Consider the following 70,937-nt stretch of genomic DNA (forward strand, 5'->3'; position numbering starts at 1 on the left):
TGTGGCATCCCAATGGATGAGGGTTGCACTCAACCCCTTTCAAGTGATCCAATGATCAACTTGAATACCACGGTGTTCTTCTTTCTTAGACTTTCTCCCGTTTGCGAGGAATCTCCACAACTTGGAGCCTCTCGCCCTTACAATTGATGATCACAAAGAAGCACGGAAGTAAGGGAGGGGAGAGCAACACACACAAGACTCAAAGCGAGAGCACAATCACGCACACAAGTCACAACTCGAGCTCAAAACACAACACAAGGAGTTCTCAACTCAAATGGAGCTCAAGTCACTATCTCAAAGAATCAAATGTGTGAGAATGGAGTCTTGGAGTCTTAGGATCTTTCTTGTAAGCTTGGGTGACTCCTCCATGCGCCTAGGGGTCTCTTTTATAGCCCCAATACAGCTAGGAGCCGTTGGAGGCCAACAAGGAAGGCCAAAGTTTCCTTCTGTTGGGTGGTGCACCGGACAGTCCGGTGCACCACCGGACAGTCACAGTAGCATGTCCGGTGCGGATCTCCTTCCTAATTTGGTGCAGCCGATCGTTGCAACTCCGGGCTGGTTGGCGCACCGGATAGTCCGGTGCCCCCTGCCGACCGTTGATGCGGGCCACGCGTCACCCGCGGATTGTGCGGCCGACCGTTGCGCTGGCGGCCGTTGGCTCACCGGACAGTCCGGTGAATTATAGACGTACGCCGCCAAAAACTCCCGAGAGCGGCCAGTTCGCCGGAAGCCGGCCTGGCGCACCGGACACTGTCCGGTGCACCACCGGACAGTCCGGTGTGCCAGACTGAGCTGAGAGTTGGCTGCTTGAGCCAAGTCCTTTTCTTCTCTTTTCTCTGTTTCTATCACTTAGACAAGTATATTAGTACACAAAAACCAATGTACTAAGTCCAAAAACATACCTTGTCTTTGTTTTGCACTTCTCTCTTCATTTAGCACAAATGAACTTAATTAAATGTGTTGGACACTTAATCACCAAAACATACTAGAAATTGCCCAAGGGCACATTTCCCTTTCAATCTCCCCTTTTTGGTGATTTATGCCAACACATCAAAATGCAATGCAAAACATGCAACATCGATTCAAATTGAAGCCCAAATTGTTTTTAACTTAAATTTGGCATATTTGGATCATTCTTTGCCACCACTTGGTTTGTTTTTGCAAATCAATATCATTTTCCTATCTCCAAGTCAAACACCCATGTTTAGGCACAAAGAGATATATTCTAATTGAAAAATTGATCGAGTGCCAAAACTTCCCCTTTTTCCCATAATCATAAATTCTCCCCATAAGAGACCAAATTTTTGCAATAAGAGAATTTTGGACAAATAAAAAATTCTAACTCTACTATTTTCAAAAATTTCTCAAGTGGTAGTTGATCCATTTGCTTTGGCCTTAATTTCTCCCCCTTTGGCATTAAGCACCAAAACGGGATCATTATTGGCCCTTTAACCCCATTGCCTCACCAAAAATGTCAATTAAGAGCAAAAAGGCAATAGGAGCTTAAGAATGAACTTGGAGGTGAGTACACTAATACCGGAGTACAGTGGAAGTCTTTGCATGGTCCAAGTTCACCTTTCCCTTTCAATCCACCTTTGAGACTATATCAAGTACACTTAAACACAAAGGTTAGTCTTCAAAGGGTCAAGTTGTAGCACTTCTCTCCCTAAATATGTGCATCACTCACACATGGACTTGTGAGGTCCGGGGATCCCTTGCACAACTTGAGCACAATAAATAAACAACAAATCTCATAAATGCATAAAGTAACATGATCAAAGGCATAAAACACATGTATGCTATAGATCAATCCAAGTTACGCGAATCTAAGACATTTAGCTCACTACGCAGCCTGCAAAAGGTTTTCTCATCTAAAGGCTTGGTAAAGATATCAGCTAGCTGGTTCTCGATGCTAATATAGAACACTTCGATATCTCCCTTTTGCTGGTGGTCTCTCAAAAAGTGATGTCGGATGTCTATGTGCTTAGTGCGGCTGTGTTCAACAGGATTATCCGCCATGCAGATTGCACTCTCATTGTCACATAGGAGTGGGACTTTGCTCAGATTGTAGCCAAAGTCCCGAAGGGTTTGCATCATCCAAAGTAGTTGTGCGCAACACTGTCCTGCGGCAACGTACTCGGCCTCAGCGGTGGATAAGGCAAGGGAGGTTTGTTTCTTAGAACTCCAAGACACCAGGGACCTTCCTAGGAATTAGCACGTCCCTGATGTACTCTTCCTATCAACCTTGCATCCAGCATAATCGGAGTCTGAATATCCAATCAAGTCAAAGGTAGACCCCTTTGGATACCAGATCCCGAAGCAAGGCGTAGCAACTAAATATCTAAGAATCCGCTTAACAGCCACAAGGTGACATTCCCTTGGGTCGGATTGAAATCTAGCACACATGCATAAGCTAAGCATAATATCCGGTCTACTAGCACATAAATAAAGCAAGGAACCTATCATAGACCGGTATGCCTTTTGATCAACGGACTTACCTCCTTTGTTGAGGTCGACATGTCCGTCGGTTCCCATCGGTGTCTTCGCAGGCTTGGCGTCCTTCATCGCAAACCGCTTGAGAAGATCTTGAGTGTACTTCATTTGAGAGATGAAGGTGTCGTCCTTGAGTTGCTTCACTTGGAACCCAAGGAACTAGTTCAACTCGCCCATCATCGACATCTCAAATTTTTGTGTCATCACCCTGCTAAACTCCTCACAAGACTATTGATTAGTAGAACCAAATATTATGTCATCGACATAAATTTGGCATACAAAAAGGTCAGCGTCATAAGTCTTAGTGAAGAGAGTGGGATCGGCTTTCCCAACCTTGAAAGCATTAGTAATTAAGAAATCTCTAAGGCATTCATACCATGCTCTTGGGGCTTGCTTAAGTCCAAAGAGCGCCTTAGAGAGCTTAAAAACGTGGTCGGGATACCTGTCATCCTCAAAGCCAGGGGGTTGTTCCACGTACACCTCCTCCTTGATTGGCCCATTGAGGAAAGCGCTCTTCACGTCCATTTGAAACAACCTGAAAGAATGGTGAGCGGCATAGGCTAACAAAATACGAATAGACTCTAGCCTAGCCACAGGAGCAAAAGTCTCCTCAAAATCCAAACCTGCGACTTGGGCATAACCTTTTGCCACAAGTCGAGCCTTGTTTCTTGTCACCACCCCGTGCTCGTCTTGCTTGTTACGGAACACCCACTTGGTTCCCACAACATTTTGCTTTGGACGTGGCACCAGGCTCCAAACTTCATTTCGTTTGAAGTTGTTGAGCTCTTCCTGCATGGCCAACACCCAGTCTGGATCTTGCAAGGCCTCTTCTACCCTGAAAGGCTCAATAGAAGAGACAAATGAGTAATGCTCACAAAAGTTAGCTAATCTTGAGCGAGTAGTTACTCCCTTGCTTATGTCACCCAGAATCTGATCGATGGGGTGATTCCTTTGAATTGTCGCTCGGACTTGAGTTGGAGGGGCCAGTGGTGCTTCTTCCTCCATAACTAGTTCTTCTTGTGCTCCCCCTTGATCACATGCCTCTTCTTGAGGAACCTGTCCATCGTCTTGAGTTGGGGAATGCACCATTGTTGAGGAAGAAGGTTGATCTTGCTCTTGTTGTTCCTGTGGTCGCACATCTCCAATCGCCATGGTTCGTATTGCGGCCGTTGGAATGTCATCTTCATCTATGTCATCAAGATCAACTTGCTCTCTTGGAGAGCCATTAGTCTCATCAAATACAACGTCGCTAGAGACTTCAACCAAACCCGATGATTTGTTGAAGACTCTATACGCCTTTGTATTTGAGTCATAACCTAGTAAAAAACCTTCTACAGCTTTGGGAGCAAATTTGGAATTTCTACCTTTCTTCACCAAAATTTAACATTTGCTCCCAAATACACGAAAGTATGAGAGGTTGGGTTTGTTACCGGTAAGAAGTTCATACGAGGTCTTCTTGAGGAGGCGATGAAGGTAGAGCCGGTTTATGGCGTGGCAAGCTGTGTTCACAGCTTCCGACCAAAACCGCTCAGGCGTCTTGAACTCTCCAAGCATTATCCTCGCCATGTCGATAAGCGTCCTGTTCTTCTTCTCTACCACACCATTTTGCAATGGTGTGTAGGGAGCGGAGAACTCGTGCTTGATGCCTTCCTCCTCAAGGTACTCCTCCACTTGCAGATTCTTGAACTCGGACCCGTTGTCGCTTCTTATCTTTTTCACCTTGAGCTCAAACTCGTTTTGAGCCCTCCTTAGAAAGAGCTTTAGGGTCCCTTGGGCTTCTGATTTATCCTGCAAAAGAATACCCAAGTGAAGCGGGAAAAATCATCAACAATTACTAAACCATACTTACTTCCCCCGATGCTAAGGTAGGCGACGGGTCCGAAGAGGTCCATATGGAGAAGCTCCAGTGGTCTTGATGTAGTCATCACATTCTTGTTGTGATGAGTGCTTCCCACCTGTTTCCCTGCTTGACAAGCTGCACAAGGTCTATCTTTTTCGAAGCAGACATTGGTTAGTCCTAACACATGTTCTCCCTTTAGAAGTTTATGAAGGTTCTTCATCCCAACATGTGCTAGACGGTGATGCCACAGCCAGCCCATGCTAGTCTTAGCTATTAAGCATGCATCTAGATCGGCCTGCTCTTTCGAAAAATTAACTAAGTAGAGTTTGTCGTCTAATACACCCTTAAACGCTAATGAACCATCACTCCTTCTAAAGACAGAAACATCAACATTTATAAATAAGCAATTGTAGCCCATGTGGCACAATTGACTTACAGACAGGAGATTATATCCTAATGACTCTACTAAGAATACATTGGATATGGAATGCTCGCTTGTGATGGCTATCTTGCCCAAGCCTTTGACCTTGCCTTGGTTCCCATCTCCAAAGATAATCCTATCCTAGGAATCCTTGTTCTTGACATATGAGGTGAACATCTTCTTCTCCCCCGTCATGTGGTTTGTGCATCCACTGTCGATAATCCAGCTTGAGCCCCCGGATGCATAAACCTGCAAGACAATTTATGCTTGGGTTTTAGGTACCCAACTCTTGTTGGGTCCTACAAGTTAGTTACAATAGCTTTTGGTACCCAAATGCAAGCCTTGTCTCCTTTGCATTTGGGTCCCAACCTTTTAGCAACCACTTTTTCATTTTTACATGAAAGAACAAACTTAGTGTTGCAAGCATGAAAGACAGTAGTAGGTTTATTACACATTTTCCTAGGAGCATGAGACACAAAATTTCTCCTAGGCCTACCATTAGAACTTGAAGCGAACATAGCATGTGAATCATAAGCATCATAATCATATCTCCTATTATGACTAACAATTTTCCTATTATACATGAAAGCATGATTCTTTTGAGCACTAGTAGCCATAGGGGCCTTCCCTTTCTCCTTGTTGGAAATGGGAGCCCTTTGGCTTGTTAAGTTCTTGGCTTCCTTTCGAAAGCCAAGTCCATCCTTAATTGAGGGGTGTCTACCAATAGTGTAGGCATCCCTAGCAAATTTTAGCTTATCAAAATCAATCTTGCAAGTCTTAAGTTGAGCATTAAGACTTGCCACCTCATCATTTAATTTAGTAATAGAAGCAAGATGTTCATCACAAGCATTGATATCAAAATCCTTGCATCTATTGCAAATTACAACATGTTCTACACATGAACTTGATTTCTTAGCTACCTCTAGCTTAGCACTTAAATCATCATTCAAAGTTTTTAAACTAGAGATAGATTCATTGCAAGTAGATAACTCAGAAGATAGTAATTCATTCATATTAATTTCTAAGGCAAGAGACTTTTGAACACTAATAAATTTGTCATGTTCCTCATACAAAATGTCCTCTTGCCTCTCTAGTAGTCTATCTTTTTCATTTAAAGCATCAATCAATTCATTGATCTTTTCTACTTTAGCTCTATCTAATCCTTTAAACAAGCTAGTATAATCTACTTCATCATCACTAGAATCATCATCACTAGAAGTAGAATACTTAGGGGTTTCTCGAACGCTTACCTTTTTCTCCTTTGCCATGAGGCAAGTGTGGCGTTCATTGGGGAAGAGAGAAGATTTGTTGAAGGCCGAGGCTGCTAGTCCTTCATCATCGGAGTCGGATGACGAGCAGTCCGAGTCCCATTCCTTGCCAAGGTGCACCTCGCCTTTAGCCTTCCTATAGCTTTTTCTTCTTCTCCTTCTTCCCATGTCTTTCTTCCCCCTGGTCATTTTCATTATCGGGACATTGAGCAATAAAATGACCTGTCTTACCACATTTGAAGCAGGAGCGCTTTCCCCTTGCTTTATTCTTGTTGGGGTACTCCTTGCGTCCTTTTAATGCGGTCTTGAAACGCTTGATGATGAGAGCCATCTCATCTTCGTTTAGCCCGGCCGCCTCAACTTGTGCAACCTTGCTTGGTAGAGCCTCCCTGCTGCTTGTTGCTTTGAGAGCAACGGGTTGAGGCTCGTAGCCGGGTAATGGACCATTAAGCGCGTCGTCTACATATCGGGCTTCTTTCACCATCATGCGCCCGCTCACAAACTTTCCGAGTATCTCCTCGGGCGTCATCTTTGTGTACCTGGGATTTTCACGGATGAGGTTCACAAGATGAGGGTCAATAACAGTAAAAGACTTGAGCATAAGTCGGACGACGTCGTGGTCCGTCTATCTCGTGCTCCCATAGCTCCTAATCTTGTTGACCAGGGTCTTGAGCCGGTTGTACGGTTGTGTTGGCTCCTCTCCCCTGATCATGGCAAACCTTCCTAGCTCGCCTTCCACCAACTCCATTTTGGTGATCATGGTGGCGTCGTTTCCCTCATGTGATATTTTGAGGGTGTCCCAAATTTGCTTGGCGTTGTCCAAGCCGCTTACCTTGTTGTACTCATCCCTGCACAAAGATGCTAGCAAAATAGTGGTAGCTTGTGCATTTTTATGAATTTGCTCGTTAATAAACACGGGGTTATCCGTACTATCAAATTGCATTCCATGTTCAACTATCTCCCAAATACTAGGATGGAGAGAGAATAGATGACTACGCATTTTGTGACTCCAAAAAGAGTAGTCCTCTCCATCAAAGTGTGAAGGTTTACCAAGAGGAATAGAAAGTAAATGAGCATTGGAATTAAAAGGAATACGAGAATAATCAAATGAATAATTTGAATTAACCGGTTTCTTTTCTCGCCGTCGTCTCTTGGTGAAGAAAAAGAATTGTCGCTGTCGTAGTAGACGATCTTCTTGATGCACCTTTTCTTCTTCCCGTCCTTCTTCTTGTGACTCGAGCCAGAGTTAGTGGGCTTGTCATCTCTAGGCTCGTTGAGGAAGGACTCCTTCTCCTTGTCGTTGACCACCATCCCCTTTCCCTTAGGATCCATCTCTTCGGGCGATTAGTCCCTTACGTGAAGAGAACGGCTCTGATACCAATTGAGAGCACCTAGAGGGGGGTGAATAGGTGATCCTGTAAATATCAACAACTAATAGCCACGAAACTCGGTTATAGAGATGTTAGTATGGCTAAGTAGCGAGCTCTTGCGAACACACAAGTAATCACAGAAAAGCAATCACAAGAGACAGAGTTATCCAATGGTTCGGCCAAGTAACACATGCCTACTTCCACGTTGTGGCGTCCCAATGGACGAGGGTTGCACTCAACCCCTTTCAAGTGATCCAATGATCAACTTGAATACCACGGTGTTCTTCTTTTAGACTTTCTCCTGTTTGCGAGGAATCTCCGCAACTTGGAGCCTCTCGCCCTTACAATTGATGATCATAAAGAAGCACAGAAGTAAGGGAGGGGAGAGCAACACACACAAGACTCAAAGCGAGAGCACAATCATGCACACAAGTCACAACTTCAGCTCAAAACACAACACAAGGAGTTCTCAACTCAAATGGAGCTCAAGTCACTATCTCAAAGAATCAAATGTGTGAGAATGGAGTCTTGGAGTCTTAGGCTCTTTCTTGTAAGCTTGGGTGACTCCTCCATGAGCCTAGGGGTCCCTTTTATAGCCCCAAGGCAGCTAGGAGCCGTTGGAGGCCAACAAGAAAGGCCAAAGTTTCCTTCTATCGGGTGGTGCACCGGACAGTCCGGTGCACCATCGGACAGTCACTGTAGCATGTCCGGTGCGGATCTCCTTCCTAATTTGACGCAGCCGACCGTTGCAACTCCGGGCTGGTTGGCGCACCGGACACTGTTCGGTGCACACCGGACAGTCCGGTGCCCCTGCCGACCGTTGATGCGGGCCACGCGTCGCCCGCGGATTGTGCGACCGACCGTTGCGCTGGCGGCCGTTGGCTCACCGGACAGTCCGGTGCACCACCGGACAGTCCGGTGAATTATAGTCGTACGCCGCCAAAAACTCCCGAGAGTGGCCAGTTCACCGGAAGCCAGCCTGGCGCACCGGACACTGTCCGGTGCACCACCAGACAGTCCGGTGTGCCAGACTGAGCTGAGAGTTGGCTGCTCGAGCCAAATCCTTTTCTCCTTCTCTTTTCTCTGTTTCTATCACTTAGACAAGTATATTAGTACACAAAAACCAATGTACTAAGTCCAGAAACATACCTTGTCTTTGTTTTGCACTTCTCTCTTCATTTAGCACAAATGAACTTAATTAAATGTGTTGGGCACTTAATCACCAAAACATGCTAGAAATTGCCCAAAGGCACATTTCCCTTTCAAAAACACCTTCCCTTCTTTTCATGCTACGTAAAGAAAAAAGCCCTTCTATAGCAAAGCTGTTGTATGATGTCGACAAAAAGTTTCCTGGTAAGATTGTAATTCCCAAAGGTTTGCTTCGTGCTCCGGCACACTTTCATTCATCATGTAATTGCCGAAGGTTTGCTTCGTGCTCAATCTTGTTGTTGATGCGACATGATGTATGATGTAATGCTATGCGAAATGATGCGATGATATGATGCAGCATGATGTTTATGCCGAAGACACATATCCACACGGAAACACTCTCGGACTTTGCATCCCCTTAGGGACATCTTTTGAGTCTCTTCACCTTATATTTCGGTGGCATTTAAGCTCTGCATCCCCTTAGGAACGACTTTGGAGCTTCTTCACCTTCTATTTCGGTGTCATTTAAGCTCTGCATCCCCTTAGGGACGACTTTGGAGCTTCTTCACCTTCTATTTCGGTGGTATTTTGGCTCTGCATCCCCTTAGGGACGACTTTGGAGCTTCGGAACTTACTCTGTGCTCCCTTAGGAACGACTTTTGTAGCTTTGGAACTTACTCTGCGCTTCCTTAGGAACGACTTTTGTAGCTTCAGAACTTACTCTGTGCTCCCTTAGGAACGACTTTTGTAGCTTCAGAACCTTGTTAAGAGGAAGCATCCCATTCGATGATATGAGTTCAATATTATTACATGAAATTGGAATTCAATCCTTCGTGAATTGTTTTTCATACAAGAAAAATAAAATGGCAGAAAAGATAAAGATGCACAAGAGGTAGGATATTCTTTAGTAGATGTGCTTGGATTCAGGCACAGTACTATTGACTGTGCGAGCTTCGGACTCCTCTCAAAAATCGCGCTATTGTTGAGCGTGTTGGTGCCCTTCTGGCTGCTGGCTTTGGGCCAGATTAGGTGCTAGCGGTGGTGGTGGTGGGAGCTGGGCACAGGAAGCTTGAGAGTGGCTTGCCGAAGCGACAGAGGTCATAGGCTGTTGATTACCTACGTACTCTGGGACATAGGGAGAATAGCATGAAGCAGTATGTAGGACTAGCTTTGGCTGATTCTGCCGTGCTTCAGCTTCGCCAATCTCTTTCTGCTTCTAAATTGTGACTTGGCATGTTCTTGTGGTGTGACCTTTGTCTTCGCCGCAGAACAAACAAAACAATCTTCTGGGCTGATCTTTGTATCTTCCTCCGAAGCTTCTGCCCCCTCTACCTCTTGGAGCTGGTGGCCTGAAGGAACTTTGTTGCAGCCCTGATGATTAGGAGCTGTGTTGTTGCCTTTGAGGTTGGCTTCGCCTATCATCACTTGGGCTGGTGTTATGGATTGATCTGACATGCCTGCGGTGGAATCTTCCTCCGAAGGCCCTGGCCATCTCAGAGTATATGTAAGCTTCTTCCCTTCTTTGCCGGAAATCATTATCAGCTCTGATGTATTCATCCATTTTCTGGAGAAGCTTCTCCAAGGTTTGCGGCGGCTTCCTTGCAAAATATTGTGTCGTTGGTCCTGGTCTGAGCCCCTTGATCATGGCCAAAATGACAATCTCATTGGGCACTATAGGCGCCTGGGCTCACAGTCGCAGGAACCTTTGGACATATGCCTAGAGGTACTCCTCCTGGTCCTGTGTGCACTGGAACAGAGCATGAGCTGTGACTGGCTTCGTTTGAAAGCCCTGGAAGCTAGTGACCATCATGTCCTTTAGCTTCTGCCAAGATGTAATTGTCCCTGGCCGAAGAGAAGAGTACCAAGTTTGCACTACACTTTTGACTGCCATGACGAAGGATTTCGCCATGACTGTAGTATTGCCCCCATATGAAGATATGGTTGCTTCATAGCTCATCAGGAACTGCTTCGGGTCTGAGTGCCCATCATACATAGGAAGTTGAGGTGGCTTGTATGATGAGGGCCATGGGGTAGCCTACAATTCTGCTGCCAAGGGAGAAGCATCGTTAAAAGCAAAATTGCCATGATGAAAGTCACCATACCATTCATCATCATTGTATGAATTTTCTTGACAAAGCTCCCTGTGCTGGGGCCTTCGATCCTGGTCATCTTGGGTGAGGTGACGCATTTCTTCGGCGGCCTCATCAATCTTCCTCTGGAGGTCGGCGAGCCGAAGCATTTTCTCTCTCTTCTTTTGGACCTATTGATGGATAGCTTCCAGATCCCTGATTTCTTGGTCCAGTTCCTCCTCCTGAGGTGTTGGGCTGGTAGCCTTCCTCTTCTGGCTCCTAGCTTCGTGTAGCGTCTCCTGATTAACGTCAAGTGGCTGTAGTGTAGCCCCTGGCGCTGTTGTCTTCTTCGGCGGCATGACAAAGGTCGATGCTTGCCGAAGGTGGTCGAATGAGTTCACCGGAGGTGGGCGCCAATGTTGGTCCTTGTTCTCGGATGTTATACATCAAGAACAAAGCAACACAATTATTAAAGATTAGAGACCTTCGTCCTTCGAAGCATTATCTCCCCTGGGATATAATGATCTTCAGACGAAGGTCATGAAGGGCATACCTTCATCATTTCAGTGGACAAAATGTAAATAGAGACATGAAACACAAAAGAATATAAACAATCATCACAAATCATTAGATTATTTATATCTTTATTTTATAAACATGAATAAACGTCAATGATATTTATATTACATTTATACCTTCGACTTGATAGAAGGTGGAAAAGCAGGAGTGACGCGAGAGTGATTACAATTCAGCGTGAACAGTACGGTGTTACTGTTCATCTATTTATATGCACAGGACACAGCCTGGACAAAATTACATTCATGTCCCTGACATTTACTGTTGACCATAAGGCAAGCTGTCGAGGACTAAGCAGTCTTTTCTCCTTTAGGTCGGTTTCATCTTTCACCATTGTCCTCGTGCTAAGCCGAAGCTTCTTTAGCCATAGCTTCGGAGCTAGTTTATCCTTCCTCCAGACCGCACCTTCATACCATGCACACCTTCATCTCAAAGCAGAATCCTCCTGTGACAGCATGTTATACTGGGAAACATGTTAGTTAAGTTTTTTAGGACCTTCAGAAGAGGAAGGCCCCCAACACCAGGCCACTTACTTTGTTGTATTCATCCCTGCATAGAGATGCTAACAAAACAGTAGTAGCTTGTGCATTTTTGTGTATTTGCTCATTGATAAACACAGGGTTGTCAGAGCTATCAAAATGCATTCCATTTTCAACAATCTCCCAGATACTAAGATGGAGGGAAAATAAATGACTACGTATTTTATGACTCCAAAAAGAATAATCATCTCCATCAAAGTGTGGGGGTTTTCCAAGTGGAATAGAGAGCAAATGGGCATTCTAATTATAGGGGATGCGAGAATAATCAAAGGAATAATTTTGATTAACCGTTTTCTTTTTCGACGAAGAGTCTTCGTCGTCGTCATCCCTTGGTGAAGAGGAGGAGGTGTCGCTGTTGTAGTAGATGATCTTCTTTATGTGCCTCTTCTTCTTCCTGTCCTTCTTCTTGTGACTCGAGCCTGAGTCAGTGGGCTTGTCATCTCTTGGCTCATTGAAGAGGGACTCCTTCTCCTTGTCGTTGATCACCGTCCCCTTACCCTTAGGATCCATCTCTTCGGACGGTTAGTCCCTAAATGAAGAGTACGGCTCCGATATCAATTGAGAGCACCTAGAGGGGGGTGAATAGGTGATCCTATAAAATTCAACACTTAATAGCACAACTTGGTTATGAAATGTTAGTAAGATTAAAGCCAAGTTGCTATAGCGAGAACTCTTGAGAAGAAACCAATCACAAAGTAAAGCGACACAAGAGACACGGTAATTTTATCCCATGGTTCGGCCAAGTAAAACACTTGTCTACTTCCACGTTGTGGCGTCCCAATGGATGAGGGTTGCACTCAACCCCTTTCAAGTGATCCAATGAGCCACTTGAATACCACTGTTTTCTTCCTTATACTTGGTTTCCCGTTTGTGAGGAATCTCCACAAGTTGGAGCCTCTCACCCTTACAAAGTTGATCACAACAAGAGCACAAGAGTAAGGGAGGGAAATAAACACACGTAAGAATCACGACAATCACACGCACACAAGTCAAGATGTGAGCACACAAACACGGCGTAGGGACTTTACAACTCAAGAAGTGCTCAAATCCTAAACACGATGATCCAATTGCGTGGTTGAGGAGTCTAGGCATCTTAGAATGTTTAATGGAGGCTTAGTGTGTTGCTCCATGCACCTAGGGGTCCCTTTTATAGCCCCAAGGCAGTTAGGAGCCGTTGGAATTCCATTTGGAAGGCAATTCTTGCCTTCTGTCGGGTGGCGCACCGGACAGTCCGGTGCACCACCGGACATGAACAGTCCTTGTCTGGTGCCCGATCTCCTTCCTTTTTTGGAGAAGCCGACCGTTGAGCCCTCGGTCCCCTTGGCGCACCGGACACTGTCCGGTGCACACCGGACATTCTGGTGCGACCAAGTTACCATTGGCCTAGGCCACGCGTCGCCCGCTGATTGTGTTGCCGACCATTGGCGCGGGCACCGTTGGCTCACCGGATAGTCCGATGCACACTGGATAGTCCGGTGAATTATAGCCGCAGCGTCCTCGGTGAATTCCCGAGAGCGATGAGTTCGTCGCCGAGCCAGCCTGGGCACTGGACACTGTCCGGTGCACCTCAGGATGGATCTAGTTTGGTTGCACTTACCAAACTTCTTCAATCCAATCTTAGTTGATTAACCAAGGTTCCTAGCACTTAGAGAAATATGTTAGTACCCAAAAACAATTTACTAAGGCCAGATTCATACATTGATTCTTTGATTTGCATCTCTTCCACACTTAGTACATTTGAACCAAAGTAATTTGTGTTGGGAATCTAATCACCAAAACATTTATAGAAATGGCCCAAGGGCACATTTCCTTTCAGTCTCTAAAGCGTTAGAGGATACACCCTAGCTCACTCGCACTATCACCTACATCATAAGGAGTAGCAATACCACCCAATCTAGATCACATATGCCCAACCCATCCAGAACAAGTGGCATGTATGGGTGGTTCCCATGGAATGGATCTCCTGTAACACCCCAGCCACTCCCGGACCAGCGGTACTTATTCCTAGGAGTCGTTATGGGTGGTTCCTATGGAACAGTTCACTTGTAACACCCTAACCACTTCTGGACTGGCCACCTGGCAGGCACTATGAGTGGTTCCTAAGGAACGGTTCTCCTGTAACACCTTGGCCACTCCTAGACCAGCGGTACTTACTTCTTGCAGTCATGTAGGATCATATACCGTCCCTATAGACCAACACAAGTCTTTTTTACTCACTTTGTGCTCACTCATGTGCACCAGAGAAAACTTCTCGATTGGTCACCTATCCTAAAATTGCTCTAAGTCAAGCACGCTTAACCCAGAGGTTCTTTTGAGATAGGCTTCTTCTAAAAAAGATGGTGCACCTTATTAGTGTGAGTATTCTACCAATCCTATTAAGCCTTGGACTAGGATATCACAATCCACCCTAGCAAGAATATCATAATCCACCCCCTAGAAGACCGGCGTACTTGTTGGTCAACCCCAATCTAGAAACCTCCAATCTTGGCCACGTATGCTTCTAGTGTCGTCATATGTCATGCCATATGACCACTTTAGGCCATATGCGTCATGTCTCATATGCCCGAACCCCTAGCCGACACACGCCCATGAAACCATGAGGGTTGGCTCTGATATCATTTGTAACACTCAACCACTCCCGAATCGATGGTACTTACTCCTGATGGTCATCTAGGATCATAGACCATCCCCACAGACCAACATGAGTCTTTTCTACGCACTTTGTTCACTCGTGTGCATCAAAGAAAACTTCTTGGTTGGTCACTCATCCAAAAATTGCTCTGAGCCAAGCATGCTTATCTTAGAGGTTTTTTTGAGATAGGCTTTTGAAAAAGAAGGTGCACCTTGTTTGTATGAGTATTATACCATTCCTATTAAGCCTTGGACAAAGATATCACAATCCACCTAGGCCAAGATATCACATTTCCCAACTTAGTCTATAGAAGGACTAGACAAGACATCTCCTTAGAAGAGAAGCCCTACCTCTTGTGCCCATAACAGGCACCTCCAACTTGAGAACTAATTTCACAAAGAGTCACGCTCTTGGGAACTCCATGTACTCATATGTACACACTACATCTAATGCATAGAAACACCAAGATCACATTGTACTAGCAAAATGTCATAGAAGACTAGTTAAAACCTTGTTTGGTCCGCTCAACCTTAAAAATCACCTAGGAGACATGCTAGAAGTATCTCAACAGAGAATGACACCATATAGTAGTGGCACCAAGTGCCTAATCTGCACACAAAAAATCGTACAATACATGACATCAAGGCTTAATAATAGAGTGTATGTTAAAGCGAGCATGCAACCTATGAGTGGTATGTAGGAGTTAGGTTTAAACAAGGTAATGGCTCAAGCACCACACATCCTACCACAATGTCGTAATAAATATAAAAGCACTAGCAATCTATTTAGCATGCCTAAATGGGATACTATGAGGTTGGGTGGGATGTGGCACCTTTGTATAATGGCCCAGTTCCTTAGTGTAGTCTTGATCCTCCCCGTTAGGTTCAGACTCCTCTAGGGATTTTGTAGGAATCATCAAATTTTCATAAGCAATTTCTTGTGCACAAAGAACCAAATAGATTGAAAAAGTTCCAAATTCACTCAAACACAAAACCATGGCACATAGCTTATGTGACAAAATATTTGGACACTAGTTTCATATTTTTTGAGATCATATAAGTTTATTATCAAACTCCAAGGATTAAATTATTTTTTGAAAAAAAAAGAAAAAGGGAAAACATCATAAGGTGACACATGGCAACCTCTGAATGACTAGACTTTTACCATCTCTCAGGTGGGTCTGGTCAACAATCACTGTTGGTCGGTCCTTACCTTGCCTAGACGGGTCCTTAGTAGGCCTACTGGGTTGAGTTATGGGATAAATTGTGGCCTAGAAACATACCAGTCCACCAACCTTGGGACCACTTAAAAAATTGCATCTTGCACCATTATACTATTTAGATGTTTTTAAAAAACAATAATAACTTTTACATCGAAATCAAAACTAGACAAATTTTATACTTTCACAGAGCAGCAGAAATTTATACAATATGATTGAATACAAGATGTAGGACCCAATGGAGAGAATTTTTTTGTCTCCTATATGCTTGAATACCCAACATAATATCTTCGCAGCATACTATCTATCTAATAGAAAAATTATAATATAGTTAAATACTTAAGTAGTATCTAGTGGATAGAATTCAATATCTCATACATGCATGAGGAGTAATATCTACTAGACATGCAACATATTTTTATCTATCTAATAGAATATATATAATAAAGTTAAATATTATATGCATCACCTACTATATATAATTTGATATCTTTTAGATGTATAAGGGACTAAGAATAATATCTCTAGCACACATGCAATGCATTATCTATCTAAATATATTATATAATAGTTAAATATTAATTATACGTAGTCTAAACCTACATATAAGCCTACCCATCCCCACTTAAAGATCTCAGTGTCACACATAGACCATACATCTCACTTCGCCAAAAAAATTTCGTCAACAGTTGAAGTTATACCCATGGCAAAACTACTCTTGGGTTTGCTCCTTGCCCTTGCTATTCTAGGGACAACATCGGCTGCTGGTTGTGTACAAGACGCGGAAGACATGAAACGAGAGTGCAAGCAGTTTGAGCTATTCCCAGCGAACCCAAAGTTGCCACCGTCGGCAGCATGTTGTGCTGTGTGGAAGAGGGCAGATGTTCCATGCCTATGCAAATATGTTAACAAGGAAGTAGAGAAGGTATGGTGCATGGAGAAGGTTGTGTACGTCGCCAACTATTGTAAGAGGCCGTTTCAACCTGGCTACAAGTGCGGGAGTAAGTGAACACACCACATATATGTATACACACAATTGTGTCCATGTTTTATGCATATTGTTGTATGATGTAGATGACTTCAATCATGATTGATTTTATTTTCATGGTTTTTGCAGGTTATACAGTTCCTCTTAGTATGTAAAAGGAGTGGTTGGGACATGTGGTACTCTCTCCTAGAACTTTAATTTGAGATTTGTAACATGTGAGAGACTATTGAGAATAATATGTATGGAGTAATATGCTTCCTTCTTTTAAACTGATCTAATTACTTCCTTGGTTTTGTGTTTTAAAGGATCAAGATATCTAAGAGAGGATGAATGGGCTAATCTAAAATTTCTCACAACAAACAAATTCTAATGAAACCAACTTCACCCATTGTGCTTAAGGAACTATATATCTACTCTTAGCATAAAGTTTTTGCACACAAAGTTCAAACATTATTATAGTGTTACAATTCTAGTAATGTAAAACAAGAACTTAATTGCTCAAATTAAATGTTCAGAGTAAAGAAGGATTAGGAACATAATGATAATTTCCCGAGGTATCAAATAGTCGGTACTTCCTCACTAGTCCTTGTTAGAGAACCCACACAAGGGTTTTACCGCCCCTTGATTCGTACAAGAATCAAGTGCTCTCTATAGTTTGATTCTCAACACTTTGGCATGGTGAATCACGCGCAATCGTTTACAACATGAGTTGGGCCACCCATAATTCCATTGAGTGATCACTAAACTATCGATTGCCACCAAGGTATCCAGATGATGTCGAGCACAAAGTGTAATAAACACAAACTCTTACTTGACATAAACAAGCCCATTGAGAATGATTGATGCACACTTGTTCTATCCATGCACTAATGAGGTCTCTAATATCTATGATTATAAAATCTAAAACACTTCATTAAGCAAAGCCTCTTCCTTCAACTTCAATGGGTTTCATAAGATGAACAAATGGACAAGAGACCTCAAATATATAAAATGAGACTATAATTAGCATTCAAACATTCAATATGACATGGACTAAAATTTAGTAGCAATATCTAAACACTCTTAGGTCTCATTTGGCATAGCTCCACTCTATGATTCTCTAGCTCGGAGAGCTGATTCTTGAATAGAGTATTTCGAATTACTCTTTAGCAGAATTGAATATATCTACAAAAATTATTTGACAAATAATCCGTGAAGTGGTTCTTGAGAGGTTGAAGAGTGGGGAGCAGGTTGAAAACAACAAATTCTATGTTTTTCTCTTAATATTTTTAAAAGCTCCCGACCACAGTTTCTCCACGATCAGGTCCCAGCTTAAGCCCACCAGAAACCCTTTGGCAGGGTTTCTCGCTAGGGGCTTCTACTGTGGCTTCACATTTTTTATGAGCTGTACCAAACAATATTATAATAGATGACTTTCAGTAAAAACACTTTTTCATTTTAGGTTTAGTTTGAAAACTCTATTTTCTCAAGAGAAATTAGTTCATTTTTCCACGAGAAAATAGAATTCCTCGAAAAAATGGAGCTCTCAAACTAGCTCTTATATTGGACTGGTGAAGCTAAAAAAATTGGCTCACACAGCTTTGTCTTCTCTTTTGCAAATCTGCTCCCATCATACGAATAAAATCATAATCGCATTGTTCTGTTTTCGCCGTAGCCGCTGCCCCAGCCGTCGCCGTACCTGCATTGACGGGACCTCCCCGTCAAGGTGGCCCGGCAATCATGAGTTTTGTATGGATAGTTTACAAATTTTTATATATGTGGACGTTAGTTTATAATATTAAATTTTCAATTTTCAATGAGGTTCAAAATAATTATTGGGAATCACCTTTTTTATACATGCAAAATATATTATATTTAAGATTGAATTAATGATACTGAATATATAAAAATTCAGATAAGATTTATTTTGTAAAATAGCATAGAAGCCATATTGCCAAATGGTTTTTGATATAGCTTTAGCTTCATAGAAAAGCTGCTTACACGGAAAAATCAAAGTCAAAGCTATTTTTAGGAAGCTAAAGCCGTGTTAAATCGAAGCTATTTTTAGGAAGCTAAAGCCGTGTTAAAGGAGCCATAAGCTGTCCTATAACATCGTGTCTAACAGTTAATCTATATAATCTATATAGTCAGCGAAAATAGTGTTTTACATTATAGACTATACTATTTATACAGTCAATTTGGGAGCGAAGCCCATGTAAAGAAATGGGATAACGTAAGGAAAACTAAGCCCGGCCCGGTGGCCGACAAAAAGAAGTAACAAAGGCTACGGTTTGCCACTGGGCCGGACCGTTCCCATCTTGCAGTTGCGTCCCCTCTCGCTCGCGGCCATGGCGAAACCTCGCGGGGCGCCGAAGCTCCTCTACCCCCGCCACCGGCGGCTCCTACGGTCACCGATCTCGCGCTGCGCTTGCCTGTTCCTCGCCTTCGCTGCGCTCCTCCTCGTCTCCTCCCTGCACCAGGTCGTTCGGGTCGACCTACTACGCCCGGACCCGCCCCACCAGGCCCGTTTCGCGATCCTTCCTTCATTTTGGTTACTGGTAGCTTGCTGCTTGTTGAGGTTTCACTGCACGCATTGGTTAGCTAGGCATCGGTTTTTTTGTGTAATGCAGTTGCTGAATGCACGAAATTGCCTTGTTTGTGCTCACGTTGGTACTCAATTTAATCTCATTTTCCTGGTTGTTGATAGAGAAGCAAATAATAATAAGACCGAAACAGATTCTAGGCATTGCGTTCTATCCATATATGCAATGCAACATAGTAACATACCAATTGATCTTCGTTAAACTAGTACCAACTGCAGGCCAGATTGTTGGTGTCCTTTAACAAAAGAATTTAGCTACAGAGAGCAAATTGCTCCTGAAATTACTGCCAGTATAACACTAGTTGTTGGCGACAAGGGTAGACCAATCTTAAACATTCATGCCATCACGTGACTAAGGATAGGCCAACTCCAGATACTGTTGTGAGGGTAAAGTGAAATATTCTATCTAGGGAGAGAGATTAAAACTATTAGCTTGAGAAACTCCAGAAAAAAAACTTGGCCGGGGAGGGAAGGACCGCCCTCCCGGTATTATATTAAAAAGAGACAGAAATATGGCCCCGGACGAGAAAATCTCAAAATCTCTGAACCCTGACCACCATCACTAGCGGGCCATCACCTCTCACTCTACAACGGCCCGGCCGGAGGGTGACACATATGACGTAACCCGGGAGCGGGCGGGGCACAACGAGAGGATTTTTTAAAACAAGTCCGAACTTCGCCCTCGAGGGGGATCGAACTCGGGACCTGGAGGTGCTAATCGGAAGCCTTAACCATTACGCTAGACGCCCTTTCGCGAACCACTGTTTTCAAGTCATCCGACTAATCGCGATTAGTCGGGCAGGTCGCCTGGTAGTGGCCGATCAACCGGACGACTCGACTAGAGTATCAAGTCGTCCAGGTCGTCCGACTAGTCGTCGATTAGGGGTGATTAGTCATCCGACTAGATGGTAAATCGACCAGGATTTGTCCAAGCTGCTAGGGTTTTCTAGTGGGCCACTGGGCTTCTATTTTTAGGCCCATCTACAGTAGTATAAAGGCAATGCGCCACCACCCCTTGTCATCCCTTGAAACTTTTCCTCTCCTCTGCCAAGTCCAGAACACAGGCTGCGGCTCTAGAACACCAGCAGCAGCTCCAGAACACCGGCGGTGTCTCCAAAACACTAGCGACGAGATGAGCTCCTCATCTCAAGGTTCCCCCCCTTCTCCCCCTTTCCTATCTTTCCTATTGTCTGAATTCTGATGAATCTGAATCTGTTGGAGAAGCTGCTGCTGCTTTTTGCTTGGATGATGATATGCTCTAGGTAGTAGGTACTGCATTACTGCTTGTAGCCTTGTATTCAATATTTCAGTTTCAGTTCTGCTATAGTGCTATATGCCTATATTGCCTTTCAGTCTGTTACTCAGTTTCAATTTCATACTTATATAATACCTATTGCAGTATTGCTTATATATACATATATCATATTATATATACATATGCCCAGAAATATATAGGACGATTAGGGGACGACCAGAGGTCGACCAGGACCGATTAAGCGTCCTAATCGTCACCCTAATCGCGATTAGGCGCCTGGTCGGTCCTCTGGAACGACCAGCTGGTCGCCCGACCTGAAAACAATGCGAGAAACTTCAGAAGGGCATGAGAGAAAACTTTAATGCTTACTTTTGAGTTTTGACACCCTTATTTTGGATGATCAAATTCGAAATTGGACTGATGTTTTTTTCTTTAGTAAAGTTTCTTATGGTACTAATGTTTTGTATGCACTAACATGGGCAATAGAAGATTCACAGGTCAGCATAGGCTTATATACTTTTGGATATTTAGCATGTAAAGTCAATTTGCATGCTTTGCATTCTAGTGAAGCAAAACTGATATTAACAGATTTATTTATGAAGGCTAGTTATGCTACCACTCTTAGAAAATCTAATTGTCATTGAATTGAAGCAATACTTTATGTTCAGGTGTCAAATGATCAACTGTGGGCTTCTAATGGTTATGGTTATCATGCTTGTGTTACACCAACCTCTAGATATAAGGGTAAACTTTATTTTCTTTGCACCATTTTTTTTATATAATAAATCAAAGTCATCATGGTTATTTTATTAATATGAAATGCTTGAGGTCTCCATGATATCAAATGTTAGCTCTTGGCCGCAGTTGATTTTAGGGTACAAATTAGTGGATAATCCAGCTCTTGTTGACACCAACTCATGCATATGATTCACGCTCCTGATATCATCTTTACCCATTTTCTGAGACGGGTATAATATATATTTTTGTTATAGTGGTTTTGATTGTACAAGCTAGAAATTTAAACAAGAAGGTTTGATTTTACACTTTTTTAATTTATTAAAAAATAGTATATGTACGTTATCTGATCTAGGAACATAGGAGCAACACAACAATGACCAAATTGGAACTCATTCTTGTAATTATTCTTTGCACAGCCAATTATATGTATCCTTCTCTGTATATACGCAATCTGATAACATCACTCATGCGTAATGATGCATATGTGTATGTGGTATACTGGTATTGTGATAATGTTTCTGTCATTATCATTTCTGTTGATGGCTCTAACAATCGCTTTTGTATTATCAGTTCAAGGCAAGTCAGACAGCTACATGACTGTTAGAAGTAATGGAGGACTCAACCAAATGCGCACTGGAGTAAGTCCATTGCACCAAGACTTAACTCTAAGCTTTATATTTGTCTATCTTATGTGAGCATGCTTTTGCATCTATAGTTATATAGTAATATATTCTTGTTAGAAAGATTTGTTCCTGGTTTTTTTGCTGGTGTCTTCTGATTAATCTATGTTATGTTTGACTCAGTTATTGTTATTAATAGTTTCTGTATGTTTCTCCAGAAAATTCTGGTTTCCTATATTTAGTCTTAGCCTAATCTTCCCTCTGCAGATCTGTGATATGGTTGCAGTTGCCCGTTTGGTGAATGCAACACTTGTTATCCCTCAGTTAGATAAGCGATCCTTCTGGCAAGATACCAGGTTCTGAGTATTAGGTTATAGTTTAGCTATTGCCATATATTCTGTCTGATTGCTCCTTATTTTTTTGTTTAACAACTCCCACCACTATCTACAGTACATTTAAAGACATATTTGATGAGCCTCATTTTATTAAGGCTTTGGAAGGAGATGTCCACATTGTGAGTGACTTGCCTGGAAGTTTGCAATCTGCTCCAAGAGCCCGGAAACATTTCACCTCATGGTCCGGTGCAAGTTATTATGAGGAAGTGAAAGAGCTCTGGAAGAATCAGAAGGTAGTTCAGTTACATTTCAAACACCAAACTAAGGAAGTTCTCCTTTTTGCTGCTTATTATTTAATGTTGAATTGATTTTTATGATATGGTGGTTCCAGTTCGTGCAAAATGAGTTGAGGATGTCACGGTAGTAGTTCTTGTTGCAATGATATAGGGAGAGAAATAACGATTTCTGGATGTTGCTTGTATGTAGTATGGCGCTGTACTTTCTCATGGATGTGTTTATTAGGATTTTCTATGTTTCAGGGGTAATTGCCTGAAGTAGCTTTCCTCAATACATTTCTGTGATAGATTTGAAATAAAATTGTTTTGAGCATTGTTATTAAGCCACAAATGCAAACTGAGTTATGAGGAGTGTTAGAGTATATGGATTAGGCCCATGTGGCTAGGCCCATGAGGCCCGTGTATGAACTCTATATAGCCACCCTCTCTAGGGTTGGCCCATTATTCTAATCTATCCAACATGGTATCCAGCTAGGGTTTCTCTTCCTCCCTCCCCTCCCCAGCCGCCGGGTACTCAGCTAGGGTAGCCAGCCGCCTCCCCTGCTCTCATCCACGCCCGCCGCCAGGACGCCCCGGCCGCCCGGCCGTGCCGCCGTCCCCGCCTCTCCCGGCCGAGCGCCTTCCCAGCCGCCGGGTACGCACGCCGCCAGGCGACGCGCCCCGCCCGGCCGCGCCCAGCCCCGCGCGCCCCCGCGGAGCCGGACCGCCGCCAGGACGCCTCGGCTGCCCGTCCGCGGCCGCGCCGCCGTCCCCGCCCCGCCCGGCCGAGCGCCTCCCCAGCCGTCGGGTACGCACGTCGCCAGGAGCCGCGCCGTGCGCCCGCCGTGCGCCTTTGCGGAGCCGGACCACCGCCAGGACGCCCCGGCCGCCCGTCCGCGGCCGCGCCACCGTCCCCGCCCCGCCCGGCCGAGCGCCCAGGCCGACCGAAGCCCGGCCACACCCGCGAACGCGCCCAGACCCGCGCACGCCACCCCGGAAGCTGCCCCGGAAGTTGACCCTGCTCCTGCGTGCCGCGGCCCAAGGTCCCGCCTCCCCGCGACGCACCCGAGCCGCCCATCCGCGGCCGCGCCACCGTCCCCTTCATGGCCGGCGAGCAGCAGCCTCCTCCCCCCTGTATTCCCACATGTTTCCTCCCCTCTCCTCTTCCTCCTGGGCACGCGCAGCAGCCCCTGGCGCTCGCGCCGCCGCTGCTCTGCCCCGCTCCATCGCGCGCGCTCCCCCGGCCGCCCCGTTCCCTCCCCACCCCCTCCCAGCCGCCGCCGCCTACCCTGCGGGCGCGCAGGCGCTGGTGGCAGGGGCGTGGGGGCCTGCGCTCGCCGCCACCTCCCTCACCGCCGCGAGCGCCGCCTCTGCCCTTGCTGCTGTTGCGGGCGAGGTTCCCGCGGGGGTTGAGGGTCTGGGCGACCTTCCCCTCCAATCCCCCCTCCGCCGGTCGTCGATCCGCCTCCTGTCGTTGATTCGCCGCCTCCTCCACCTCCTACACCGGTCTCCCTGCAGGAGTACACCATCGCCGCCCTCGCCGCTGCCCGCGCGGAGCACGCGGCGCGACAGGCCCGCCTGCGGGAGGCGGCCCTCATGTGGGAGCGCGAGGCCACCGACGCTATCGCTGCTCAGATTGCCGCGGCAGAGCAGCTCCTCGCCTCACCTGCGACCCACGACGGCGGGGCCACCTCCTCTGATACCTCGGGCGTGGTGTACGGCGTCCTGGCCGCGCCGGTCGTCGGAGCCGGGCACCGCACCACCTCCACCACCACGGTGCCCTGGCACGACCCGGCCGACCCACTCGTGGCTCAGCTCCACCTTCAGGCTGGGAGTGTCCAGAACATTCGCCTGATGGTTCCCGTCGTTCTGGAGCCCGAGTCGCCGTCCTACGCTCGCTGGTGGGACCTGCTCCTTCTCACCCTTCGCCGCTACGCCCTGGACGACCACGTACTCTGCGACCCCACCGGCGTGGGTGCGCCTCGACAGCATCGTGCTCGCCTGGATCGTGGGGACGATCTCCGTCGACCTCCACAGCCTCCTCCGGAACCTTCCTCACAATCGGGCTGCCTGGCTGGCCATCGAGGGCCAGTTCCTCGGCAATGCCGAGGCCCGGGCTCTCCGCCTCGACGCGACCTTCCGCATCTTCGTCCAGGGGGACCTCAGCGTCAGTGAGTACTGCCGCAAGATGAAGACCATGGCAGACTCACTTGGCGATCTGGGCTGTCCCGTGGAGGACCGCGCCCTTGTCCTCAACGTCCTCCGCGGCCTCAGCGATCGCTACACCCACCTCCGATCGTTGATCATGCGCCAGCGCCCCTTCCCCACCTTCCTCCAGGTCCGCGACGACCTTGCCCTGGAGGAGATCACTCTGGGTGCTCAGGCTGCATCGATCTCCGGCCCGGGGTCCTCGTCTTCCTTGACTGCGCTGGCGGCTACCACCCCGACCCGTCCACCCGGGCCAAGCGGGGGCCGAGGTGGTAGAGGCGGGGGCGGTGGGGGCCGTCGCCGCCGTGGTGGACGCGGTGGTGGCGGATCCGGCGGGGGTGGTGCTGGCGGTGGTGCCCGTGGCTACGCACCGACGTCGGGACCCAGCAGGGTGCGCCTTGGCCCACTTTCCACCACCCGTGGTCAGGGCGCATCTCCATGTGGCCGTTCCAAGGGCCAGGTTATGAGGCTCGTCCCCCGGCGGCCATGTTCGCCGGTGCGCAGCCGGGGTTCATCTCGCCGCCGGGGTTCGCCTTCGCCTCTCCGTCGCCCTGGACCTCGATGCCTGCCGCTTCGTCGTGGCCCATGCCGCCGACTGCTCCACCGTCCGGGCTGGTTGGTTGGGACGCGGCCGCCCTGGCTGCCTTCCAGACTCCCACTCTGACTCCGTTGATGTGTCCCGAGTGGATCGCGGACACCGGTGCTACCTACCACATCACTCCTGACCCTGGTATACTCACCTCTATTCGTCCCCCTTCTTCCTCTCTTCCTTCGTCCATCATGGTGGCGAATGGCTCGTGTCTTCTTGTCACATCTGTGGGTGCCGCCGGCACTCCCGGCTCTTTTCGTATTCCCGATGTTCTTGTCGCTCCTTCTTTGGTCCACAATCTTCTTTCTATTCGCCGTTTTACCGCTGATAATTCTTGTTCTGTTGAGTTTAACTCTTCTGGTCTTACTGTGAAGGACTCGGCAACTCGGCGCCCCTCCTCCGATGTGACAGCACCGCCCCCCTCTACACCCTTCGACTTCCGCACGCCACCTCTTCTTCGTCTTCGTCGCCTAACACAGATGCTGTTTTTGCTGCCACCACGTCTTCTACTACCTAGCATCGTCGCCTTGGTCACCCCGGACGCGATGCCCTGATGCAGCTTACTCGTAGTGCCACTATCCCATGTACTAGATCACATGATGATCATCTTTGTCATGCGTGCCAGTTAGGCCGCCATGTTCGTCTTCCTTTTTCTTCTTCTTCCTCGCATGCTACTCATGCATTTGATCTTGTACACTGCGATTTGTGGACTTCACCTATTACCAGTATGTCAGGCTACAAATACTATCTTGTGGTGTTTGATGATTTTTCTCATTATGTGTGGACTTTTCCTTTGCGTGCCAAGTCTGAGGCTTTCCCCGCCCTCCGCCACTTCGCGTGGGTGTCCACTCAGTTCGGCCTCACCATTAAGGCCGTTCAGTGTGACAATGGTCGGGAGTTCGATAACTCCACCTCCCGCGACTTCTTTCTCTCCCACGGGATGCAGTTGCGGATGTCTTGCCCGTATACCTCCTCCTAGAACGGCAAGGCTGAGCGCATGATCCGCACGACCAACGACACCATCCGCACTCTTCTTCTCCAGGCGCACCTACCGGCACGCTTCTGGGCCGAGGGCCTCCACACCTCTACCTACCTCCTCAACCGTCTCCCCTCCACTGCGTGCCCGGCCCCCATTCCTCACCAGGCACTCTTCGGTACTCCTCCGCGCTATGACCACCTCCGTGTCTTCGGGTGTGCTTGCTACCCGAACACCGCTGCCACTGCTCCTCACAAGCTAGCACCCCGTTCCACCCTCTGTGTGTTTCTCGGGTACTTCCCAGACCACAAGGGCTACCGCTGCTTTGACCTCTCCTCTCGTCGGGTCCTCATCTCTCACCATGTTGTGTTTGATGAGTCCGTGTTTCCCTACTCCACCACCACCCTCCTCCGACCCTGACCTTGACCTCTTCACTCTCTTTTCGACTGACGCGGTGGTCGAGCCACCTATCCTTCCTCTCTCTGCAGGTACTCGCTCGCCGCCTGTCGGTCCTACTCTCGGCCCGGTGCCTTGCCCGGGTCCGGTGGTGTCGCCTCTCCGCGGGCCCAGTCTCCGACCGCCCCTGGGCCGAGCGGGGGCGGTGGGACTGCACCGCCTGCGAGGCCGTCGTTACCGACCCCTCCGTCCCGCTTCGCACAGCCGGTACGGGTCTACCAGCGCCAGCCCCCGGTGCCCACGTCGCCGGTTGCGGGACCGCCGCCGCCGGTCCCTCCGGCACGCTTCGCCCAGCCGGTGCGCGTCTACCAGCGCCGGCTGCCGCCACCGGGGTTCGCACCATCACCCCCGCCGTCGCCACCACCGGTGACCTCTCCTCCGGCGACACCGTCGGTGGCCCAGTCCCTGCCAGGGACACCTACACCTCCGCCGCGGCCACCCGCGGCACGTGTCGAGACGTCGGTGTACCACCCACCGCTCCTTCACCGTGACTCGCGGCACGTCCACTCGATGGTGACGCGGCACGCGGCTGGTACCCTACCACCCCGGGTCCTGGCGGCCACGCCCGGGGACTCGCAGGTTTCTCCGGTACCCTCCTCTGTTCGCACCGCCCTGCTGGACCCCCACTGGCGTCGGGCGATGGAGGAGGAGTACGCGGCGCTCGTCGCTAACCAGACGTGGGATCTGGTGCCCCGTCCACCCGGCGCCAACGTCGTCACCGACAAGTGGATCTGGACGCACAAGCGGCGGGCCGATGGTACCCTAGAGCGGTACAAGGCTCGTTGGGTTCTTCGGGGCTTCACTCAGCGCCCCGGAGTCGACTACGATGAGACCTTCAGCCCGGTTGTGAAGCCGGCCACCGTCCGCACGGTGCTCTCACTGGCCCTTGCTCGTTCCTGGCCAGTTCACCAGCTCGACGTCAAGAACGCCTTCCTGCACGGCGCCCTCACCGAGACCTACTGCTGTCAGCCGGTGGGGTTCGTGGACTCCTCTCGCCCTGACATGGTCTGCCGGCTCAACAGGTCCCTCTACAGCCTCAAGCAGCCCCCCCGGGCGTGGCACTCTAGACTGGCTACGTTCCTGGTGACACTGGGCTTCGTGGAGGCCAAGTCAGGCACGTCTCTGTTCGTCCACCATCATGGCACAGAGACTGCCTACTTGCTTCTCTACGTGGATGACATTGTCCTCACCGCTTCCAGTCAGTCACTTCTTCGCCGCCTCATCGACGCGCTTCAGCGCCGACATCTTCACCAAGGGTCTTCCATCCTCGACCTTCGTCGAGTTTTGCTCCAGCCTCAACATCGGTATTGGCTAGTTGAGTCTGTGGGGGGATCCTATGGTGTGATGTACTTCTTTTCGAGTCCAGTCTGTGAACTCCGCTGCGACGGAAGTTCAGACTGCGGGGGGTGTTAGAGTATATGGATTAGGCCCATGTGGCTAGGCCCATGAGGCCCGTGTATGAACTCTATATAGCCACCCTCTCTAGGATTGGCCCATTATTCTAATCTATCCAACAAGGAGATGACCTAGGCACATCAATAATGTAACACGATGAGGCAGACACGATGTGGTGCCAGGGGTAAGGGTTTGTGCTCTGTAGTATTTAGATACTCTGCTGTGTTTCTTCCCTCCAAGAAAACCATCGACTGAGTTGGTTCAAGAAGCAAGTTTGTTCTGTAGCCTCTGCTACTGCCTTGCCTGCCTTGCGTTGTTTCACTAACCTCCCGCCTTCCCTCATGTATTCATCTCTCATTCGCTCCCACAGTGCTGCCTTCTCTTCTATGTCCTATGGTCTTCCTTGCAACAAGTTGGTTACCAGCCATTCCTATGAATAGTTACGGTTGAAAGATGATTAGTTACTCCCTCTAGAAACAAATAAGTTTTGTTCTGATGTTGTCTGAAGTCTACTTCTTGAAGTATATAAGTGGATTGCCTACCTTCTCCTAATAGCTTCAACTTTTGGGTTGAAGTGGTTAGTGCGTTCACTCTAACACGGTATCAAAGGCAGAGAGGTCTTGAGTTCGAATCGAGGCTTTATTTGTTTCTCCACCCCTCTATTTCCACGTGTGTGCCTTTTCTCTGGCTACACGTGAGTGGGGGTATTGAAGTGTATAAGTGGATTGCCTATCTTCTAATAAGTTAAGCTTTTGGGTTGAACTGGTTAGTGCGTTCACTCTAACACTACTGATCTAGCCTTTGACTACTTTTATGAAACTCTTTCAAGAGTCATAGACAAATATACTTGTCTCACTTCCGAAAAGTGGAACTCAATATGCAAAAGGTATTATGTAGTCAAAAGCTTAAAGCAAGTGACTTAATAGAACCTCAAAACCATGGTTTTAAAGGCGGCTAGGCGGAACTAGGCGCCCAGCCACCGCTTGAACACCTAGGCGACTTAGGCGGGTGCCTAGGCGACGCCTTACTAGCCAAATACCAAGCAACCAAACAGCTGTTACAGCTCATAAACTACAAATCATCACAAATTCACAATAGCACAATAGTGGATCTGAAATAGACACAAAGTAGTCTCTAAAGGAACAATAGCAAGTCACAAAATTTAAAACAGCACAATACCAAATCTGAAATAGCCACATAGATAGTTTCTAATGGCATAATTAATAGTAACTAGCTGCAGCTACTAATGCAGCAAATATGCTAATGCAATCTAGCAATAGCTACTCTCCCATCTCTCAAAAATTATCATCAAACTCTCCTGGGATATTGGGTCATGCCTCCCCTTCTCCACCATCATTGCCACCATTAGGTTCATCTTCACAATCTGTGATTTCTGCATCATGTGGAACATTTTCTTCATCTTCATCTTCCTCTTCAGCCTTTGACACATTTTGTGCAGCAATAGAATTTCTCCTTGAATACACATTATGGGCTCTTCTTGGTAAGTTTCGGCCTCAAAGTGCTTCTGATGCTCCAATGGCATTATCCACAAGGTCCCATGTAAGGTCACACTCACACCCACGCCCACGTTCAGGGACTACATGCAAAGAATCAGCCCACTCATTGTCCCAGTTGAAGTCCTCATGAACCAATGGGTCAAAGTTTTTTCCCTTCTTCTGGCGTAGTTTTTGGAACCTAGCTTTTATCTTTCGGTTGTAGGAAATGAAGACAATAGAATTTAACCTCTTATGCAACAACCGGTTTCTTTTCTTTGTATGGATCTACAAAATAAGAAAACACCTAGTCATTTAATCCTGAAATATTGGTTACAAAAGTAGCCAAGTAGGTGGATGAGGACTTGAGGAGGCACACATAATAACTTACAAATTCAAAGGTACTCCAATTACGTTCACAACCTGATGAAGACGCACAAAGACTCACCAAACGTCTAGCAAATCTCTGTAACTCAATAGCACGACCACCATACGAACGCCACCACTCAACTGCAATAACAACACAACAATTTAGCAAGCTACTAGCAACAACTAGTAAGTAGTAAACTAGTAACATCCACAAACACTTACGTGGGCTCATAGTTTGTAGGTTATCTTTGGCCATCTTATTTGAAAAAGCTGCTCCTCTAAGAAACTCGTAATCCATTGCTTGAGAATTGATCTTGTCTCTAGTTTTCTCATCATCTACCATTCTTGCAAGCACATCAAGAAAGCAACCTATTAGCTGCCCAACAGTAGCATCATCATCATTTCTTATGAGAGGATGCAACTTTCCTGGGTTCATTTGTAGTTGGTAAGGTGTTGGAGGCTTATACCCTGAACCAACTGTGTTGTGGCCTCAATTGCAATCTGAAACTGCCTAGCTGCTGCAGCATTGAAAGGTACACCACACTCATAGAAGAACAAAGCCCACTACATGTCCACATAGTGTTTGTCCTCCTTACTTTTTGCACTAGCCAAGATTGTGGGCTGATAAGAACCTGAAAGTCTCTCATCCACCACCTCCTCTGGTGTTCTCCGCAACATCTCAACTACGGACTTGGCTGTCTTTGGCTGTGCTTTACTACTTGCCTTAAATTGCAAGGTTGATTGTCTTTTTTTGGCTGTTGTGTTAGACTGTGTGTGTGTGAGTGTGTGTGGGCCGGCACCACTGTTGGGCTGCCGGCCCATTAGGGTTAGGGTTGAGTCTCTATATATATTGTATCCCATCTATTATCAATATACTACTTCATCCTTCAACATGGTATCAGAGGACTAGGTTAGGGTTTCATCCCAGCCGCCACCTCCCTCCTCCAATCGCCTGCCCCACATCCAGCCGCCGCCTCGGGAGGCTCATCCCTCCCTCCCAGGGCGGCTCCCTTGCAGCCGCTGCCTCCTCCACCAGATCCGGCCCTGGCGTGGCCATGGCGGCCTCGAGCTTCTCTCCTCGCCAGCCCTGGCGGCCCTCAGCCTCGCTCCCCTCCCCAACGGCGACGCCGACGCGACCGTGGGTGTCTCCCTGCGCTCCCTCACCGGCCAAGGGCGGACCCGCCGCCGCCGCGAGCAGCCGCTACGTCGACCTGCACGCTGCCGCCGCCAAGGGAGCGCGCGAGCGTGCAGACGACGGCGCCGCCTCGCAGCCCAGGGCGTGGGCGCCGCCGCCACCGGCGCAGGCGCGGGATCCGCCCGCCGCCGTGCCGGGTCTCCGCCGCCACGTCGGGCCTCTGCCCCTCCGGCCGCCAGGTACGCGCCCCGGCTGCCGTCGCCAGGGGAGCACTCGCCCCAGCCGCCGGGGCCGAGTGCCGGTCAAGCACGGTGGTGGCCGACCGCGGCCGCGCCATGACCGCCGCCTCTGCGCGCCGGCCGTGCTTGCGCGCTGCCAGGGCCTCCAGGACGCCCAGCTCCCTTGGTCGCCGAGCTTCTCCCTCTCAACCATGGCGTCTACCCCTGCTCCTCCATCGACGAGCTGGTCGAAGCCATGGCGGGCTCGCCGCTCCCCTCCACCTCCGGCCAGTCTGGCCCTTCTCCCCTGAGCGCCCGTCGCCTCCCTTTCCCCTTCCCTCCCTCCCTCTCCCCGCGGGTCGCGATAGGCAATTTCGCCCTCGATTCGACCCCGATTCGTCCGCCCGCGACCAGGATTCCCTCCGCCAAGCGCGGATCTGAACGCTGCGCACCGTGTCGCCGCGTCTGTGCTCCCGCTCAAGACGCTCCGGCCACCCCCACGCGCAGCGCCCCGCGGCCTTCCTGCGCACCCTGCGCGGTCCGCTCCCATGCGCAGCGCCCCCGGCCTTCCTGCGCGCGCCACTGTCCTCACCAGTGCCGACCACCTCTTCCCCGGCATGGATACCCTGCGATCCTCTCGCCTGTGTCGGCATCTTCGCTCGTGCAGCCCCTTGTCATCACGCTAGCCACCTCCTAATCGCGTTGACGCCCCAGCAGCGCCTCCCACTTCGAGCTTCTCCCGTCACTGGTGCCGTCAACACCCCTGCCAGGTCCGGCGTAGGCCCCTGCCCGGCTGGACCCGCCCCGCCGCCCACCCCCTTCTTCGCCTTCGCTGGATCCGTCGCTGCCGCGGCCTTCCCGGCCGGATCCACGTTGCTGCGACTTTTCCGGCGCGATCCGCCGTCCCTTTGGCTGGATCGCGTCTTCCCGACTGGATCCATCGCTGCCGTGGCCTTCTCGGCCGGATCAGCCGTTTCCCCCTTCTATTCTGCCGCGGGCGCGGACACCATGATCGACGCAGACGCGTGCGCTGCTGTCGGCCTCCCTGGCGAGGCTCGTTGACGCCCGGATGATCGAAGAAGCAGGAAGGTCGGCCTGCCGGTGCCCTTTTGTTGTGTCGCCCTGCCGATCGTTGACGCTCGAACGTCGACCCCTCCCGAAGATCAGGCTTCTGCTGCGCGTCTCCCGACCGCGACCACCTCGACTTCGGCTACCTCGGCATCTAGGGGCTATCGTCTTCTTGGTGCACATACCGGTCTCTACTCCAGCCGCAACATTCGCACCATCACGACGCTGCGACTGCGGGGGGATTTTAACCCGTCGGCTCCTACCTTCGGCCTCTACTCCAGTGTCATCGTGTGTGGTGCCCCCGTTGCGACTACGGGGGGATGTTAGATTGTGTGTGCGTGAGTGTGTGTGGGCCGGCACCAGTGTTGGGCTGCCGGCCCATTAGGGTTAGGGTTGAGTCTCTATATATATTGTATCCCATCTATTATCAATACACTACATCCTTCAACATGTTGTACCAGAACTAGGCTTAGCCTGCATGCTTGAGACTCCACAGCAGATGTATCATTCGCCTCATCTGCTGCTGCCACCTCCACCACTTCATCATCTTCTTCATCTTCATCTAGAAACATTGGTCTTTTTCTCTTGTTTGCCTCCAAATAACTTGTCATCTCCTTCCTTAATCCACTGCTAGCCTTGGGACATAACTTTGCATCTCCATATGCCCATGCCAAATGTTGTTTTAACCTCTTTATCCCTCCACTAACAACCTGACCACATAGGGTGCATTCCACCTTATCTTTATTTTGAAGATCTGGCCAAAATCCATACTTTCACCCTGGATCAGTAGACTTCCGTGGCTTCCGGGTAGGATCGCTCTTCGGGTCGTACTCACCAGCCACAGAAGATGGAGCTTCATTTGGAGAAGACATTATGTTGTCGCTACTCGCTGCAGTCTTGACAGAAACCTGAAACCAGGGTACTCGCTGCAGTCTTGAGTTATTGACACTTGACAGAAACCTAAAAGTCTGAAACCAGGGGAAGCAGGTGAGGAGGAACATCATTCTTGAGTCTTGACACCTGAGAGAAAGCAGTGGAGGAGGAAGCAGGGGAGGAGGACCTACCACTCTACCAGTACCAGGGAAGAGGCGCGCTCAGGGAGGGGGAGCAGCCGCGCACCCAGGGAGCAGGCGAGCAGCAGCCACGCCCAGGGAGCAGCAGCCGCGCGCAGGGAGCAGCCGCGCGCCCCAGGCGAGCAGCAGCCGCGAGCAGGCGAGCAGCAGCCACGCCCAGGGAGCAGCAGCCGCGCGCAGGGAGAGGGAGCAGCCGCGCGCAGGGGGAGAGAGCAGCCGCGCGCCCCAGGCGAGCAGCAGCCGCGCGCAGGGAGCAGCAGCGGCGCGCAGGGAGCAGCCGCGCGCAGGGGGAGAGAGCAGCCGCGCGCACAGGAGCAGTCGCACGCGCACAGGGGAAGTTGCCGCGCGCGCACAGGGGGAAGTTGCCGCGCGCCAAAAGCCCAAAGCACGCGCCAATTTGGGCTCCGCGCGCGGTGACTAAGGCCAGCAAACCCTAGGTCAGGCGTCGCCCTGAGGGGAGAAGGCGTCGCCCAGACGCCTACCTCGCCAAGGCGGATGCCATGCTCATTCTTACCTGGGCAGCGCCGACGCCTAGCAAAAACTACCGCCTGGACGCCTAGGCGACGCCTTTTAAACCATGTCAAAACATCACTTAGTTGAGACTGGCAGGAGTACATAGTAGCCTAATCTGAACATCTGGTCTGCTGTCCAGTGAGTCGGTCACTCCAATCTGCTGGTTCCAGTGACCGGACCATCTACAATGATGGTTCAAATTTTTAATTCTGCAAACTATGCTCCATTCATCATCTGTGTTAATGTGAAAGTACTATTTCTTCATGGATTTGAGGTCTGAAACTATTATATGATCTCACCTCACACTGCCTTGCAGGTAGTTCACATCCCAAAATCTGATTCGCGTCTTGCTAACAACGGTCTTCCAATTGATATCCAGAGATTGAGATGCCGCTGTCTTTACCAAGCACTGCGTTTTTCGGATCTGATTGAGGACCTTGGAAAGGCATGAATTCTCTTGATAAACTGTACATATCTTTAACTCAGAATTTACTGTCTTCAATTGCAGTTGGAGATTTATAGCAGTCTCTAATTAGATTCTGAGCCAATGTAACACTTACGAAACAGAAGCTAGTAGAGCGTCTAAGATCTCATGGAAAATATATTGCTCTTCATCTACGATATGAGAAGGATATGCTAGCATTTACGGGATGCACTTACGGTCTGAGTGATTTGGAAGCAAATGAGTTGAGAATTATGAGGTATGAACAACCGAAGAACATCCGTACAGTTCCATTTCTATGTGCTGGTTGTATTCACTTGCTTTCTCTTTCAATAGAGAGAGAACAAGCCACTGGAAACTGAAGGATATAAACTCAACTGAACAGAGATATGAAGGCAACTGTCCACTGACACCAAATGAGGTGGGCATTTTTCTGCGTGCTATGGGCTATCCTGAATCCACGTGGATATACCTTGCAGCAGGTGAAATTTATGGTGGTGAAAAGTATATATCAAAATTGAGATCATACTTCCCAAATTTGGTTAGCAAGGTATTTACACTGTTTCTTTTGTGCTGACTGTATCTACCGCTTTCTTGCTGTGCTACTAAAATTTCAGTTTTTCAGGACATGCTAGCAACAGAAGAAGAGCTTGCGAAATTCAGTAATCATGCTTCTCAAGTTGCTGCCCTTGATTACATAATCGCAGTTGAAAGTGATGTGTTTATTCCATCACACTCTGGCAATATGGCAAAAGCTGTAGAAGGCCATCGTCGATTTCTAGGGCATCGTAAAACTATCACTCCTGACAGGTAAACATGGGACTTATCCTGCTTTGTTTTATCTGATCTTGCTACTTCTCTGATTTCTAACTTTACCTAATTTCTATTTTCTTCTTCTGAAACAAGTCTCTGATAAGTGCACACTTATCTTGCACATATTTCATAGATCCCAGTATCGTTTTGGATGTTTCTTTTCTGTGGACATTTGCAAGTGTATGGAGTTATAAGTCCTTTATTTGTGCAGTATCCTTTTACTTACTCCTCTTTATTTTTACACTTTTGACATTATGCTCTATCAATCTTCGCCATGTAACTAAGTGTTCGTTTAGTTCCTTCTTCAAAATCAATCTGTTTAAACTGCAGGAAAGGATTGGTGGAACTCTTTGATTTACTGGAAAAAGGGGATCTCACGGAAGGTCCTAAGCTGTCGGCACTTGTTACTGACATGCACAAGTACAGGTGATTTTATTTAATTTATAGCTATGGATAGCCATGTGTACAGTGCTTTTCTTTAACTCAGAGATTGTATTAAGAATGCATTTCCCTGTATGCAGACAAGGGACTCCAAGGAAGAGGTATGGCTCCTTGCCAGGAAGCAAGGGCAGAGCACGGCTTAGGACTGAGGAATCTTTTTACGAGAACCCGTTTCCTGAGTGCATCTGTTTGACTGGGAGGTCCTGATGTATAGGTAGGTATGATCCTATCGTATACGCAGTATGCGACTGTTTGTGGGCTTGGAGAGAATTGAGATAGAGTGCTGTTGATTAAAGTGTATTTGTCCAAACCATATCACCTCGGCGATCCTTTCCAGATGAACTGACGTCTGTTCTTAATTGCAGCTTTGCATGATGATGACACGGTGCACCCATCATTGGAGGTGTGCTAGTGCTTCAGTCTGGCCATTGGAGCTCTACCGGTACTTTGTGATGAAAAAAGCTGATCTGGTACTCAAGGACACAAGTTAGTGAAGGACGTCTTCCTTCTCGTGATCAACATGCAATGCAATGACCTTGTTGGACCAGATGGAGGGCTGGGGCCACTGCAACCAAGAAACCGTACATGAACTGTTTTGTCCCCCGCAAACTCGAGAGATTTGGCATGTTTGCCATTAGTAACGAAAGTTTCGAGGTATATATGCGTTGGCAAGCATCTGTACCCTTCGAGGCAACATCAGGGGGAAAAAAAATATAGTAAAAGCATTTAGCCTTAGCGAGCAGGTTTACACAAGCTGTTGAACTGCTGCTGCAGCTTTGTAACCTTACAGAGTTAGAGTGGTCATCAGAAGCGATGCTCACTTGTCCTCTCTCCGTATTACCGTCTCCCATGTCCTCTAATCATATCAACAAGAGCCAGGCGCTGTAAAAAAAAAGTAGTAGTAGGAATTGGAACCCTACACGACTCGAAATGATTGTGCTATCTGTTTGAGGTCTTTGTAATGCCTCTTCCACTGCAGACCTGCAAAAGATTCCCAGCTATTTATTGTATTATTCAGGATAATAATAAAAAAAAGAGTTGGCTTGCATTTCTGCGAACAATGGCTTTACCGTTTGCAGTTACACTGAAGAGGTAGAGCCTGTTCCCAGCTGCCGTGGCGGTGATGAACACATGGGGCGGCTCCAGCTCGAACTGGTAGTAAGTTCTTCCCGAATGCGCCGCCGTCTCCGAGGACAGGACCTTCCCTTCCACGTTCTCTCCGATGACCTCCGGACCGAAGGCGGTGATCACCTTCTCCGGGCTGCCGATCTTCTCGATGGTCGCGTCGTCCAGGTCATCTGTAGGACGGGAACCATATCACAACATTTCTTGAGCATTTTGTTCAGGTCTCAGCTCACCTGCGAACCGGCGAACTGGGGCCACGATGACGAACAGCCGGCCTTCCTTGGGGTTTGCGAAGCGCAGGTCGATCTCCGTGCCGCCCAGATCAGCAATGGACACCGGGACCTAAGTTGGAGCCATGGTAAGAGAAACACTAGTCTCCGCATCAGAAACAGAAAAAGCACCAGGTGGAAACCTCATCCCAGCCGTCTGGAACTTTGAAGCTGTACGGGATGATGGGGCTCCAGCCAACTCCGTGGCCACCGGACTTGTCGTCTGGCCTGCGGTACGTTCTCCAACCTGTCTGAACGATTCGATCAGCATCATGAAAACAATTCAACAGTATTTCACTGCAGAGAAAGAAGAAAAAGAAGAAGAAGAGCTCACCATTTTCGTCAGGTTCAGACAAGCCGGGGACCCTCCCGGCGAGCAGGCCCTGGTTGGCCGCCAGACCACGGCCTGCAAACCCAAGCACTGAGGCGACAGCTGCTGCGGAAGCCAACGCACGCCTCCCCACCACCACTGCTACACCCTCCTGATCTTCACGCCCCACTGACAGGGAGGGCCCGCTGAAGCACGTCACAGCCGCCGCCCTGCCCTTGGCGACGGCAGAAGGTTTGGCGAGGAACAGGGAGGAGCTCGGGGAGAGCAGCACTGTCATCTCTGCAGGATGGTGTTTCCCAGACCTCCGCGATTCTCCCCTGCTTGCCTCTCTGGTTGTTCTTGGTGTGGGACGATGGGCTGCTGCCTGCTGGAGACTTCTCTTCTGTTCGTTTGCTGGATCCATGCTGCGGAGGCAGTTTTCGACCACAAGACATGGGTGGACAGGATGATCTTCAGAGTTGGGACACGTCTCACACCTACATTGTTTGAGCGCCTCCTCTTGATTTCACTTATTGTTTTTTTTAAATCAGATACTTTTTTACTATGAAAAATGGAAGTTTGTTTTTGTTTATTTGCAGGAGAAGGAGATGCTCCTGTGGTGAATTCTAGAACACGCGTCAGACTACGCCTCCTCTTGTTTTCGGTTTCTCCGTGCATTTATTACTATACAGTAATAAGGACTAGCTTTTTTTCTCTCTTCTCTCCAAACAAACTACTCCCTCCCTCGTAAAATTCAAGGTATTCAAATAATTCTAGAACCAAATAATAAGTCTGATAGAAGACTAACTTACCCTTCACTAGTTAGTTGTTTTGTTCATCAACTTGCTTAGGTTACGGATTATAGTTTATAAAGAGCATGTATAGATGAGGTTTGAAAGACAAACACACACATGGACATGGATGTGTTAAGCAATCTAGAATAATTTATAATTTGATACAGAGTTCGAATATGTGATATAATATTTTTAGGTTGTCTCCAGTAACGTCCTCTAAATTTCGTCCTCTAAAAGAATATTCTTTGTCTTTTACAGCATCCTCTAAAAAAATTCGTCCTCTATATCTTATTCATCTCCAGCAACATCCTCTAAAACCGGTCCTCTATATCTACAGTGTTAACAGAATCCATATATTATTAATAAAACAAATATATGTGATTATTGCATGCATATTAATCCGTATTTATTTACAAAATTATGAGACATTTAAATACTGCAAATTATTTTTTATTCATACTAACAAATATGTTGTACAACTGTGCTCGATCGCCGATGTTGTTGCCCGCGCTCGTTGGCCGGATAGCGGACGCACAGCCATCCACCATAAATAGCGTGCGCAAGGACCATCCTCTACTTTACAGGAACCTTTACAGTTCTTTGTTGGAGGCGATACAGGATGTTTGGTTCTCTAAATTTGGCGTACAGGACCGTATAGCGGTGCTTGCTGGAGCTAGCCTTATGATGGAGTAGGAGCTAGTCAAACCACTATTTTTTTTGGCTTCACTATAGTTCCTATACTTCCATACCATATAGTAAGGAGTTAATGTTGAATGAAAACGATGCCAAATATGCCTTTGGCAGCAGCTAACCTAGGATTTCACCATTAAACATTATACCACACTAATTTTTTTCATATGCATTATGGGGAACCTAGGTTGTATAATGCTTTTGCAGCAGAGATAGAAACAAACCTAACAAAACCTTAGTTACACATCTACATAGTTTACTTATGTGCATAGATTTTTAGTGGTGAAAATTTGATGCCTTGGTTTTAGAAGTAGTTTTAAGTTGCCTAATTCACTGCCTTCTTAGGAGTCACGGTCCCTTCACCCAGTCTCTAGGTTTTCATTTCCCAATCTAGAGTCTATACTGTTGTAGGAGATCTATAGTCGATAGTCCATACTGTCGGTGTTTTGGGTCCGACCGCGCACGAGGGGTTGCCCCTCAAGGTGCCTTTTTGGAGTAGGACAGTGTTACTGACCGTACCTCGATGGTTCGTGCTAATGCACGAGAGGCAGTGGACAATTTTGTACAGGTTCGAGCCGCTTGGAGATGCGTAACACCCTACGTCCTGGTGTGAGTACTTTATGTGGTGTGTTACAAGGAGGCTCTCTAGTGTTGGAAACGTAGAGAGCCGGGTGGATGGCTAAGTAGTGGAATAGATGCTTCTGAGGGGGTGCCCCCTAGGTCTTATATACTCGACTGTGTGGTGTTACATGCGGATATGATAACAATGTGTGCCTAAATAATAGTGAACTGACTGAGTCTATCTTCCTATAGTTCAGCCGACCCATCCTCGCTCGGTTCCGATGTATTAGGCCCCTGCGCGGGAAGGTCGGGTAACTATTGTGATCACTGCTCGAATTCATTGGGCCATCTGGGCTTGCGTCGATCCGGTTTTGTGTCAATCTGCTTCACTAGACGTTCCTCCCCAGGCCCACGAAGGGATGACCTTACGAATTATTGGGCCCACGGGCCTCTCGTGAGGTCTCTTATCCTTCTGGTGGACCCGGAGGATATCCATCTCCCACAAGCCCCCAATCTTTGGGTTGATTTTGAAATAACCGGCCCAAAGATCCTAGGTCTAGCTTGCAGGCTTTTTTTGATTTTGATAAAGAATGCCTTAAAAAATAGGTCTGCCGGGCCACTACTTCTGAACCCTGAGTGATCCGGTAAAAACGATCTTTTTACTGTCTTCTTCTGCTATTATCCCTCAAAATTCGGTGTTCTGTCCCGGGCTTATGCTTTAGAGGTCAGCATTTTGCTCTGTAGAGCTTCGAAATTCATTGGGTGCACCGAAGGTGCACCCAATGGGTGTAGCCCCCGAGCTTCGAGTGGATTTTTGCTGATAATCCACTCGAAGGTCTTCATTTCAAGTTTTCTCAGAAATCACTTTTATCTTCCACTTGTGCTTTTTCAGAAGTCAGCCTTGTCTTAGTTTCGCCTTATGCTTTAGAAGTCAGCATTTTGCCTCTTGGGGGTGATGATTCATTGGGTGCACCACAGGTGCACCCAATGGGTGTAGCCCCCGAGCTTTGAGTAGATTTTTGTAAATAATCCACTCGAAGGTCTTCGCTTCCTGCTGTTCTTCAGAAATCATCCTTTCCTTTTGTCGAATGCCTTAGAGGTCAGCATTATATCATTAACATTATGCTTTAGAGGTCAGCACACATTTTTGTCTTTGAGGTCGAGTACGCGATCTGCCCATATCTTGCTAGGTCTTGCAATTTATTTGATTTGCGACTGATTGGACGTTCGGTAGATGGCCTTTGGCTAGTCTTCATATCACTTCGTGCTTCAGTGCTTCTGTTGATTAGACTTATACCTCATCGACTATATTTGGCTTTCCTCTGATATCTGTTGATATCTTCCTTCTATCTTGAGGTATTCATTGCGTATACTGTATGGATGTGACTGCTTGGGAAAATCTATTGAAAATTCCTGGACGTCCCCCCCAATGGGTGTAGGCAGGGGACGGCTTGGTGCACTGAGCGTTTAGCAAACTGCTTCTGAGTAGTAACTTGACGTGACCGTGGGTGTAATCATATCGCCCAAGCAGTTGACTGGAGTCCCAATGGGTGTCGTGTTACGTGGAACGGCGCCAGCCGACTGACGTGTTTCCAGACGGTTTGAATTGCATATTGAATTTTTGCGACTGTTCGGTGGCCGTGGTAGGAGGTGAGCGGTTGCCTTCTTCTTCTATAAATAGTGTTTTTGCTTCTCCGGCATCTTCACAACTCTTACTGCCGCTTGTTGCTTACTTTCTTCACTTTTCTTCTACTCCACCATGGGCAAGAGCAAGAAAGGCGGGAGTTCTTCGCATCACTCCAGCGATAAGCGGAAACGTGAGCCGACTCCTCCCTCGGAGGATTTCTGCGACTCGAAGTACTCGGAGGAGGAGTTCTCCTCCGAGTCAGAGGGCTCACCGGTCCGTGCCTCTCCCCCGGCGTCGTTTGATGACTCAGACGACTCCCAGGGGCTCGCCGCAGAGGTGTGGACCTACATCCAGGCCGTCGAGCGCGCCGGGCTCGAGGGCTCGGATGAGTCAGAGTACTCCTCGGACGAGGAGAACTCCTCGGACTCGTCCGAGGAGGGCGGCGGCGACGGCGATGGCGAGGACGACGACGGAGGCGATGGCGACGGCGGCGGTGACGGTGGCGACAGTGACGACAAGGGCGGCGAAGGCGACGGCGGCAGCAAGGGCAGCAGCAACCAGGACAGCAGCAAGGGCAGCAACAAGGCCAGTGGCTAGGCGCCACTGGTTTTAAATGTTAGTATAGATTAGTGGTAGAAGTAGTATTAGTGAAATAATGTAGTAGTAGTTAGTAGTATAGTGTAGTGAAATATAATGTAGTAGTATAGGGTATCAAATAGTGGGGAGAAAATCAGCTCATAATGAGTTGATTTTTAAGTTTGGTAGTGCTTCCCTTTTATAATGAAGAAGAATTTCGCCCCATTCTGTGTGCACTCTTTTGCTTTCCCGTCGATCGTCGATCGTATTTATGCTTACTGCAGATGTTGTTCTTGGATGTAACGCTTGAGTAACGACTTAGAATCGTCGAGTCGCGTTTCAGACTGTCTTCTTCGCGATGTCAGCGCTTTAGTGGTAGCGGCCGAGTCCTTTGGAACCACGTCGTCGCTTTAGGAATAACGGCCGAGTGATCACCGGCGATGTCGGCATTTTTAGAAGTAACAGCCGAGTGATAACGGGCCACGTCGGTGTTTTAGAAATAACGACCGAGCGGTTACTGGCGATGTCGGTGTTTTAGAAGTAACGACCGAGTCCTTTGGAGCCATGTCGCCGCTTTAGGAATAACAGCCGAGTGACCACTGGCGATGTCGGCGTTTTAGAAGTAACAGCCGAGTGACAACGGACCAAGTCGGCCGCTTTGGAAACGGTGGCCGAGTGAAGTCTGATAACGTCAGCGTTTTTAGAAATAGGAGCTGAGTTATATTGGGCCGCATCGGCCGTTTTGGAAATAACGACCGAGTGATGACATGGCACGCCAGCGTTTTAGAAATAACAGCTGGGTGATGACTGGGCACTTTTTAGAAATGGCGTCTGGCCCGGGAAAACCCCATATGTACTGCATTGTCGCATGCCTCTCCATTCTGAGCCCTAGTCTTGCTTTTCTACATCCAGACCTTCTCTGCTCTCTTGCGATATTGCTTCCGCTCCGCTCGCCAGCAAGATTGAGATGGCGCCCAAGCGGAAGACTCAGAGTTCATCTGTCGCAATCATTCCTCCCATCGATCCCAACAGCCATTTGCCTTTCGCAGGTAACCACATGTCTGTTGTTTCTGAATCCGACCTTCTCCATCTTGTGTCCATCGGAGTTCTTCCTCCGAAGGAACTCTGTTCTTGGCGGATCTGCCATGGGGTCACTGTTCTGACAGAAGACACTTACGAATCTGTTATTTACATTCCTTTTCTCATCCGCGGCCTTGCTCTTCCTATTTCTCCTTTCTTCCGCGGTCTCCTTGATTTCTATCACTTGAATCTAACCCATCTGAATCCCAATTCTATTCTGCAAGTTTCCGTTTTTGTTCATTTGTGCGAAGCCTTCCTTGGTATTCTGCCACACTTTGGCTTATGGAAATATTTGTATCACTATCGGCCTGGGATGGCCGGGGGACAGCACCAGCTCGTGGGGGGTGCAAGTTTGGAGATGCGCCGTGGGAGGAAAACCGAGTGCCTTGACATCCCACTCAAGGATAGCATCAAAGGATGGCGCCTGGAATGGTTTATCGTGGAGAATCACGGGAACTCCCTCCCCCCTCGGTCAGGGAGACCGCCAGATGTTCGCACTCCAAGTTGGACTGAATCCCCCATAGACCTGGAGGTAGCTGAGGCCGGGGCTCTGCTTGCCGAGGTTGGATTGTTGAAGGAGAAGGGTATGACTGCCGAGGCTGTGGTCGCCGATTTTGTTTTTAAGAACATTCAGCCACTGAAAAACAGAGCGTACCCAGCTTATCTGTATCGAGGCCTCACTGATTCAACCCGGGTTACCAACAGAAGGATTCCTGTTGTGGATCTGGTAAGCCGGCTTGAGATGATACTCAGAGGCAAGGTGTCGAATATCGGTGCTCCTATTGCATACTCCGCCTGGAATCTGCCTCCTTCCAAGGCTTTCATCAATTTTGTGTCAAATCCTCCTGATGGTGACAGTAGCTTGGGCCTTAGGGTGCGACCTTCTCCCGAAGAGGTTGAGGCTTTGGTTGCTTCACTTGGTGAAATCCCCAACGACGAGAGGCAGGTTCATTTTGAGATGCCTTTGAATCCAAGTGATGCAGAAATAAGTGCCATGCTGGACATGTTGGCTGAGGATTCCTCTGATTCAGCCTCTGCTGAAACGCTGGCTGTAGCACCCATCCTGGAGTCTGGCAAAGCTTTGGACACTCAAAGGTCTGATAGTATTCGCCCGAAGCGTCCTCGCCGAACCAATCATCCAGCTTCTCCTGCTGAGGGGAAGAAAAAAAGAGACGTCTTCGGCGAGTGTCATGCTTGAATCAGGATGCCGGCCCTTCTGCTCCTGCTGCTGAGGAAGTGCCAGTGCCGATTTTCGCTGAAGCTGATCCCAATGGGTGTGACCCAACTGATGCTGCACCCAATGGGTGTGACCTTGATGATGTTGACCCCAATGGGTGGGCCAAAGTTGATCCCAATGGGTGTACTGTCCACATTATTGATGAAGATGAGGAAGAGGAGGAGGAAATTCCCTTAATCCGGAAGAACAGTCGGTGCTACATAGCCGGCGGGGAGAGTAGTGGTGTTCCTTCTCCAGCTTTGTCTGCTCTCGTTGGTCTGCAAGAATTGTCTCTGGCAAATTTTGATCAGACTCTCGAAGACATGGTCCCAGAAGATCTGTTGTCGGAGCCGGCAGATGGTGGGATGATGGAAATTTGTGCTGATGTGCCTGATGCCGGGTTAGAGTTATCCCGAGCGGCGTCTCGTGCCTCATCGACCTTGGAGCGCGGTTTTAAGAGTTAGGAGGCTGGTCTGGATTGCTCTGTTCCCATGGAAGTGGTTGAAGGTCCTTCAGCCTTAGAGGTGGATGCTACAGAGAGCTCGGTCCTCAAGGATGGCGCTAGCGTTTGCCCAGCCCCCGAGGGTGTTGCCGGAGATGATCCGGCTCGGATGGGTAGCACGAGCTATGACCCAGCCCCCGAGGGTGTCTGAGTGGGTTCTCCCTCTCATACTTCCATGGATGTTCACATAGGGTCTTCTCCTCCGTATTCTGGTTGCATGGTAGCAGCACGAGCTTCGGGTCAGGAAGTCGCCTTAGAGGTCGGCGCTCCTGATGACAGAGTTTTGATTTCTGCTGATGACACTGAATTGGTCCCCACTGATGCCTTGCAGATTGCTTCGGTTGGTAATCCTTCATCGAGTTATCAACTGACTTCCCACGATTTGGGGGTTCCTTCGTTCTTCTCCAACCTCCAGGTAATTTGGTTTTTCCTGATCTGACTATACTCCGGGTGTGATACTGTTCTTATACTCATTTGTTTTTAATGTCAGGCATTGGTTGACGAGATGGCTGGTCAGCTGAAGTCGCAGGGTGCTTCTGTCCCAGAAAGAGCTCTGTCTATGATGTATTGGAATCCAGTGCTGCTTCAGCGGCGGATATCTGATTTGGAGATGGCGAATGCTGGTTAGTGCCCTTTGTTTCTTCTTTGGCTACTTGACTGATCTGCTTTTTAGCTGAACACCTTTGTTTGACCGTTTCTTGATAGATATGGCCCGACGGTATTCTGATCTTGAAGAGAAATATTCTCAAGGTCAGACGGATTTGGCCCGGGTTTCTGCTTCTCTGAATGATGCCAACATGCTGAACTCCACTCTCAATGCTCAGCTTGACCTGAAAAGGTGGCCGATGAATTAAACTTTTACTTGACCTTCTCTGCTGTGTTCTTAATGCTTGCTTGATGTTGGAGAACTGATTCTTGTCTGCAGGAGGAAAAACGTGCCCTTGCAACTTCCCGTGACAACCTTGACAAGTTATACCGCGACGCCAGCAACTCGTTGACCATCTTGGAGAGGAGCCATCGTTTTACCATGGAAGACTTGGATAATCATCGTTATAAGCTGCAAGAGTCCATGGATGATATGATTCGCCTTAGGCAATTGGTGTCGAGCAAGAATACTATCATCAAGGATCTGCGCGCTTCCAAGAGATCAGCCGTCCAAGAGCTAGAAGCTGCTCGGTTGGCTGTCAAGGCTGCTGAAGACACTTCCGCTACTCTGAGGGCCCAGCGCGATAGAGCTATGAACAAAGCTGTTCGCGCGAGGCGAATCCTGATGAGGAGACCTGGTGTGGTCGTTCCTGATAACATAGTGGCAGACGTGAATGCTGCTCCTGACTCTTCGAGTCGCCCCTCTTCGTCGGTCGCTCCTGAGAAGAACATTACCAAATAGAAACACTGAATGCTTTGTATATGTGGTTAGTGTGCTCGGATATTTTGTTAGAAAACACTTTTTCAGTACTGAATGCCTGAAAGGGAATTAGGCTTACACCTATTTCCTAATTGATTTTGGTGGTTGAATTGCCCAACACAAATAATTGGACTAACTAGTTTGCTCTAGTGTATAAGTTATACAGGTGCCAAAGATTCACACTTAGCCAATAAAAAGACCAAGAATTGGGTTCAACAAAGAGAGCAAGGGATAACCGAAGTGTGCCCTGGTCTGGCGCACCGGACTGTCCGGTGTGCCACCGGACAGTGTCCGGTGCACCAGGGGACTTCACGATGAACTCCTCACCTTCGGGAAAATCTAGAGGCGCTCCGCTATAATTCACCGGACTGTCCGGTGTACACCGGACAGTGTCCGGTGCCCCAGGGAAGAGTGACTCTGGAACTCGCCAGCTTCGGGAATTCGCTCCGCTATAATTCACCGGACATGTTCGGTGTACACCGGACTGTCCGGTGAGCCAACGGAGCAACGGCTATTCGGCGCCAACGGTCACCTGCTACAGCATTAAATGCGCGCCAGAGCGCGCAGAAGTCAGGCACGCACGAAGAGGCACAGCGGACACTCTACAGTACATGTCCGGTGTGCCACCGGACATCCAGGCGGGCCCAGCAGTCAGAGCTCCAATGGTCGGAACCCAACGGCCTGGTGACGTGGCTGGCGCACCGGACACTGTCCGGTGTGCACCGGACTGTCCGGTGCACCATGCGACAGACAGCCTCCAACAAATGGCTAATTTGGTGGTTGGGGTTATAAATACCCCCAACCACCCCACATTCAAGACATCCAAGTTTTCACACTTCCAACCACTTACAAGAGCTAGGCATTCAATACAAGACACACCCAAGAGATCAAATCCTCTCCCAATTCCACAAAAGCATTAGTGACTAGTGAGAGTAATTTGCCGTGTTCTTTTGAGCTCTTGCGCTTGGATTGCTTTCTTCTTTCTCATTCTTTTCTTGTGATCAAAACTCACTTGTAACCAAGGCAAGAGATACCAATTGTGTGGTGTTCCTTGCGGGGAAGTTTTGTTCCCGGTTGATTTGAGAAGAGAAAGCTCACTCGGTCCGAGGGACCGTTTGAGAGAGGGAAAGGGTTGAAAGAGACCCTGTCTTTGTGACCACCTCAACGGGGAGTAGGTTTGCAAGAACCAAACCTCGGTAAAACAAATCCGCGTGTCATACTCTTTATTCGCTTACGATTTGTTTTGCACCCTCTCTCGCGGACTCGATTATATTTCTAACGCTAACCCGGCTTGTAGTTGTGATTAACTTTGTAAATTTCAGTTTCGCCCTATTCACCCCCCTCTAGGCGACTTTCAATTGGTATCAGAGCCCGATGCTTCATTAGAGCCTAACCGCTCGAAGTGATGTCGGGAGAACACGCCAAGAAGGAGATGGAGACCGGCGAAAAGCCCACTACAAGCCACGGGAAGGCTTCATCGGAAGAGTCCCGCAAGAAGGGAAAGGGGAAGGAGAAGAAAGCTTCTTCCCACAAGTCGCATCGGAGCGGCGACAAGATAAAGAAGATGAGGAAGGTGGTCTACTACGAGACCGACACTTCATCACCTTCCACCTCCGGCTCCGACGCGCCCTCCGTAACTTCTAAGCGCCATGAGCGCAAGAAGTTTAGTAAGATCCCCCTACGCTACCCTCGCATTCCTAAACATACACCTTTACTCTCGGTCCCATTAGGAAAACCACCAACTTTTGATGGTGAAGATTATGCTAGGTGGAGTGATTTAATGCGATTTCATCTAACCTCACTCCACAAAAGTATATGGGATGTTGTTGAGTTTGGTGTACAGGTACCATCCGTAGGGGATGAGGATTATGATGAGGACGAGGTGGCCCAAATCGAGCACTTCAACTCCCAAGCCACAACCATACTCCTCGCTTCTCTAAGTAGGGAGGAATACAACAAGGTGCAAGGATTAAAGAGCGCCAAGGAAGTTTGGGATGTGCTCAAAACCGCGCACGAGGGTGATGAACTAACCAAGATCACCAAGCGGGAAACGATCGAGGGGGAGCTCGGTCGCTTCCGTCTTCGCCAAGGGGAGGAGCCACAAGACATGTACAACTGGCTCAAAACTTTGGTGAATCAAGTGCGCAACCTCGGGAGCAAGAAATGGGATGACCACGAGGTGGTTAAGGTTATTTTAAGATCACTTATTTTCCTTAACCCTACTCAAGTACAATTAATTCGTGGTAATCCAAGATATACACTAATGACTCCCGAGGAAGTAATCGGGAATTTTGTGAGCTTTGAATTTGTGATCAAGGGCTCACGGAAGATCAACGAGCTTGACGGTCCTTCTATGTTCGAAGCTCAACCGGTCGCATTCAAAGCGATGGAGGAGAAGAAGGAGGAGTCTACACCAAGTAGAACACCCATTGACGCCTCCAAGCTCGATAACGAGGAAATGACGCTTGTCATTAAAAGCTTTTGCCAAATCCTCAAGCAAAGGAGGGGGAAGGACTACAAACCCCGCTCCAAGAAAGTATGCTACAAATGTGGTAAGCCCGGTCATTTTATTTCAAAATGTCCACTATCTAGTGACAGTGACAGGGGCGACGACAAGAAGGGGAGAAGAAAGGAGAAGAAGAGGTACTACAAGAAGAAGGGCGGCGATGCCCTTGTTTGTCGCAAGTGGGACTCCGACGAAAGCTCTAGCGACTCCTTCGACGACGAGGACGCCGCCAACATCGTCGTCACCAAGGGACTTCTCTTCCCCAACATCGGCCACAAGTGCCTCATGGCAAAGGACGGCAAAAAGAAGAAGGTTAAATCCAAATCCTCCACTAGATATGAGTCTTCTAGTGATGATAATGCTAGTGATGAGGAAGACAACTTACGTACTCTTTTTGCCAACTTAAACATGCAACAAAAAGAGAAGTTAAATGAATTAATTAGTGCCATCCATGAGAAGGATGATCTCTTGGACTCCCAAGAGGACTTCCTAATCAAGGAAAACAAAAAGCATGTTAAAGTTAAAAATGCTTATGCTCTAGAAGTTGAAAAATATGAAAAATTATCTAGTGAGCTAAGCACTTGCCATGAGACTATAGACAACCTTAGAAATGAGAATGCTAATTTGTTAACTAAGGTTGATTCTATTGCTTGTAATGTTTCAATTCCCAATCTTAGAAATGATAATGATGATTTGCTTGCTAAGATTGAAGAATTGAACTTATCTCTTGCTAGCCTTAGGAATGAAAATGAAAAATCAACTGCCAAGGCTAAAGATCTTGATGTTTGCAATGCTACCATTTCCGACCTTAGAAGTAAAAATGATATATTGCATGCTAAGGTTGTAGAATTAAAATCTTGCAAACCCTCTACATCTACTGTTGAACACACTTCTATTTGTACTAGATGTAGAGATGTTGATATTAATGCTATTCATGATCACATGGCTTTAATTAAACAACAAAATGATCATATAGCAATATTAGATGCTAAAATTGCCGAGCATGAACTTGAAAATGAAAAATTTAAATTTGCTCGTAGTATGCTTTATAATGGGAGACGCCCTGGCATTAAGGATGACATTGGCTTCCAAAAGGGGGACAATGTCAAACTTAATGCCCCTCCTAAGAAATTATCTAATTTTGTTAAGGGCAAGGCTCCCATGCCTCAGGATAACGAGGGTTACATTTTGTACCCTGCCGGTTATCCCGAGAGCAAAATTAGGAGAATTCACTCTAGGAAGTCTCACTCTGGCCCTAACCATGCTTTTATGTATAAGGGTGAGACATCTAGCTCTAGGCAACCAACCCATGCTAAGTTGCCTAAGAAAACTCCTAGTGCATCAAATGAACATAGCATTTCATTTAAAACTTTTGATGCATCATATGTGTTAACTAACAAATCCGGCAAAGTAGTTGCCAAATATGTTGGGGGCAAACACAAGGGGTCAAAGACTTGTGTTTGGGTACCCAAAGTTCTTGTATCTAATGCCAAAGGACCCAAAACCATTTGGGTACCCAAAGTAAAGAACTAAACTTGTTTTGTAGGTTTATGCATCCGGGGGCTCAAGCTGGGTAATCGACAGCGGGTGCACAAACCACATGACAGGGGAGAAGAAGATGTTCTCCTCCTACGAGAAAAACCAAGATCCCCAACGAGCTATCACATTCGAGGATGGAAATCAAGGTTTGGTCAAAGGATTGGGTAAAATTGCTATATCACCTGACCATTCTATTTTCAATGTTTTTCTTGTAGATTCATTAGATTACAATTTGCTTTTCGTTTCTCAATTATGCAAAATGGGCTACAACTATTTATTCACTGATGTAGCTGTCACTGTCTTTAGAAGAAGTGATGATTCAATAGCATTTAAGGGAGTGTTAGAGGGTCAGCTATACTTAGTGAATTTTGATAGAGCTGAACTCGACACTTGCTTAATTGCTAAGACTAACATGGGCTGGCTCTGGCATCGCCGACTAGCACATGTTGGGATGAAGAATCTTCATAAGCTTCTAAAGGGAGAGCACATTTTAGGATTAACAAATGTTCATTTTGAGAAAGACAGGATTTGTAGCGCATGCCAAGCAGGGAAGCAAGTTGGTGCTCACCATCCACACAAGAACATCATGACGACTGACAAGCCACTGGAGCTCCTACACATGGATCTATTCGACCCGATAGCTTACATAAGCATCGGCGGGAGTAAGTACTGTCTAGTTATTGTGGATGATTATTCTCGCTTCACTTGGGTGTTCTTTTTGCAGGAAAAATCTCATACCCAAGAAACCTTAAAGGGATTCTTGAGACGGGCTCAAAATGAGTTCGGCTTAAGGATCAAGAAAATTAGAAGCGACAACGGGACGGAGTTCAAGAACTCTCAAATTGAAGGCTTTCTTGAGGAGGAGGGCATCAAGCATGAGTTCTCCTCTCCCTACACTCCACAACAAAATGGTGTAGTGGAGAGGAAGAATAGAACTCTATTGGACATGGCTAGAACCATGCTTGATGAGTACAAGACATCAAATCGGTTTTGGGCCGAGGCGGTCAACACCGCCTGCTACGCCATCAACCGGTTATATCTACATCGAATCCTCAAGAAGACATCATACGAACTCCTAACCGGTAAAAAGCCCAATATTTCATATTTTAGAGTCTTTGGTAGCAAATGCTTTATTCTTGTTAAAAGAGGTAGAAAATCTAAATTTGCTCCTAAGACTGTAGAAGGCTTTTTACTAGGATATGATTCAAACACAAGGGCATATAGAGACTTTAACAAGTCCTCTGGACAAGTTGAAGTTTCTTGTGACGTTGTGTTTGATGAGACTAACGGCTCTCAAGTAGAGCAAGTTGATCTTGATGAGATAGGTGATGAAGAGGCTCCATGCATCGCGCTAAGGAACATGTCCATTGGGGATGTGTGTCCTAAGGAATCCGAAGAGTCTCCAAATGCACAAGATCAACCATCCTCCTCCACGCAAGCATCTCCACCAACTCAACATGACGACGAGGCTCAAGTTGATGAAGGGGAAGATCAAAGAGATGAGCCACCTCAAGATGACGACAATGATCAAGGGGGAGATGCAAATGAGCAAGACAAGGAGGATGAAGAACAAAGGCCGCCACACCCAAGAGTCCACCAAGCAATCCAACGAGATCACCCTGTCGACACCATCCTCGGCGACATCCATAAGGGGGTAACCACTAGATCTCGTGTTGCACATTCTTGTGAGCATTACTCTTTTGTGTCCTCTATTGAGCCACACAAGGTAGAGGAAGCACTACAAGTTTCAGATTGGGTGGTGGCGATGCAAGAGGAGCTCAACAACTTCACTAGGAACGAGGTATGGCATTTGGTTCCACGTCCTAATCAAAATGTTGTAGGAACCAAATGGGTCTTCCGCAACAAGCAAGATGAGCATGGTGTGGTGACAATGAACAAAGCTCGACTTGTGGCAAAGGGATACTCCCAAGTCGAAGGTTTGGATTTCGGTGAAACCTATGCACCTGTAGCTAGGCTTGAGTCAATTCGCATATTATTGGCCTATGCTACTTACCATGGCTTCAAGCTTTATCAAATGGACGTGAAAAGTGCCTTCCTCAATAGACCGATCAAGGAAGAAGTCTATGTTGAGCAACCTCCCGGCTTTGAAGATAGTGAGTACCCTAACCATGTTTATAAACTCTCTAAGGCGCTTTGTGGGCTCAAACAAGCCCCAAGAGCATGGTATGAATGCCTTAGTGATTTCCTTATCACTAATGGATTCAAAGTAGGAAAAGCCGATCCTACACTCTTCACTAAAACTCTTGAAAATGACTTGTTTGTATGCCAAATTTAAGTTGATGATATTATATTTGGGTCTACTAACGAGTCTACATGTGAAGAATTTAGTAGGATCATGACACAAAAATTCGAGATGTCTATGATGGGGGAGTTGAAGTATTTCTTAGGATTTCAAGTGAAGCAACTCCAAGAGGGCACCTTCCTAAGCCAAACGAAGTATACTCAAGATATTCTAAGCAAGTTTGGAATGAAGGATGCCAAACCCATCAAGACACCCATGGGAACCAATGTGCATCTCGACCTCGACGAGGGAGGTAAATCCGTCGATCAAAAGGTATACCGGTCGATGATAGGCTCTTTACTCTATTTACCGGTCCATGCATATCTTATGAGTAGTTATATTGGCTCAATTTCAAGCAACCTTTGCACTTACATTATGTAAACTAGTTCAATCATGCACGTCTATATTTGCTTCGGTTTGTGTTGGCATCAATCATCAAAAAGGGGGAGATTGAAAGGGAATTAGGCTTACACCTATTTCCTAATTGATTTTGGTGGTTGAATTGCCCAACCCAAATAATTGGACTAACTAGTTTGCTCTAGTGTATAAGTTATACAGGTGCCAAAGATTCAGACTTGGCCAATAAAAAGACCAAGAATTGGGTTCAACAAAGAGAGCAAGGGATAACCGAAGTGTGCCCTGGTCTGGCGCACCGGACTGTCCGGTGTGCCACCGGACAGTGTCCGGTGCACCAGGGGACTTCACGATGAACTCCTCACCTTCGGGAAAATCCAGAGGCGCTCCGCTATAATTCACCGGACTGTCCGGTGCCCTAGGGAAGAGCGACTCTGGAACTCCCCAGCTTCGGGAATTCGCTCCGCTATAATTCATCGGACATGTCCGGTGTACACCGAACTGTCCGGTGAGCCAACGGAGCAACGGCTATTCGGCGCCAACGGTCAGCTGCTACAGCATTAAATGCGCGCCAGAGCGCGCAGAAGTCAGGCACGCGCGAAGAGGCACACCGGACACTCTACAGTACATGTCCGGTGTGCCACCGGACATCCAAGCGGGCCCAGCAGTCAGAGCTCCAACGGTCGGAACCCAACGGCTTGGTGACGTGGCTGGCGCACCGGACACTGTCCGGTGTGCACCGGACTGTCCGGTGCACCATGCGACAGACAGCCTCCACCAAACGGCTAGTTTGGTGGTTGGGGTTATAAATACCCCCAACCACCCCACATTCTAGACATCCAAGTTTTCACACTTCCAACCACTTACAAGAGCTAGGCATTCAATACAAGACACACCCAAGAGATCAAATCCTCTCCCAATTCCACAAAAGCATTAGTGACTAGTGAGAGTGATTTGCCGTGTTCTTTTGAGCTCTTGCGCTTGGATTGCTTTCTTCTTTCTCATTCTTTTCTTGTGATCAAAACTCACTTGTAACAAAGGCAAGAGACACTAATTGTGTGGTGGTCCTTGCGGGGAAGTTTTGTTCCCGGTTGATTTGAGAAGAGAAAGCTCACTCGGTCCGAGGGACCGTTTGAGAGAGGGAAAGGGTTGAAAGAGACCCGGTCTTTGTGACCACCTCAACGGGGAGTAGGTTTGCAAGAACCGAACCTCGGTAAAACAAATCCGTTGTGTCATACTCTTTATTCGCTTACGATTTGTTTTGCACCCTCTCTCGCGGACTCGATTATATTTCTAACGCTAACCCGGCTTGTAGTTGTGATTAACTTTGTAAATTTCAGTTTCGCCCTATTCACCCCCCTCTAGGCGACTTTCAATGCCGTTATTGTTTTTTCCCGTTGTTAGAATACAACAGTATCTACAATTGCAGAAGTAAATGTAGTGTGATGGTTTTGAAATTTCTTCGTATTTCGCGAGGCATAGAGGTCGCCCTAAGATGAGTAATTGCAAACGTGCTTGTGTTGGATTAAGTGGGCGCAAGTGCACTGTGCCGATTTAAGTCATTACCGACTTAAACCGACTGCTCTGTTAGTAGGGTATAGTGGTCACCCCGAGTTAAGTAAGCGTGAGCATGTCACACCGCCTTAAGCCATTGCCGACTTAAGCCGATTGCTCCGTTAGTAGGGTATAGTGATCACCCCGAGTTAAGTAAGCGTGAGCATGTCACACCGCCTTAAGCCGTTGCCGACTTAAGTCGATTGCTCCGTTAGTAGGGTATAGTGGTCACCCTGAGTTAAGTAAGCGTGAGCATGTCACACCGCCTTAAGCCGTTGCCGACTTAAGTCGATTGCACCGTTAGTAGGGTATAGTGATCACCCCGAGTTAAGTAAGCGTGAGCATGTCACACCGCCTTAAGTCGTTGCCGACTTAAGCCGATTGCTCCGTTAGTAGGGTATAGTGGTCACGTGAGCATGTCACACCGCCTTAAGTCGTTGTCGACTTAAGCCTATTGCTCCGTTAGTAGGGTATAGTGATCACCCTGAGTTAAGTAAGCATGTAGGCTGACAGTAAACAATTTGAGTGCCTTTGAAGTCTTTTTATTGATGATATATTTCCCAGTTTACAGAATACAATGTCGTCCCAATAGCTTTTGAAATATAGATAGGGGTAAAACTTCCTGAGATGTTCTATGTTCCATGAGTTCCCAATTTTCGTGCCGTCCATTTGAGTGAGACGATATGATCCAGGCCGAGTGACTTCTGCTACTATGAATGGTCCTTTCCATAGTGGTGATAATTTGTGCCGTCCCTCCCCCGTTAGAATTCGGCGGAGGACGAGATCTCCCACTGCGAAGGATCGATGTCGTATGGCCTTGTCATGATAGCGCCTCAGAGTTTGCTAGTACCGGGCCGACTGAATCACCGTATTCAATCGTTCCTCCTCTAGTACATCAACATCCTCCAGTCTAGTAGCCTCAGCTTCTGTTATGTTTTCAAAGATTAACCTCGGTGCCCCAAACTTAAGATCAGCGGGTAGCACTGCTTCCGAACCATAGACCATAAAGAAAGGAGTGTTTCCATGCAAGGCTCGGCTAGGTTGAGTTCTCAGGCTCCAAACAACATACGACAGCTCTCTGATCCACTTTCCTGCGAACTTTTCATTCTTGACGAAGACTTTCTTTCTAAGCGCCTCCAATATCATACCGTTGGCTCTTTCTACCTGGCCGTTGGCTCTTGGGTGCGCCACTGAGGCATATTTGATCTGAATGCTTTTTTGTTCGCAAAAATAAAAAAACTCTGAGCTTGTGAAATTGGATCCCAGGTCGGTTATGATGCTATTCGGTATTCCGAACCTGAATATTATGTCTTGTATGAATTCCACCGCCTTAGCTGAAGTTAGAGAAGCAATGGGTTTGAACTCTATCCATTTAGTGAATTTGTCGATAGCGACCAGTACATGAGTGTATCCTCCTTGAGCTTTCTTGAAGGGTCCAATCATATCCAGTCCCCAGCATGCAAACGACCAGATTACAGGTATGGTTTGCAGTTGCTATGCTAGTAGATGCTGTTGTTTTGACAAGTACTGGCGGGCTTCGCACCTCTGGACTAACCCGGCTGCATCACTCTTTGCTGTTGGCCAGTAGAAACCCGACCTATAAACCTTCCCATCCAGGGTCCTAGATGCTGCGTGTATACCGCATTGCCCAGCATGGACCTCTTCTAGCAGCTGCTTCCCTGTAGCTGAGAGGATGCATTTCATGAGGACTCCTGATACGCCCCTCCTGTATAGTGTTTACCCAATGAGAGTATAATGAACTGACTGCCTTGCAATGTGTTCTGCTGTATTTTTGTCATCTGGTTCCTCCTCATTTTTTATGTACCTGATGATCGGCTCTCTCCAGTCATCAGAACCTGACTCTGGTTGGCTCAGAGTATTGCATTCCTCTACCCGATCTAGTGAAATGCTCGGGTGCAGTACTTCGTGGACGAAAACTCCAGGTGGGACCTGAGTCCGACTGGATCCTAGCTTGGACAATGCATCAACTGCCGTGTTGCGGTCTCTCTCCACATGATGAAATTCCAGACCTTCAAATATGTCTTCTAGTTTTCGGACAGCAATGCAGTATTTTCCCATGGAATCATTCGAGCAATCCCATTCTTTATTTATCTGACTTATGACCACCAGAGAATCTCCATATACCATCAGTCTCTTGATGCTTGGTGATATGGCAATGTTCAGTCCATGAATCAGAGCTTCGTATTCTGCTGCATTGTTGGATGCTGGGAATAACAGTTGAAGAGCATATTTGAGTTGTTCACCTCCGGGTGCGATGAAGAGGATCCCTGCACCTGCCCCCTGCAGTTTCAACGAGCCATCAAAATACATTCGCCATACTTCTGCAGTTTCCGGGTTATCTGACACTTGTTGTTCGGTCCACTCTGATACGAAGTCAACCAGTGCTTGAGTTTTGATTGCGGTGCGAGGTCGAAATTCAATGTCATGAGATCCCAGTTCACAGGCCCACTTGGCTATTCTTCCGATGGCTTCTTTATTGTGAAGAATATCCCCTATCGGAAATCCAGTGACTACTATGACTTTGTGGTCGTCGAAGTAGTGACAGAGCTTGCGTGTAGTTAGAAGTACTGCATATAATAATTTCTGAACTTGAGGGTATTTCTTCTTCGAGGGACCCAGGACTTCACTGATGAAATAGATAGGATGTTGTACTGGGTATGCATGTCCTTCTTCTGCTCGCTCGACTACCAACGCGGTGCTCACCACGTGAGTCGTGCAAGAGATGTATAATAGCAGATCTTCAGCCGGTTGAATCGGCGTGGCTCGGCGCGGTGGTTTTAGCACTGGTGGTGTTGTCAAGACTTTCTTCAGCGCATCTAGAGCTTCCTGTGCTTCTGAAGTCCACTGGAATTTGTCTACCTTCTTGAGCAACTTATAGAACGGTAAGCCTTTTTCTCCTAGCCTTGATATGAATCTGCTTAGTGCTGCCATGCATCCGGTAAGTCTTTGTACTTTCTTCTGTGATCGTGGTGCTTCCATTCTCATGATAGCCTCGATCTTTTCTGGATTGACCTCAATTCCCCTGTGGCTGACAATAAACCCGAGCAACTTTCCTGCTGGTACTTCGAAGACACATTTTTCGGGATTAAGCTTCCATCGATATCGCCGTAGATTGTTGAAGGCCAGCTGTAAATCTTCAATGAATTTTTTTGAATTCTCTGTCTTAATCACCACATCATCCACGTAAGCTTCCACACGCTTGCCCTAGTGGTCGGCTAAGCATGTCTGAATAACCCTCTGGTAAGTCGCTCCAGCGTTTTTGAGGCCGAACGACATGGAGGTATAGCAGAAAGCTCCGAACGGGGTGATGAATGCTGTTTTTTCCTCGTCTTATTTTGCCAAGCTAATTTGATGATACCCGGAGTAGCAATCCAAGAAAGACAACACAGAACATTCGGTGGTCGAGTCCACCACCTGGTCTATTCTAGGAAGTCCGAAGGGATCCTTCGGACAATGTTTGTTGAGGTCTGTATAGTCGACGCACATGCGCCAATCCACTTTATTCTTTTTGAGTACAAGAACAGAGTTAGCTAACCACTCAGGATGTAACACCTCTCTAATGAATCCGGCCGTGACCAAGCGAGCCAGCTCAACACGGATGGCTTCTCTCTTGTCGGGCGTGAAGCGACATAATTTTTGTCGGATCAACCTCGCCTGGGGGTAGACTTTCAATTTGTGCTCGACCAGTTCTCTCGGGACTCCCGACATATCCGTAGGTTGCCATGCGAATACGTCTCGATTATCTTGCAAAAACCGGACGAGCGCGCCTTCCTATTTGTCATCCAGGCTGGAACTGATGATAGCTATTTTGCGTTCGTCGGTGAACCCGAGATTGATTCTCTTGGTTTCTTTAGTCGGCCGTACAGAGGTCACGACTTGAGCTTCATTCACGGGTATCGCGAGGTCTTCCTTAGGCTTTGAGTTCGCCTGCGCAGAAGAAATCGTCGATGGTTTGGTGGTGAGGGCCGTCTGAATGGCCACTCGGAAACATTCTGCGGTGCCTTGGAAGTCAGTGCGCACTGAAAGGGAATTAGGCTTACACCTATTTTCTAATTGATTTTGGTGGTTGAATTGCCCAACACAAATAATTGGACTAACTAGTTTGCTCTAGTCTATAAGATATACAGGTGCCAAAGGTTCACACTAAGCCAATAAAAAGACCAAGAAAAGGGTTCAACAAAAGAGAGCAAGGGATAACCGAAGTGTGCCCTGGTCTGGCGCACTGGACTGTCCGGTGTGCCACCGGACAGTGTCCGGTGCACCAGGGGACTCCAAGCCAAACTCTTCACCTTCAGGAATTTTCAGAGGAGCTCCGCTATAATTCACCGGACTGTCCGGTGTACCACCGGACAGTGTCCGGTGCTCTAGAGGAGAGCGACTCTGAACTCGCCAGCTTCGGGAATCCGCTCCGCTATAATTCACCGGACATGTCCGGTGCACACCGGACTGTCCGGTGAGCCAGCGGACCAACGACTACTTCGCGCCAACGGTCGACTGCAACGCATAAAATGCGCGCCAGCGCGCGCAGAGGAGCAGAGCACGCGCGGGTGGCACACCGGACAGTCTACAGGACTTGTCCGGTGCACCACCGGACAGCTAGGCGGGCCCACACGTCAGAGCTCCAACGGTCGGAACCCAACGGCCTGGTGACGTGGCTGGCACACCGGACAGTGTCCGGTGGCGCACCAGACTGTCTGGTGCGCCATGCAACAGCTGCCTCCACCAAACGGCTAGTTTGGTGGTTGGGGCTATAAATACCCCAACCACCCCCACATTCAAATCATCCAAGTTTTCCACCTTCCAACTAATTACAAGAGCTAGGCATTCAATACAAGACACACCCAAGTGATCAAATCCTCTCCCAATTCCACAAAAGCTTTAGTGTTAAGTGAGAGAGATTTGTTGTGTTCTTTTGAGCTCTTGCGCTTGGATTGCTTTCTTTCTCATTCTTTCTTGAGATCAAACTCACTTGTAATTGAGGCAAGAGACACCAATCGTGTGGTGGTCCTTGTGGGAACTTTGTGTTCCAATTGATTGAGAAGAAAAGCTCATTCGGTCCGAGGGACCGTTTGAGAGAGGGAAAGGGTTGAAAGAGACCCGGTCTTTGTGACCACCTCAACGGGGAGTAGGTTTGCGAGAACCGAACCTCAGTAAAACAAATCCACATGTCGCACTCTTTATTCGCTTGCGATTTGTTTTGCACCCTCTCTCGCAGACTCGATTATATTTCTAACGCTAACCCGGCTTGTAGTTGTGATTAACTTTGTAAATTTCAGTTTCGCCCTATTCACCCCCCTCTAGGCGACTTTCAATTGGTATCAGAGCCTGGTGCTTCATTAGAGCCTAACCGCTCGAAGTGATGTGGGGAGATCACGCCAAGAAGGAGATGGAGACCGGCGACAAGCCCACTACAAGCCACGGGAAGGCTTCATCGGAAGAGTCCCGCAACAAAGGGAAGGGGAAGGAGAAGAAACCCTCTTCCCACAAGACGCATCGGAGTGGGGACAAGAAAAAGAAGATGAGGAAGGTGGTCTACTACGAGACCGACACTTCATCACCTTCCACCTCCGGCTCCGACGCGCCATCCATTACTTCTAAGCGCCATGAGCGCAAGAAGTTTAGTAAGATCCCCCTATGCTACCCTCGCATTTCTAAACATACTCCATTACTTTCCGTTCCATTAGGCAAACCGCCAACCTTTGACGGTGAAGATTATGCTAGGTGGAGTGATTTGATGAAATTTCACCTAACCTCACTCCACAAAAGTATATGGAATGTTGTTGAGTTTGGAGCACAGGTACCATCCATAGGGGATGAGGATTATGATGAGGACGAGGTGGCCCAAATCGAGCACTTCAACTCCCAAGCCACAACTATACTCCTCGCCTCTCTATGTCGAGAGGAGTATAACAAGGTGCAAGGATTAAAGAGCGCCAAGGAAGTTTGGGACGTGCTCAAGACCGCACACGAAGAAGATGAGCTAACCAAGATCACCAAGCGGGAAACGATCGAGGGGGAGCTCGGTCGCTTCCGTCTTCGCCAAGGCGAGGAGCCACAAGACATGTACAACTGGCTCAAAACCTCGGTGAATCAAGTGCGCAACCTCGGGAGCAAAAAATGGGATGACCACGAAATGGTTAAGGTTATTCTAAGATCACTTATTTTCCTTAACCCTACTCAAGTTCAATTGATTCGTGGCAATCCTAGATATACACTAATGACTCCCGAGGAAGTGATCGGGAATTTTGTGAGCTTTGAGTTTATGATCAAAGGCTCAAGGAAGATCAACGAGCTTGATGGTCCCTCCACGTCCGAAGCACAAGCAGTCACATTTAAGGCGACAGAGGAGAAGAAGGAGGAGTCTACATCGAGTAGAACACCCATCGACGCCTCCAAGCTCGACAACGAGGAAATGACGCTCGTCATCAAGAGCTTCCGCCAAATCCTCAAGCAAAGGAGGGGGAAAGATTACAAGCCCCACTCCAAGAAAGTTTGCTACAAATGTGGTAAGCCCGGTCATTTTATTGCAAAATATCCACTATCTAGTGACAGTGACAGGGGCGACAACAAGAAGGGGAGAAGAAAGGAGAAGAAGAAGTACTACAAGAAGAAGGGCGGCGATGCCCATGTTTGCCGGGAGTGGGACTCCGACGAGAGCTCCACCGACTCCTCCTCCGACGAGGACGCCGCAAACATCGCCGTCACCAAGGGTCTTCTCTTCCCCAATGTCGGCCACAAGTGCCTCATGGCAAAGGACGGCAAAAGGAAGAAGGTAAAATCAAGATCCTCCACTAAATATGAAACCTCTAGTGATGAGGAAAAGGCTAGCAATGAGGAGGATAACTTACGCATCCTTTTTGCCAATCTCAACATGCAACAAAAAGAAAAACTAAATGAATTGATTAGTGCTATCCATGAGAAGGATGATCTCTTAGACACCCAAGAGGACTTCCTTATTAAAGAAAACAAGAAGCATGTTAAGGTTAAAAATGCTTACGCTCTAGAAGTAGAGAAATGTCAAAAACTTTCTAGTGAGCTAAGCACTTGCCATGAGACTATTGACAACCTTAGAAATGAAAATGCTAGTTTAATTGCTAAGGTTGAATCAAATGCTTGTAATGTTTCAATTCCCAATCTTAGAGATGATAATGTTGATTTGCTTGCTAAGATTGAAGAATTGAACAAATCTCTTGCTAGCCTTAGGATTGAGAATGAAAAATTGCTTGCTAAGGCTAAAGAACTAGATGTTTGCAATGTTACAATTTCCGATCTTAGAGATAAAAATGATATATTGCGTGCTAAGATTGTTGAACTTAATTCTTGCAAACCCTCTATATCTATCATTGAACACACTACTATTTGCACTAGATGTAGAGATGTTAACATTGATGCTATTCATGATCACATGGCTTTAATTAAACAACAAAATGATCATATAGCAAAATTAGATGCTAAAATTGCCGAGCATGACTTAGAAAACGAAAAATTTAAATTTGCTAGAAGCATGCTTTATAGTGGGAGATGCCCTGGCATCAAGGATGGCATTGGCTTCCAAAAGGGGGACAATGTCAAACTTAATGCCCGTCCTAAAAGATTGTCTAACTTTGTTAAGGGCAAGGCTCCCATGCCTCAGGATAACGAGGGTTACATTTTATACCCCACCGGTTATCCCGAGAGCAAAATTAGGAGAATTTATTCTAGGAAGTCTCACTCTGGCCCTAATCATGCTTTTATGTATAAGGGTGAGACATCTAGCTCTAGGCAACCAACCCGTGCTAAGTTGCCTAAGAAGAAAACTCCTAGTGCATCAAATGACCATAGCATTTCATTTAAAACCTTTGATGCATCTTATGTGTTAACTAACAAATCCGGCAAGATAGTTGCCACATATGTTGGGGGCAAGCACAAGGGGTCAAAAACTTGTGTTTGGGTACCCAAAGTTCTTGTGTCTAATGCCAAAGGACCCAAAACCATTTGGGTACCTAAAGTTAAGAACTAAAATTGTTTTGTAGGTTTATGCATCCAGGGGCTCAAGTTGGATCATCGACAGCGGGTGCACAAACCACATGATAGGGGAGAAGAAAATGTTCTCCTCCTATGAGAAAAACCAAGATCCCCAATGAGCTATCACATTCGGGGATGGAAATCAAGGTTTGGTCAAAGGATTGGGTAAAATTGCTATATCTCCTAACCATTCTATTTCCAATGTTTTTCTTGTACATTCTTTAGATTACAATTTGCTTTCTGTTTCGCAATTATGTCAAATGGGCTACAACTGTCTTTTTACTGATGTAGGTGTCACTGTCTTTAGAAGAAGTGATGATTCAATAGCATTTAAGGGAGTATTAGAGGGTCAGCTATACTTGGTAGATTTTGATAGAGCTGAACTCGACACTTGCTTAATTGCTAAGACTAACATGGGTTGGCTCTGGCACCGCCGACTAGCCCATGTTGGGATGAAGAATCTTCATAAGCTTCTAAAGGGAGAGCATATTTTAGGATTAACAAATGTTCATTTTGAGAAAGACAGGATTTGTAGCGCATGCCAAGCAGGGAAGCAAGTTGGTGCTCATCATCCACATAAGAACATCATGACGACTAACAGGCCGCTGGAGCTCCTACACATGGATCTATTCGGCCCGATAGCTTACATAAGCATCGGCGGGAGTAAGTACTGCCTAGTTATTGTGGATGATTATTCTCGCTTCACTTGGGTATTCTTTTTGCAGGAAAAATCTCATACCCAAGAGACTTTAAAGGGATTCTTGAGATGGGTTCAAAATTAGTTCGACTTAAGGATCAAGAAAATTAGAAGCGACAACGGGACAGAGTTCAAGAACTCTCAAATTGAAGGCTTCCTTGAGGAGGAGCGCATCAAGCATGAGTTCTCCTCTCCCTACACGCCACAACAAAATGGTGTAGTGGAGAGGAAGAATAGAACTCTATTAGACATGGCAAGAACCATGCTTCATGAGTACAAGACTTCGGATCTGTTTTGGGCCGAGGCGGTCAACACCGCCTGCTACGCCATCAACCGGTTGTATCTTCACCGAATCCTCAAGAAGACATCATACGAACTCCTTACCGGTAAAAAGCCCAATATTTCATATTTTAGAGTCTTTGGTAGCAAATGCTTTATTCTTGTTAAAAGAGGTAGAAAATCTAAATTGGCTCCTAAGACTGTAGAAGGCTTTTTACTAGGATATGATTCAAACACAAGGGCATATAGAGTCTTTAACAAGTCCTCTGGACAAGTTGAAGTTTCTTGTGACATTGTGTTTGATGAGACTAACGGCTCTCAAGTAGAGCAAGTTGATCTTGATGAGATAGGTGATGAAGAGGCTCCATGCATCGCGCTAAGGAACATGTCCATTGGGGATGTGTGTCCTAAGGAATCCGAAGAGTCTCCAAATGCACAAGATCAACCATCCTCCTCCACGCAAGCATCTCCACCAACTCAAAATGAAGATGAGGCTCAAGTTGATGAAGGAGAAGATCAAAGAGATAAGCCACCTCAAGATGACGACAATGATCAAAGGGGAGATGCAAATGATCAAGACAAGGAGGATGAAGAACCAAGGCCGCCACACCCAAGAGTCCATCAAGCAATCCAACGAGATCACCCCGTCGACACCATCCTCGGCGACATTCATAAGGGGGTAACCACTAGATCTCGTGTTGTTCATTTTTGTCAACATTACTCTTTTGTTTCCTCTATTGAGCCACACGGGGTAGAGGAAGCACTTCAAGATTCGGATTGGGTGGTGGCGATGCAAGAGGAGCTCAACAACTTCACTAGGAACGAGGTATGGCATTTAGTTCCACGTCCTAATCAAAATGTTGTAGGAACCAAGTGGGTGTTCTGCAACAAGCAAGACGAGCATGGTGTGGTGAACAAAGCCCGACTTGTGGCCAAGGGATACTCCCAAGTCGAAGGTTTGGATTTCGGTGAAACCTATGCACCCGTAGCTAGGCTTGAGTCAATTCGTATATTATTGGCCTATGCTACTTACCATGGCTTCAAGCTTTATCAAATGGACGTGAAGAGTGCCTTCCTCAATGGACCAATCAAGGAAGAGGTCTATGTTGAGCAACCTCCCGGCTTTGAAGATAGTGAGTACCCTAACCATGTTTATAAACTCTCTAAGGCTCTTTATGGGCTCAAGCAAGCCCCAAGAGCATGGTATGAATGCCTTAGAGATTTCCTTATCACTAATGGTTTCAAAGTCAGAAAGGCCGATCCTACTTTATTCACTAAAACTCTTGAAAATGATTTGTTTGTATGCCAAATTTATGTTGATGATATTATATTTGGGTCTACTAACGAATCTACTTGTGAGGAATTTAGTAGGATCATGACACAAAAATTCGAGATGTCAATGATGGGGGAGTTGAAGTACTTCTTGGGATTTCAAGTGAAGCAACTCCAAGAGGGCACCTTCATAAGCCAAACAAAGTATACTCAAGACATTCTAAACAAGTTTGGGATGAAGGATGCCAAACCCATCAAGACACCCATGGGAACCAATGGGCATCTCGACCTCGACATGGAAGGTAAATCCGTCGATCAAAAGGTATACCGGTCGATGATAGGCTCTTTACTCTACTTATGTGCATCTCGACTGGATATTATGCTTTCCGTATGCATGTGTGCAAGATTCCAAGCCAACCCTAAGGAAGCTCACCTTACGGCCGTAAAATGAATCTTGAGATATTTAGTTTATACTCCTAAGTTTGGGCTTTGGTATCCTAGGGGATCCACATTCGATTTGATTGGTTATTCGGATGTCGATTGGGTGGGGTGTAAAATAAATAGAAAGAGCACATCGGGGACTTGCCAGTTCTTGGGAAGATCCTTGGTGTCGTGGACTTCAAAGAAGCAAAATTCCGTAGCTCTTTCTACCGCCGAAGCCGAGTACATTGCCGCAAGACATTGTTGCGCGCAACTACTTTGGATGAGGCAAACCCTTAGGGACTACGGTTACAAATTAACCAAAGTTCCTCTTCTATGTGATAATGAGAGTGCAATCCGCATGGCGGATAATCCCGTTGAGCATAGCCGCACTAAACACATAGCCATTCGGTATCATTTTCCAAGGGATCACCAACAAAAGGGAGATATCGAGATTGCATACATTAATACTAAAGATCAATTAGCCGATATCTATACCAAGCCACTTGATGAACAAACTTTTAACAAACTTAGGCATGAGCTAAATATTCTTGATTCTAGGAACTTCTTTTGTTGATTTGCACACATAGCTCATTCATATACCTTTGATCATGTCTCTTTCATGTGCTATGACTAATGTGTTTTCAAGTAAATTTCAAACCAAGTCATAGGTATATTGAAAGGGAATTGGAGTCTTCGGCGAAGACAAAGGCTTCCACTACGTCACTCATCTTTCGCCGTCGCTCCGAGCAACTCTCCGTCTTTGGTATAATCTTCACTCATGTTTTATTTGCCAAAAGGGGAGAAAGTAGTTAGAAAAAGGGCTCCAATGATTCCGTTTTTGGCGATTTATGCCAAAGGGGGAGAGAGCATGAGCCCAAAGCAAAAGGACCGCACCACCACCTAATTTTAAAACTAATGATTCTCAATTGGTAAATTTCAAATTGGTATCTTATTGTGTTCAAAAGGGGGAGAAAGTAGTATTTTAAAAATTGATATCTTAAACCCCTCTTGAACACTAAGAGGAGGATTTCATTAAGGGGGAGTTTTGTTTAGTCAAAGGAAAAGCATTTGAAACAGGGGGAGAAAATTTCAAATCTTGAAAATGCTTTGCAAAATCTTATTCATTTACATTTGACTATTTGCAAAAGAACTTTGAAAAGGATTTACAAAACAATTTGCAAAAACAAAACATGTGGTGCAAGAGTGGTCCAAAATGTTAAAAATAAAGAAACAATCCATACGTATCTTATAAGTATTTATATTGGCTCAATTCTAAGTAACCTTTGCACTTACATTATGCAAACTAGTTCAATCATGCACTTCTATACTTTCTTTGGTTTGTGTTGGCATCAATCACCAAAAAGGGGGAGATTGAAAGGGAATTAGGCTTACACCTATTTTCTAATTGATTTTGGTGGTTGAATTGCCCAACACAAATAATTGGACTAACTAGTTTGCTCTAGTCTATAAGATATACAGGTGCCAAAGGTTCACACTAAGCCAATAAAAAGACCAAGAAAAGGGTTCAACAAAAGAGAGCAAGGGATAACCGAAGTGTGCCCTGGTCTGGCGCACCGGACTGTCCGGTGTGCCACCGGACAGTGTCCGGTGCACCAGGGGACTCCAAGCCAAACTCTTCACCTTCGGGAATTTTCAGAGGAGCTCCGCTATAATTCACCGGACTGTCCGGTGTACCACCGGACAGTGTTCGGTGCTCCAGAGGAGAGCGACTCTGAACTCGCCAGCTTCGGGAATCCGCTCCGCTATAATTCACCGGACATGTCCTGTGCACACCGGACTGTCCGGTGAGCCAGCGGAGCAACGGCTACTTCGCGCTAATGGTCGACTGCAATGCATTAAATGCGCGCCAGCGCGCGCAGAGGAGCAGAGCACGCGCGGGTGGCACACCGGACAGCCAGGCGGGCCCACACGTCAGAGCTCCAACGGTCGGAACCCAACTGCCTGGTGACGTGGCTGGCGCACCGGACAGTGTCCGGTGGCGCACCGGACTGTCCGATGTGCCATGCAACAGCTGCCTCCACCAAACGGCTAGTTTGGTGGTTGGGGCTATAAATACCCCAACCACCCCACATTCAAATCATCCAAGTTTTCCACCTTCCAACTACTTACAAGAGCTAGGCATTCAATACAAGACATACCCAAGTGATAAAATCCTCTCCCAATTCCACAAAAGCTTTAGTGTTAAGTGAGAGAGATTTGTTGTGTTCTTTTGAGCTCTTGCGCTTGGATTGCTTTCTTTCTCATTCTTTCTTGAGATCAAACTCACTTGTAATTGAGGCAAGAGACACCAATCGTGTGGTGGTCCTTGTGGGAACTTTGTGTTCCAATTGATTGAGAAGAAAAGCTCATTCGGTCTGAGGGACCGTTTGAGAGAGGGAAAGGGTTGAAAGAGACCCGGTCTTTGTGACCACCTCAACGGGGAGTAGGTTTGCGAGAACCGAACCTCGGTAAAACAAATCCGTGTGTCACACTCTTTATTCGCTTGCGATTTGTTTTGCACCATCTCTCGCGGACTCGATTATATTTCTAACGCTAACCCGGCTTGTAGTTGTGATTAACTTTGTAAATTTCAGTTTCGCCCTATTCACCCCCCCTCTAGGCGACTTTCACGCACAGTTATGATTCCTTGTGGTCCTGGCATCTTCAATATCATGTATGTACAATGTGGAATGGCCATGAACTTCGCCAATCCAGGCCTTCCGATGATGGTGTTGTATCCGCAGTCGAAGTTCGCCACCTCGAACCTCAGGAACTCGGTTCTGTAGTTTTCCGGAGTTCTGAAGGTGACCGGCATGTAGATGTGGCCCAGAGGATATTCTCCTTCAGTCGGCACAATGCCGAAGAAGGGAGTGTCCGACTCGTGGAGCTCTTTGAGGGGGACTCCCAAGCCTTGGAGTGTCCGAGGGAAGGTGACGTTGATGCTGCTTCCCCCGTCCACTAATACCTTCTTTACCCTGCTCTCTCGGATCACCGGATCGACGAGGAGCGGGTACTTGTCTGGGTGTTCGAAGTTGAGCCACTGATCTGCCCGAGTGAAGGTGATCGGGTGCTCAGACCATCGGTACGGGGCGGGGGGACCGGTGGCCGCCACCAGTATCTGACGGTCGTTGAGCTTTTGTTATCTCTTGCTTTCTTGCGACCCGTGTCCACCGAAGATGACGTTGACTTCTCTATCAACGTGTAGGAAGGCCCCACCTCCTCCCTCCTCCTGCTGCTGAGGTTGTTGAGGTTCTCCAGGTCCTCCTCGTGGCGGGGGAGGAGGTAGAGGTTGGAAGGGTCAACCATTCCCCACATAATGCTTGAAGTCTCTGCAGTTCCGGAGGGTGTGGCGCATGTCCTTGTGGTACGGGCACTGGGCATCGAGGATGTCGTCCAGCGTGCGTTCGCCTCCGTGAGGTCCTCCTCGGGCGTGAGAGGCGGGCGGTCCGGCGGCGTGGACCTCTTCACGAGGCCTCTTCTCCCAGCGTTTGTCGGGTTGCTGGTTCGTGTCGCGTCGTGGTGCAGCCGGTGCAGGCTTTGCTCCTCCGATGAGGTCTTGAGCTCATTCATCAGCGGTGATGTAGAGGTCGGCTTCCCGGAATAGCTGCTCAGAGGTGGTCGGCGCCTTCTGTAGTATGGCTCGGACGAAGGCCGAGTCATTGGATCCCCGGTAGAAGTCCTCGATCACTGCTGCTTCCGCAACCTCGGGGATACGATTTCTCATGGTCTGAAATCTTTTGAGGTACGACCGGAGAGTTTCGTCCCCCTGGTGCTTGATGGATTTGAGGTCCCATGGTTGTGCCGGTTTGTCGGAGAGAGATTGGAAGTTGGCGGTGAAGCGCCGACTGAAGTCGCTCTAGTCGTCGATGCAATGTCGGGGTAGGTGTCGCAGCCATTGCAGCGCGTCTTGCCCAAGGACAATAGGCAAGTACGCGGTCATCACATCTTCGGTTGCCCCAGCGGCTCGAGCGGTAGTGGTGTAGACGACCAGCCAGCCTCCCAGATCCTGCTTGGGTTCATATTTGTCAACGTTGGAGACCTTGAAGTTAAGGGGCCATTGAATGGCCCTGAGGCATGGAGTAAGCGCCAATACTCCACACGTGTCCTCTTGTCGCCGATGATGATGTCTATCTCGGGGAGGGGAGTGGTTGTCGTGGTGCCTCGACCGTCCCCGGGTGGTGCCACTTGTCGAAGCCGTCGCCGACTTAGTCCTGGTGGCCTGACTCCGTGCCGGGGTGTCGTGATCCCGGTCATACTCTTCTCGGCGACGAATCTCGTTCTCGTGTCGTCGTTCGCGTGAAGCGTTGATGGAGCTCCGTGCGTCCCGCCGACTGTTGATGGCGTGTCGTAGATCGCTCGGCGCATGAGCGAGTGGTAGAAGGTGGTTGGCCGCTCGAGTGAACAGCCGCCGATAGCCCTCGGCGTCTGGAGTTCGGGGGAGGCCATCGGCTATCTGAGCCAATACTCCACCAACTTCATTCGGTGTGTTCATGGCTCGGGCGAAGTCGGGGTTCAGGTTGCGTCCGAAGAGTGGATTCTCTCGACGTTGCCTTGTTTCTTGCTCAGCCTGTTCTTGAACCTGTCGACGGTCATGTCATCGAGAGTTCCTTCTTTCTCTGAGGACCCGTTCTTTTGGAGTTTCTCCCACTTCTGAGACCTCGTCTCGCGATACGGGCTGCGCCGGATCCCGTTCTCCGGCCTCGTGATGTCGCCGAATATTTCAGCATCGGTTCCTCCGCCGGCGAGATTCCCGCTGAAGAGGTTCTTCTCCTGGTGCAGTCGGTTCATCGTCGGAGATGGGATTTGATTCCACTCTTCCCCCGATGAAGAGGATGTCGGGGTAGAATTGAACAGTTGTCGCAACGATCCTCTTTCTGCCCTCCTTTGAGGACGGAGGCACAGAAAGAGCGGCTTGACGATCCTTTGCCTCATTTGCTTTCTTTTTCCTTGTGATCCGTGTCCATTTTTCCGTCGGAGAGGTGGACAGCGGAGTTCTCCGGGTAGACGGACCCTTGGCTCCTAGCTAGCTGAAGGTGGTCTTTTCTCAGAGCGCTGGAGGTTGCGCTTTTTCCTGCTTCGCTCCGATTTTCTCGGAGATCTTTGAGGAAGACTTTCTCTCTGGTGGATCCTCGATGCGATGCAGAGTTCCCTCTTCATCTACTACAGATGAAATAGTTCTGAAGCAGAACACGGACCCAGGGCGGAGGATGATCTTATGCTGGAAGGTGACGGCCATTGAGCTAGCTTGGATCGGTGACACACCTCCTACCTGGTGTGCCAGCTGTCGGTGTTTTGGGTCCAACCGCGCACCCGGGGTTGCCCCTCAAGGTGCCTTTTTGGAGTAGGACGGTGTTACCGACTGTAGCTTGATGGTTCGTGCTAATGCACGATAGGCAGTGGACAATTTTGTACAGGTTCGGGCCGCTTGGAGATGCGTAACACCCTACATCCTGGTGTGAGTACTTTATGTGGTGGGTTACAAGGAGGCTCTCTAGTGTTGGAAACGTAGAGAGCCGGGTGGATGGCTAAGTAGTGGAATAGATGCTTCTGAGGGGGTGCCCCCTAGGCCTTATATACTCGACCGTGGGGTGTTACATGCGGATATGATAACAACGTGTGCCTAAATAATAGTGAACTGACTGAGTCTATCTTCCTATAGTTCAGCCGACCCAACCTCGCTCGGTTCCGATGTATGAGGCCCCTGCGCGGGAAGGTCGGGTAACTGTTGTGATCACTGCTCGAATTCATCGGGCCATCTGGGCTTGCGTCGATCCGGTTTTGTGTCAATCTGCTTCACTAGACGTTCCTCCCCAGGCCCACGAAGGGATGACCTTACGAATTATTGGGCCCACGGGCCTCTCGTGAGGTCTCTTATCCTTCTGGTGGACCCAGGGGATATCCATCTCCCACACATACTTATCTGTAATCCTATCATTTGTGGCAAACACTAGATCTTGTGAACTTCGTTAAAGTACGAAATAAACTAACTTTGTCCTTTTAATTTTGAGTTCCTTTTGGTCTCTTCCCTTCCCCTCTCCAGTGTTTGTTTGTTATTGGTTTTTTATTCATTCTTTTGATTTGGATGTATTAGACCACCCCTGATGGTGTTAGGGTCTTTACACAAAGAGTAGAGTTGTTTTCCATTGTTTAAAGTCTAAGGTTATATATCTTGCACTAAATAGGTTATCTAATTAAGCATCACCTTTTGATTTTACCCTTACTTGTGGCCATAAGGGTGATTTGAATTCCTAGGCTAACATATGGTGTGTCTGGT

General features: G+C 47.7%; 3 protein-coding genes across 6 annotated transcripts; 2 read left to right on the forward strand and 1 right to left on the reverse strand.

Annotated features, from left to right (window-relative positions):
• Positions 1-16,193: 16,193 nt before the first annotated feature.
• On the forward strand, positions 16,194-16,868 carry LOC100286270 (uncharacterized). Its single transcript, NM_001159157.2, has 2 exons — positions 16,194-16,577; positions 16,694-16,868. Exons 1-2 carry the CDS (start codon positions 16,280-16,282, stop codon positions 16,717-16,719), a joined length of 324 nt encoding a protein of 107 aa, NP_001152629.1. The 5' UTR covers positions 16,194-16,279; the 3' UTR covers positions 16,720-16,868.
• Positions 16,869-18,833: 1,965 nt separating this feature from the next.
• Positions 18,834-36,605, forward strand: LOC100273815 (O-fucosyltransferase family protein). Of its 4 annotated transcripts, none has more exons than XM_008674243.3 (12): positions 18,834-19,065; positions 21,069-21,144; positions 21,709-21,776; positions 22,026-22,114; positions 22,209-22,386; positions 34,178-34,306; positions 34,432-34,562; positions 34,640-34,853; positions 34,929-35,113; positions 35,447-35,542; positions 35,638-35,771; positions 35,923-36,605. In XM_008674243.3, exons 1-11 carry the CDS (start codon positions 18,892-18,894, stop codon positions 35,762-35,764), a joined length of 1,467 nt encoding a protein of 488 aa, XP_008672465.1. In that variant the 5' UTR covers positions 18,834-18,891; the 3' UTR covers positions 35,765-35,771; positions 35,923-36,605. The 4 variants fall into 4 exon arrangements, with proteins under 4 accessions (XP_008672465.1, XP_008672464.1, NP_001347387.1 ...); XM_008674242.3 differs by having other exon boundaries at positions 18,835-19,065; positions 34,429-34,562; XM_020549584.3 differs by lacking the exon at positions 18,834-19,065 and adding an exon at positions 19,089-20,296 and having other exon boundaries at positions 34,429-34,562.
• Positions 36,270-37,711, reverse strand: LOC100282037 (uncharacterized). Its single transcript, NM_001154950.2, has 5 exons — positions 37,286-37,711; positions 37,095-37,198; positions 36,916-37,024; positions 36,628-36,855; positions 36,270-36,538 (listed from the first exon to the last, which is right to left on the reverse strand). Exons 1-5 carry the CDS (start codon positions 37,683-37,685, stop codon positions 36,474-36,476), a joined length of 906 nt encoding a protein of 301 aa, NP_001148422.2. The 5' UTR covers positions 37,686-37,711; the 3' UTR covers positions 36,270-36,473.
• Between the last annotated feature and the right edge of the window lie 33,226 nt (positions 37,712-70,937).

This window comes from Zea mays, chromosome 3, assembly GCF_902167145.1.
Source record: "Zea mays cultivar B73 chromosome 3, Zm-B73-REFERENCE-NAM-5.0, whole genome shotgun sequence".
NCBI classification, from domain to species: Eukaryota; Viridiplantae; Streptophyta; class Magnoliopsida; order Poales; family Poaceae; genus Zea; species Zea mays.

Excerpts from the sequence above, each read along its gene's own strand:
- LOC100282037 (NM_001154950.2), bottom strand. The coding sequence starts at position 37,685 with ATGGATCCAGCAAACGAACAGAAGAGAAGTCTCCAGCAGGCAGCAGCC. Across the intron at positions 37,025-37,094 it reads TTCCAGACGGCTGGGATGAG|GTCCCGGTGTCCATTGCTGA; the intron begins GTTTCCACCTGG and ends GCTCCAACTTAG. Across the intron at positions 36,539-36,627 it reads CTTCAGTGTAACTGCAAACG|GTCTGCAGTGGAAGAGGCAT; the intron begins GTAAAGCCATTG and ends AATCTTTTGCAG.
- LOC100286270 (NM_001159157.2), top strand. The coding sequence starts at position 16,280 with ATGGCAAAACTACTCTTGGGTTTGCTCCTTGCCCTTGCTATTCTAGGG. Across the intron at positions 16,578-16,693 it reads ACCTGGCTACAAGTGCGGGA|GTTATACAGTTCCTCTTAGT; the intron begins GTAAGTGAACAC and ends TGGTTTTTGCAG.
- LOC100273815 (XM_008674242.3), top strand. The coding sequence starts at position 18,892 with ATGGCGAAACCTCGCGGGGCGCCGAAGCTCCTCTACCCCCGCCACCGG. Across the intron at positions 19,066-21,068 it reads GCCCGGACCCGCCCCACCAG|GTGTCAAATGATCAACTGTG; the intron begins GCCCGTTTCGCG and ends CTTTATGTTCAG. Across the intron at positions 21,777-22,025 it reads TCAACCAAATGCGCACTGGA|ATCTGTGATATGGTTGCAGT; the intron begins GTAAGTCCATTG and ends TTCCCTCTGCAG.